Source organism: Oncorhynchus mykiss, chromosome 17 (genome assembly GCF_013265735.2).
Source record: "Oncorhynchus mykiss isolate Arlee chromosome 17, USDA_OmykA_1.1, whole genome shotgun sequence".
NCBI lineage: Eukaryota > Metazoa > Chordata > Actinopteri > Salmoniformes > Salmonidae > Oncorhynchus > Oncorhynchus mykiss.
This window is the reverse complement of record NC_048581.1, coordinates 73,296,315-73,368,403: the sequence shown is the minus strand read 5'-3', so window position 1 is coordinate 73,368,403 and position 72,089 is coordinate 73,296,315. Positions and strand designations below refer to the sequence as shown.

General features: G+C 44.5%; 2 protein-coding genes and 1 pseudogene across 2 annotated transcripts in view; 2 read left to right on the top strand and 1 right to left on the bottom strand.

The window, feature by feature from the left end:
• The window catches only part of LOC110494536 (bone morphogenetic protein 7), a 17,578-nt gene extending 15,976 nt beyond the window's left edge, over positions 1-1,602 (bottom strand). The window contains exon 1 of the mRNA XM_021569672.2: positions 1,044-1,602. Coding sequence (XP_021425347.1) covers positions 1,044-1,443 — 400 coding nt within the window. The 5' untranslated portion in view covers positions 1,444-1,602. The remainder of the gene's footprint in view (positions 1-1,043) is intronic.
• A 23,774-nt stretch (positions 1,603-25,376) lies between these two features.
• On the top strand, positions 25,377-31,366 carry LOC110493249 (annotated as a pseudogene).
• Positions 31,367-37,835: 6,469 nt separating this feature from the next.
• Positions 37,836-48,328, top strand: LOC110494534 (RNA-binding protein 38). Its single transcript, XM_021569670.2, has 4 exons — positions 37,836-38,338; positions 40,855-40,993; positions 42,942-42,996; positions 46,670-48,328. The coding sequence occupies exons 1-4, from the start codon at positions 38,126-38,128 to the stop codon at positions 46,980-46,982; spliced, it is 720 nt and encodes a 239-aa protein (XP_021425345.2). The 5' UTR covers positions 37,836-38,125; the 3' UTR covers positions 46,983-48,328.
• The last annotated feature ends 23,761 nt before the right edge of the window (positions 48,329-72,089 follow it).

Genomic DNA, 72,089 nt, shown 5'->3' with positions numbered 1-72,089 from the left:
TTACAACTCAGAATGCAGAAGAATCTTATCTAAAGAGAACGTTACCATAAGCCTCCACGTTTAGAAGCTGCACACAAATGGAACGTCACTCACACACAAACACTTAGCTCATGCACTCGGTTCAACAGTAGAGTTATGTCTGCAAAGTGCTCACAAACAACAAAACGGCAGTGAAGAAAGCTTTCACCCTTTAATACTTATGCCAACAGGTAAACTGTGAATAAGCCTGCTTTCTACAGTCAACTCCTGTGATTTAAGGCAAGGTTAAGCCAAAGAGACTGACTCCTAACTGGAGCATCTACTGGGTCCTCAGCAGTGCTCTGTCTGACCAGCACAACACAACCACCCTTCACCTTGCCTGACCTCTGCTCTCCTGGTCAGTATTCCTACAGACCAGAAAGGTCCAAAGAGAAACCATGGTAGAAAGTTTTGTTTAAAAAAAAATAGAAAATTGTGTTATTTACTGAGTAGAAGGCTACCTACCCTACACTCAAAAACAAAAAGAAAGGAGTACCACCTAGAACCTAAACAGTTATTTGGCTGTCCCATAATAGTTTGGTTACAGGTAGAACCTTTTGGGTTCCATGTAAAACCCTTTCACCGAGAGTTCTATGTGGAACCCAAAAGGGTTCTCCTATGGGGATGGCCAGAAAACCATTTTTTTCTACAAGTGTATGAGCAATTGAGACACTGAATGAGTCAAAGTCAGCATAATGAGTGTATTAGCATTACAGTGCAGTGTCAGATAAATCAGAGTAAACCTAAACAAGTAGCTGTTTAATTATTGTGTTTAGGTCATGTTCATGTGAGATGTGTTGAGTAAAAAACTATTTAGAAGGTATTGTAAGATAAGAGCTTCTGTGTCAAGACTGGGTCATCGATTGTGCAAAGGTGAAATAAACGTTTTTTTTTGCTTTTAAAAATAAAGTGAGCAAATCGCGAAATATATGTTTTATATCATGTAGGCTAAACGATAACATATCAATTAATATCCATCGAAATGAATGGATACGTCTCTGGATATGGTGATAAGGAGGACATACCAAGATTGACAAAGCTCATCACCATATCCGCATCATTGAGGAAAATACTGTTTTGCTGGGTCACCATCTGGGGCCCCTGGGTCGTTAAAACGGGCTTATAATATGAAACGCCTGCTGGCTGTTGTCCGTCCGTGGAAATAGCGTTGTACAAATCCAGCATGAACATCGGGGCAGCGTTTTGTTTGGTGTAGATATGCGGCCGGGGCCGGTGGGGCAGCCCCAGGATGGAGAGGATTTCCCGCTGCATCTCCCGGCGCTCCTGGCTCCTCAGACGGCGCTGGATGAAGCTGGAGTGAACCTCGTTATCAAGAGTGATGTTAGACAAAGTTGTCTCAGCCAAAATACAATAACCCCACGCAAGAAGCAGCGCCGAAGCTCGTCGACGCAATAAAGTCACCATTTTCAAATGAATGCGTGTAATTAATTGATTGATTCAAAGATAGAGATATGCTATCTAAAATTACTGTCCCAAGTCCTCATGCATTGGAGAGCGAGCTTCGACCCTGATAGCCTACTTTAGAAGCTGAATCAAACATCAGCCAATCATCATCAGCTTTGGTGCGCACTGCAATGTCAGGCAAGGCTCCCCTCCTGCCACCGGACTTTACTGAGTTGCAGTATCTGAGGGGAGGGGTCGGTGGGCTTTGACATGGGATTTCCCTATGGTGGCGGTGGGGGGGTCGACGACATTTGAGGACATTTTTGCACCTCTATCTTGATAATAGAATAATGGTTGGGGACAAATTTACCCGCGATAACCGTTTAAAACCTTTATTGTCCTATCAAACCTTTGTTTGGACATGATTACAACACCTGCAACAGTTGATAAACTTTTGGAATTATGACTTAACTAAAACAAGAAGTCAGTCGTTTAAAGTACTGAAGTAAAAATACTTTAAAGTACTACTTAATTCGTTTTTTGGGGTATCTGTACTTTACTATTTATTTTTTGGCAACTTTTACTTCAGTACATTCCTAAAGAAAATAATGTACTTTTTACTCCATACATTTTCCCTAACACCCAAAAGTAGTCCTTAAATTTTGACAGGAAAATTACTCTAGTAGTATTTTACTGGTGTCACGATCGTCGTATAGAGTAACCCAAAGCGCAGCGTGGTGTGAATGCATACTTTAATGATTGACGAAAAACATGAAGTACACTAAACAAACAAAACAAACTAACAAGACGAACGTGACCGCTATCGAAACTCTGTGCAAACATGCAACATAACATAGACAATAACCCACGAACCACAATACAAAACGGGCTACCTAAATATGGTTCCCAATCAATCAGAGACAACGACAAACACCTGCCACTGATTGAGAACCATATCAGGCCAAAACACATAGAAACAAACTAACTAGACATGCAACATAGAATGCCCACTCATATCACACCCTGACCAAACAAAACATAGAAACAAACAACGCAAATAATGGTCAGAATGTGACAGTACCCCCCTCCCCCCCTTAAGGTGCGGACTCCGGCCGCAAAACCTACCTATAGGGGAGGGTGTGGGTGGGCATCTGGCTGCGGTGGCGGCTCTGGCGCGGGACGTGGACCCCACTCCACCATAGTAATTTCCCTCTTCAAGGGCCAGAGTGGTGACCCTCGCCTCCTAATTAAAGGCCCCACTGGACTGAGGAGCGCCTCTGGACTGAGGGGCAGCTCCGAACTGAGGGGCAGCTCCGGACTGAGGGGCAGCTCCGGACTGAGGGGCAGCTCCGGACTGAGGAGCAGCTCCGGACTGGCTGACGGCTCCTGGCTGACTGGCGGCTCTGGCGGCTCCTGGCTGACTGGCGGCTCTGGCGGCTCAGGACAGACGGGAGACTCTGGCGGCTCAGGATAGACGGGAGACAGGCGGCTCAGGACAGACGGGAGACTCTGGCGGCTCAGGACAGACGGGAGACTCTGGCGGCTCAGGACAGACGGGAGACTCTGGCGGCTCAGGACAGACGGGAGACTCTGGCGGCTCAGGACAGACGGGAGATTCTGGCGGCTCAGGACAGACGGGAGATTCTGGCGGCTCAGGACAGACGGGAGGCTCTGGTGGCTCAGGACAGACGGGAGACTCTGGCAGTGCTGGGCAGGAGGAAGGCTCTGGCAGCTCTGGGCAAGAGGAAGGCTCTGGCAGCGCTGGACAGGCGGGAGCACCTGTAGGGATGAGACGGAGAGACAGCCTGGTGCGGGGGGCTGCCAGTGGAGGGCTGGTGCGTGGAGGTGGCACCGGATAAACCGGACCGTGAAGGCGCACTGGAGATCTTGAGCACCGAGCCTGCCCAACCTTACCTGGTTGAATGCTCCCCGTAGCCAGGCCAGTGCGGCGAGGTGGAATAGCCCGCACTGGGCAGTGCTGGCAAACCGGAGACACCATGCATAAGGCTGGTGCCATGTATGCCGGCCCGTAGAGACACAGATGCGTAGAGCCGGCTTCATGGCACCTGGCTTGATGCCCACTCTAGCCCGGCCGATACGAGGAGCTGGAATGTACATAACCGGGCTATGCACACGCACCGGGGACACAGTGTGCTCCACCGCATAACACGGTGCATGCCCGGTTCCTCTCTCTCTCCAGTAAGCACAGGAAGTTGGCGCAGGTCTCCTACCTGGCTTCGCCACACTCCCTGTGTGGCCCCCCCCAATACATTTTTGGGGCTGCCTTTCAGGCTTCCAGCCACGCTGCTGTGCTGCCTCCTCATACCGGCGCCTCTCTGCTTTCGCTGCCTCTAGCTCTGCTTTGGGGCGGCGATATTCCCCTGGCTGTGCCCAGGGTCCTTCGCCGTCCAGAATCTCCTCCCAAGTGCATGAGTCCTGCGTTCTTTGCCCCTGCTGCTGCTGGCCGTACCACGCTGCTTGATCCATTGTTGGTGGGTTATTGTCTATGTTATGTTGCATGTTTGCACAGAGTTTCGATAGCGGTCACGTTCGTCTTGTTAGTTTGTTTTGTTTGTTTAGTGTACTTCATGTTTTTCGTCAATCATTAAAGTATGCATTCACACCACGCTGCGCTTTGGTCTACTCTATACGACGATCGTGACAACTGGGTGACTGGGTGACTTTCTATTAAGGTATCTTTACTTTTACTCACGTATGACAATTGAGTACTTTTTCCACCACTGAAATTGTGCACCTGGTAAACTTGCAGGCTGGTGTGCAAGCAATGTATCATTATGACCACAGGTTTATCTACTTTAAGCCTTTCATATAGAGAATATTTACATTTTCTTATAGCTCCCTTTACAAAAAAAGATTGCAGAGTGCAGTTTAACTGCAGTACAATGCAGTATAACTGCAGTTCAACTGTAGTACATTGAAGTACACTGCAGTTATTCTGCAATTACTGCGTCCAAAATACCACAGTTCACTGCAGTTACTGCACTTTTACTGCAGTTTCAGAACTGCAATCTTTTTTCGTAAGGGTCTGCATGTACACATACCTATGCACTCACATCCACACGCAAAAGGACACAAATGTAAAAGTTACAAGAGCTGAAAGCACCTGTTTCCAGTAGGTCAATCCAGACTTAAAGTTTCTACTCCAGCATCATTTTGGGCAGCAAGTGAAGCATGTGACAGTTAGGGATATTTGATGACTTCTTGGCACAGCATTAACTCCTGCTGTGTCTGTGCCCACCTTTCCCATTATGGCAAGAGGCCTCAGGCCTGGCATCCAGCGGCATCCCCTCTGCTGGGGGCCATCCCAGGATTCCCTACTGTGCTCTACTGTTGAGATAAAATACATTCCAAACACTATAGTGAACTAAACACTGATCCCCTTTTTTAGGCTTTATTATCTATGCATAGTCACTTTACCCCTACCTACTGTACATATCCATATTACATCAATTATCTTGACTAACCCGTACCTCCGCACTTATTATCTTGACTAACCGGTACCCCCTGTATATAGCCTCATAATTGTTATTTTATTGTATTACTTCATCTTTTTACTTTAGTTTATTTACCAAATATTTTCTTACTCTGCATTGTTGGTTAAGGGCTTGTAAATAAGCATTTCACTGTAAGGTATACACATGTTATTTTCTTTTTGAATGGTTAATTGGGGATCTGATCAAAAACAATTATTTGTCCTTCTATACCCCTCTGAAAAGTTTACATCCCTCCAACAATATCAGTCTGAAGAGCATGCTTTTTAAATTTTCTATTTAACTAGGCAAGTCAATTAAGAACAAAATCTTATTTACAATGACGGCCTACTGGGGAACAGTGGGATAACTGCCTTGTTCAGCAGCAGAAAAACAGATTCTTACCTTGTCAGCTCAGGGATTCAATCCAGCAACCTTTCGGTTACTGCCCCAACGCTCTAACCACAAGGCTACCTGCCGCACCTGCCACCCCTGCCGCCTTTTCAGCCTATGATATTAATAAATCACAAATCCCAATAGTATTTTTCTAGGGCCCATTACTCCCCTGTGGTCAATGAAAAGGTAATGGGGGATAATCCCCTAATCCGTCGTTCACACCTGCGGACACCTTTGAACCTTAACAATGAGTAAGGGTCCTCCCTTGTTGTGTGCGAGTGATCAACAGCAGCACTGTGGAGACACATGACAAGGGAGGTGCTAATGTTGCCGCTGAATTACAGGACAAGGTGCGAAGTACCCCACAGCGAGGGGTTGTTTGTGTGGGAGGAGGATGTGGAGAGGCTGAGAACCTGTGGCAATATCCCAACCAGACAAAGCACCCACAAGCCTTACAGACACCCACACTCACACACTCATCTTTTCTATTGTTCACGTTTTTAATAAATGGGACTGCAGATTGATTTGAATGTAGTGGCACTGTACGTAACTTCTGAAAATCCACAGCGTAGAAAGAAAACCCCTCATTTGCAGTCCTTGAGCCACTGAACTGAAATGACCTCCTGGCTATGTTATTCTAATGAAGTTCCATTCAAGTAACATGCATACATACTTTCACACCCAAAATAGCAAAAATAACTATGCAAAGGTACGTGTGTGGTGTATGTGGAGAGACCTCATGCCAAGAACAAAGCCAGTTGTTACCCACATCCAGCTGCCTCAGTCCAAACCATGTCCCAGTCAGAAGTTATGTCTCATGGATTCGGGGTGGAAATAATCCCTTATTCACATGGCTGGATTAATCTAATGGAAAATATCAAAAGACATGGTTTTCACATGTGGCTAAACTCATATCTTGCCCTATGACAAACAAAACTTCTCATTGGGTGTCATTGCTTGCATTTAAATAGTTTCAGTTATGATTTCAAAACAACTTCCCACTGGGCACACACTGGTTCAATCAAATACTGTTTCCACGTCATTTCAATGAAATTACGTTGAACCAACGTTGAATTGACTTCTGTGCCCAGTGGGTTCTAACTATCACACATTTAGACATTTTAATTTGGGTTCTAATTCAACCACTTTACGTTGGGTTAGAGGATGCTGTGGAAGTTTTATATTTTATAGCTGCTGAGAACAACCATGGAAAACAACATTCCCTTAACTCTTACTGCAGCATCTGCAGCATTTAGTGTTACATACACAGTCACATGCTGCCCTCTTGTGAATCAATGTGGTAATCGGGAATGTGAACCAAGACTACAGTAGTACATTTCTTTCCTCCTCGCTGATCTAATAAAAAAGTTGTATATGCTCAATATTTGGGCTGGATAATAGTCCATGACTGAGAAGAAGGTCAGGTCAGCTCAACAATGTTGCTTATTATCATTTGCCACAACACTGTACATGGTCCTGAAAGTTGTATTTTTAAATTAGACAGGAATTGACGTAGTTCAGGCAACAGTGGCTAATGCAAATGTTTCATAACAGTATGTGTTACCGCCACTCAGTGTGTATCCATTAGTACTTTTATTATTATGTGTTTTACTTTTCTATTATTTCTCTTTTTTCTTTCCGTCTGCATTGTTGTAGTAAGCATTTTACGGTCCGCTTCATCGGACTACTTCTGTATCGAGCGCATCACTGGTACTTCCTGTTTGAGTTTTTGCTTGTAAGCAGGAGGTGTTATGGTCTTATTTGCCAAAGGAAGGGCAAGGTAGAGCCTTGTATGCGTTTCTGTTTATGGAGTAAAGGTGATGTAGAATTTTGTCGCCTCTAAGTGCACAGGTGACATGCTGGTAAAAATGTCCCTGCATTAAAATCACCAGCCACGAGAAACGATCCCTCTGAATGTGCATTTTTTTGTTTGCTTATGGCCCTATACAGCTCATTGAGTAAGGTCTTAGTGCCAGCTGTAACGGTGTTCGTCTATAGGAGGAGAAGAAGCGGACCAAAGCGCAGCGTGGTGGTTACTCATGTTCTTTAATTAATGGAAACTGAACGATACATGAAATAACTTAACTCTACAAAAACAACAAACAGAACGTGAAAACCTATACAGCCTATCCTGTGAAAACAAACACAGTGACAGGAACAATCACCCACAAACACACAGTGAAACCCAGGCTACCTAAATATGGTTCCCAATCAGAGACAATGACGAACACCTGCCTCTGATTGAGAACCATATCAGGCCGAACATAGAACTAGACCAAAACATAGAAAAACAAACATAGACTGCCCACCCAACTCACGCCCTGACCCTACTAAATAAATACAAAAACAAAGGAAATAGAGGTCAGAACGTGACAGTACCCCCCCCCAAAGGTGCGGACTCCGGCCGCAAAACCTTGACCTATAGGGGAGGGTCTGGGTGGGCGTCTGTCCGCGGTGGCGGCTCTGGCGCGGGACGCGGACCCCACTTCGCCATTGTCTTAGTCCGCCTTATTGTCCGCCTCCGTGGCTTACTCACCATGCCCACCCCTCTCAATGACCCCACTGGACAGAGGGGCTGCTTGGGACAGAGGGGCAGCTCGGGACAGAGGTGAAGCAGCTGCTCGGGACAGAGGGGCGGCAGCTGCTCGGGACAGAGGGGCGGCAGCTGCTCGGGACAGAGGGGCGGCAGCAGCTCGGGACAGAGGGGCGGCAGCTGCTCGGGACAGAAGGGCGGCAGCAGCTCGGGACAGAGGGGCGGCAGCAGCTCGGGACAGAGGGGCTGCTTGGGACAGAGGGGCAGCTCGGGACAGAGGGGCAGCTCGGGACAGAGGTGAAGCAGCTGCTCGGGACAGAGGGACAGCTGCTCGGGACAGAGGGACAGCTGCTCGGGACAGAGGGGCAGCTGCTCCGGGCGGAGGGGCTCTAGCAGCCCCTGGCTGACTGGCGGCACTGGCGGCCCCTGGTTGACTGGCGGCACTGGCGGCCCCTGGCTGACTGGCGGCCCCTGGCTGACGGGCGGCACTGGCGGCCCCTGGTTGACTGGCGGCACTGGCGGCCCCTGGCTGACTGGCGGCACTGGCGGCCCCTGGCTGACGGGCGGCACTGGCGGCCCCTGGCTGACGGGCGGCACTGGCGGCCCCTGGCTGACGGGCGGCACTGGCGGCCCCTGGCTGACGGGCGGCACTGGCGGCTCCTGGCTGACGGGCGGCATTGGCGGCTCCTGGCAGACGGGCGGCACTGGCGGCGCTGGGCAGACGGGCGGCACTGGCGGCGCTGGGCAGACGGGCGGCACTGGCGGCGCTGGGCAGACGGGCGGCACTGGCGGCGCTGGGCAGACGGGCGGCACTGGCGGCGCTGGGCAGACGGGCGGCACTGGCGGCGCTGGGCAGACGGGCGGCACTGACGGCGCTGGGTAGACGGGCGGCACTGGCGGCGCTGGGCAGACGGGCGGCGCTGGCGGCGCTGGGCAGACGGGCGGCGCTGGCGGCGCTGGGCAGACGGGCGGCGCTGGCGGCGCTGGGCAGACGCGAAGCTCAGACAGAGGCGCCGGGCAGACGCGAAGCTCAGACAGAGGCGCCGGGCAGACGGGAAGCTCCGGCAGAGGCGCCGGACAGGCGGGAGGCTCCGGCAGAGGCGCCGGACAGGCGGGAGGCTCCGGCAGAGGCGCCGGACAGGCGGGAGGCTCCGGCAGAGGCGCCGGACAGGCGGGAGGCTCCGGCAGAGGCGCCGGACAGGCGGGAGGCTCCGGCAGAGGCGCCGGACAGGCGGGAGGCTCCGGCAGCGGCGCCGGACAGGCGGGAGGCTCCGGCAGAGGCGCCGGACAGGCGGGAGGCTCCGGCAGAGGCGCCGGACAGGCGGGAGGCTCCGGCAGCGCTGGAGAGGAGGAAGGCTCTGGACGGATGGGCCGGAGAGACAGCCTGGTACGGGGAGCTGCCACCGGAGGGCTGGGGTGTGGAGGTGGTGACGGATAGACCGGGCCGTGCAGGCGCACTGGAGCTCTTGAGCACCGAGCCTGCCCAACCTTACCTGGTTGAATGCTCACGGTCGCCCTGCCAGTGCGGCGTGGTGGAATAGCCCGCACTGGGCTATGCAGGCGAACCGGAGACACCGAGTGCAAGGCTGGTGCCATGTAAGCCGGCCCAAGGAGACGCACTGGAGACCAGATGCGTAGAGCCGGCTTCATGGCACTTGGCTCGATGCCCACTCTAGCCCGGCCGATACGCGGAGCTGGAATGTACCGCACCGGGCTGTGCACCCGCACTGGGGACACCGTGCGCTCCACAGCATAACACGGTGCCTGCCCGGTCTCTCTAGCCCCCCGGTAACCACAGGAAGTTGGCTCAGGTCTCCTACCTGGCGTAGCCATACTCCCTGTTAGCCCCCCCCCAAGAAATTTTTGGGGCTGCCTCTCGGGCTTCCTTCCGCGCCGCCGTGCCTGCTTCGCCAACTCCATTCTCTGATAGCCTTCCGCGCACTGCTCCATCGAATCCCAGGCGGGCTCCGGCACTCTCCCTGGGTCGGCCGCCCACCTGTCGATCTCCTCCCAAGTAGTATAACCCATGCCATTGCTGTCCATAACGTCCTCCCATGTCCATACCTCCTTGCGCTGCTCCTGCTGCTGCTTTCTCCGTTGCCCATTACCACACCGCTTGGTCCTGTTGTGGTGGGTGATTCTGTAACGGTGTTCGTCTATAGGAGGAGAAGAAGCGGACCAAAGCGCAGCGTGGTGGTTACTCATGTTCTTTAATTAATGGAAACTGAACGATACATGAAATAACTTAACTCTACAAAAACAACAAACAGAACGTGAAAACCTATACAGCCTATCCTGTGAAAACAAACACAGTGACAGGAACAATCACCCACAAACACACAGTGAAACCCAGGCTACCTAAATATGGTTCCCAATCAGAGACAATGACGAACACCTGCCTCTGATTGAGAACCATATCAGGCCGAACATAGAACTAGACCAAAACATAGAAAAACAAACATAGACTGCCCACCCAACTCACGCCCTGACCCTACTAAATAAATACAAAAACAAAGGAAATAGAGGTCAGAACGTGACACCAGCATTGATTTATCATATTACGGGATTTTTCCATTGGTGCTATGATTGGTTAGCTGGGTCCCAGATCTGTTTGCACTATCATGTCAACTCCTTGTAATATTTGGCATGACAAGAAGTGACAAGGAGTGCCATGATGGCACAGTCACGAATCCAATGATTTAGTTGGGGTTGTTTACTTTATTGTGTCAGTATTTGTCTAAAATGTGATTGTGATACCCATTATGAGAATAAACAGAGGAGTTGATGTGCTCTTGTCAGTCATTTAAATATTTGTGCTTTTACTTGAATGAATATGAGATACAGTTGAAGTCGTAAAAATGTATATACACTTAGGTTGGAGTCATTAAAACTCATTTTTCAACTACTCCACAAATTTCTTGTTAACAAACTATAGTTTTGGTAAGTCGGTTAGGACATCTACTTTGTGCATGACACAAGTCATTTTTCCAATAATTGTTTACAGACAGATTATTTCACTTTTAATTCACTGTATCACAATTCCAGTGGGTCAGAAGGTTACATACACTAAGTTGACTGCGCCTTTAAACAGCATGGAAAATTCCAGGAAATTATGTCATGGCTTTAGAAGCTTCTGATAGGCTAACTGACACAATTTTAGTCAATTGGAGGTGTACCTGTGGATGTATTTCAAGGCCTACCTTCAAACTCAGTGTCTCTTTGGTTGATATCATGGGAAAATCAAAAGAAATCAGCCAAGACCTCCACAAGTCTGGTTCAACCTTGGGAGCAATTTCCAAATGCCTGAAGGTACCACGTTCATCTGTACAAACAATAGTACGCAAGTATAAACACCATGGGTGTCACGCCCTGACCATAGAGAGTCTTTTTATTTTTGTTAGGTCAGGGAGTGACTAGGGGGGGTGTTCCTATCTAGGTGTTTAATTTTCTATGTTGGCCTGGTATGGTTCCCAATCAGAGGCAGCTGTTTATCTTTGTCTCTGATTTGGGATCATATTTAGGCAGCCATTTCCCCACTGTGTTTTGTGGGATCTTGTTTCTGTGTAGTTGCCTGTGACCACTGCTTGAGCTTCACGTATTGTTTATTCTTTTTTCTTTTTTTTTGTGCGTTTGACTATCAATAAAATATGTTGAACCGATTCCATGCTGCGCTTTGGTCTGAATGATCCTACGACGATCGTGACAATGGGACCAAGCAGCCGTCATACCACTCAGGAAGTGAACATACTTTGGTGCGAAAAGTACAAAACAACAGCAAATGACCTTGTGAAGAGCAGGAGGAAACAGGTACAAAAGTATCTATATCCACAGTAAAGCGAGTCCTATATCAACCTAACCTGAAAGGTCACTCAGCAAGGAAGAAGCAACTTCTCCAAAACCGCCATAAAAAAGCCAGACTACGGTTTGCAACTGCACATGGGGACAAAGATCAAACTTTTTGGAGAAATGTCCTCTGGTCTGATGAGACAAAAATAGAATTGTTTGGCCATAATGACCATCATTATGTTTGGAGGAAAAAGGGGGAAGCTTGCAAACGGAAGAACACCATCCCAACTGTGAAGCACGGGGAGTGGCAGCATCATGTTGTGGGGGTGCTTTGCTGCAGGAGGAACTGGTGCACTTCACAAAATAGATGGCATCATGAGGTAGGAAAATTATGTGGATATATTGAAGCAACATCTCAAGACATCAGTCAGGAAGTTAAAGCTTGGTCGCAAATGGGTCTTCCAAATGGACAATGACCCCAAGCATACTTCCAAATTTGTGGAGAAATGGCTTAAGGACAACAAAGTCAATGTATTGGAGTGGCCATCACAAATCATTGACTTCAATCCCATAGAAAATCTGTGGGCAGAACTGAAAAAGAGTGTGCGAGCAAGGAGGCCTACAAACCTGACTCAGTTACCCCAGCTGTGTCAGGAGGAATGGGCCAAAATTCACCCAACATATTGTGGGAAGCTTTGGAAGGCTACCCGAAACGTTTGACCCTCCATGTAGGCAGTAAAAGGGTCCAGACCAATTGGCAAAATGGGTATTGTAGCCCAAGAAATTGGCTGATGGACCTCTTCAGCTAGCCGGGAGGGGGGCCTAGCTCGGGGCTAGCTCCAGGCTAACTGGTGCTTGCTTCGGGACAGAGACTTTAGCCAGGAGAAGCCACTAGGATAGCAGCTAGCTAGCTGCAAAGATCCGGTGTAAAGGTTCAGAACTTGCGGTAGGAATCCGGAGATGTGGAGATGTTGTAGAGGGGGAAAAAACAGTCCGATATGCTCTAGACCGCTAGTGGGCCACAGCTAGCAGGCTAGCAGATGGGCATTCAGGGGACGTCACGACAGAGGAGCCTGTTGAAACCCCCTCGGTAGTAGCTAGTTAGCTGGCTAGCTTCTGTTGGGGGTTCCGGTTCTAAAGTATAGAAAATAGCAGATCCATACCACACTGGGTGAGGCTGTTGAGTATGTTGAAATTGAGGTTAAAAATATAAACAATATATACGAAGATTTTATTTATTTATAAACGTGACATGACAAGACAACGACAAAGACGTCTGACTGCTACGCCATCTTGCATTACCAGGACATGTACTCAGAGCATGCACTGACCAACTGGCAAGTGTCTTCACTGAGTCTGTAATACCTACATGTTTCAAGCAGACGACCATAGTCCCTGTAGCACTCACGTCTGTAGCCATGAAATGCTTTGAAAGGCTGGTCATGGCTCACATCAACACCATTATCCCAGACCCTCTCCAATTTGCATACCGTGCCAACAGATCCACAGATGATGCAATCTCTATTGCACTCCACACTGCCCTTTCCCACTTGGACAAAAGAAACACCTACTTGAGAATGCTATTCATTGACTACAGCTCAGCGTTCAACACCATAGTGCCCTCAACGCTCATCCCTAAGCTAAGGACCCAAGTACAAAACTCCTCCCTCTGCAACTGGATCCTGGTTTTCCTGGCGGGCTGCCCCCAGGTGGTAAGGGAAGGCAACAGCACGACTCTGAGTTTGAGTTTAGTTTGAATTTATTTATATTATTATTTTTTACAGGGACAGTGCTCATTAATCAACGTTTCAGTAAAAGTGACGGTTTTAGCCAGCCGGCTAATTTTCAACCGCAGTCCCTGGCCAGGTTATTTAAAAAAATTACAATATAGACAATCATTGAGCAGTGAGCACACGCAGAACAACATAGGACAAGCAAGACATAGCATACAGACAGAGCAACATAGGATAAGATGGACGTAGCATACAGACAGAGTAACATAGAACAAAAAGCAACAAGACAAAATTCATAAAAGCAACAAAGCGACAGACAACAGACAACATGGAAAGCGGCTATGTTCACAAAAATGATTGACCTTCAGCCATGTCTTCATGCATTTTGTGAAAGTGTGATATGTGGTGCAGTTGTGTGTGTCTGATGGCAGTGTATTCCAGACATGGGAAGCTCTCACAGAGAAAGCGGATTTACTAAAAGTGCTTTGCCTTAAGGGAACTGCTGCCATTTGTTTGGATTTTCTGTTTAACAAAAATACTGAGTGGAGGGAGAGCCAGGCCATTTAGGATCTTGAATACAAGACATGCATCAGTGTATTGCACAAGATTTTCCAAACTCAGGAGCTCATGCTTTCTGAGGATGTAACAGTGATGATGGCTATTGGGCTTTCTATCAAGCACTCTGAGAGCCTGATTGTAGACACACTGAATAGGTTTTAATGTTGTACAGCAAGCAGCTCTAACACCATCGTTAAGTTCGGCGACGATACAGCGGTGGTAGGCCTGATCACCGATAACAATAGACAGCCAATAGGGAGGAGGCCAGAGACCTGGCAGTGTGGTGCCAGGACAACAACCTCTCCCTTAATGTGATCAAGACAAAAGGAGATGATCGTGGACTACAGGAAAATATTCACATCGACGGGGCTGTAGTGGAGCAGGTTGAGAGCTTCAAGTTCCCTGGTGACCACCTCATCCAAACACATCAAGACCGTTGTGAAGAGGGCACAACAACTTCTATTCCCACACAGGACACTGAAAATATTTGGCATGGGTCCTCAGATCCTCATAAAGTTGTACAGCTGCACCATCGAGACTGGTTGCATCACCCCTGACTTGCTGTCGGATGCAGTACACCACTCGGGCCAAGCTTCTTGCCATCCAAGACCTCTGTACCGGTACCCCCTGTTAAGCCCTGCTATTGTTATTTACTGCTGCTCTTTAATTACTTGTCATCATCTACAAAATAGCTTCCAACACTCTACTCACAGCAAACTGGATGCAGTCTATCACAGTGACATCCGTTTTGTTACCAAATCACCTTATACCACCCACCACTGCGACCTGTATGCTCTAGTCGGCTGGCCCTCGCTACATATTCGTCGCCACACCCACTGGCTCCAGGTCATCTATAAGTCTATGCTAGGTAAAGCTCCGCCTTATCTCAGTTCACTGGTCACAATAACAACACCCACCCGTAGCACACGTTCCAGCAGGTACATCTCACTGATCATCCCCAAAGCCAACACCTCATTTGGTCGCCTTTCCTTCCAGTTCTCTGCTGCCAGTGACCGGAATGAATTGCTAAAATTGCTGAAGTTGGAGAATTGTATTTCCCTCACCAACTTTAAACATCAACTATCTGAGCAGCTAACCGATCGCTGCAGCTGTACACAGTCCATCTGTAAATAGCCCACCCAATCTACCTACCTCATCCCCATACTGTTTATATTTTATTTACTTTTCTGCTCTTTTGCACACCAGTATCTCTACTTGCACATCATCATCTGCTCATTTATCACTTCAGTGTTAATCTGCTAAATTGTAATTATTCGCTCCTATGGCCTATTTATTGCCTACCTCCTCATGCCTTTTGCACACACTGTATATAGACTTTATAGACTTTATTTTTTCTACTATGTCATTGACTTCTTTATTGTGTTATTGGCTTGTTTATTGTTGACTCCATGTGTAACTCTGTGTTGTCTGTGTCACACTGCTATGCTTTATCTTGGCCAGGTCGCAGTTGCAAATGAGAACTTGTTCTCAACTAGCCTACCTGGTTAAATAAAGGTGAAATAAAATTTTAAAAAATAAAAACTTGTTTTTCTTATCTCTTGTCTCTTTTTTTAGGTATTTTCTTAAAACTACATTGTTGTTTTAGGGCTTGTAAGTAAGCATTTCACTGTAAAGTCTGCACCTGTTTTATTCAGAGCATGTGACAGCTGAACAGTTAATCAAATGACTACCCAGCCTATTTGCATTGGCCCCCATTTTTTTTACGCTGCTGCTATTGGCTGTTTATTACCTGTGCATAGTCCCTTTACCCCCTACCTACATTTACATATTACCTCAATTACCTAGACTAACCTGTACCCCTGCACATTGACTCACTACCGGTACCTCCTGTATATAGCCTCATTATTGTTATTACTATCTTTTTACTTTAGTTAATTTAGTAAATATTGTCTTAACTCTTATCTTTCTTAAAACTGCATGGTTGGTTAAGGGCCTGTAAGTGAGCATTTCACGGTAAGGTCTACCGTATTGTATTCGGCGCATGGGACAAATAAGATTTGATTTGATTAATACCAGACCAGCCCAGTACAACTCAGCCTAGCTTGTCTCAGTTTGACCTAATAGTATGAATCAGGCAATAGTGTGTTCCTCAATGCATGGTCACACCATAGACTTATGGGTCACACCATTGAGTATTAGCACACAAATCAGCAAAAATACACTACCAGTCAAAGTTTTTCTTTATTTTCTACATTGTAGAATAATAGTGAAGACATTACAACTATAAAATAACAAATATGGAATCATGTAGTAACCAAAAAAGTGTTAAACAAATCAAAATATATTTAATATTTGAGATTCTTCAAATACCCATTCTTTGCCTTGATGACAGCTTTGCACACGCTTGGCATTCTCTCAACCAGCTTCACTTGGAATGCTTTTCCAACAGTATTGAAGGAGTTCCCACCTATGCTGAGCACTTGTTGGCTGCGTTTCCTTCACTCTGCGGTCAGACTCATCCCAAACCATCTCAATTTGGTTGAGGCCGGGGGATTGTGGAGGCCAGATCATCTGATGCAGCACTCCATCACTCTCCTTCTTGGTAGAATAGCCCTTATACAGCCTGGAGGTGTGTTGGGTCATTGTCCTTTTGAAAAATAAATGTTAGTCCCACTAAAGGCAAATCAGATGGGATGGCGTATCGCTGCATAATGCTGTGATAGCCATGCTGGTTAAATGTGCCTTGAATTGAATAAAGCACAGACAGTGTCACCAGCAAAGCACCCCCACACCATCTCCATGCTTTACAGTTGGAAATATGCATGAAGAGAACATCCGTTCACCCACACCGCATCTCACAAAGACACTGTAGTTGGAACCAAAAATCTCAAATTTAGACTCCAGACCAAAGGACAAATTTACACCAGTCTAATGTCCATTGCTCGTGCTTCTTGGCCCAAGCAAGTCTATTCTTATTATTGTTGTCCTTTAGTAGTGTCTTCACTATTATTTTACAATGTAGAAAATAGTATAAATAAAGAACACCTATTCCTTCAAGGGTTTTAAAACTTTTGACCGATAGTGTATATCCAATCTAGGCTTCCCTGTGCATGTTGGGATGGCACCGGGTCATAAACTACATCCTGAGTCAACTACATAAAAGCAGTTCTCTGTAAAATTTTTAGAGCCCAATATCGAATGTCTACCCAGAGACCAAGAGGCATCTTTTCCCATGTTGGAGATCCACTGCGCCAAAGTCTGCAGATCGGTTTCAATGGAACAATTTGGAATGTCAACCTAACCTCAACAACAGAGGAATTACTCACGGAAGTGTCAACAGGATAAAATAAGACAAATAAATTAAATTAAACTTGGTACTTACAATTGGAATGTTATGCTAATGCCATTGTACCTTGCTGCAATATGATACTTAAAAGTTGACATCCTCCGGGTCTGTGTCTGTCTGTCTCTGCAATGAATGTGAAGATTACAAGGCTTGAATGCTGGTTTATATGGTGTTCTGGATCTAGAAAGGTGGGGGTCTTTCTATTGGTTGCTTCTGTCCATCTATCAGAATATGAAGCCATCTAACAAAGCAGGTAATTTGTTGTGACACCATTGCTTGATCAATGCCATGTATGCTGAGGAGGGTGATGCCTCAAGACAAAGGGTGGCTTCATGTGCTCGTGGGAAATGGGAAACTCGGAAGTGGGAAGTCGTAAGTCCTAAGTCCGACAAGAATGTGTTCATTTGCCTTTGAAGTCGGGTCAATTCTTCAACCAGTAAGATTGTAGTTAGCTTGATAATCTAGCTAAAATGGCTAATAATAAAGTTAGTTAGCTTGCTTAACATTGACATGTCAAAATAGCTACATTCTCCATATTGATAACGTTGTAATTGTCAAAAAACTGAGTTGTCATCTTTTTGTTGAAAAGGTAAAAGATCAGTGGTGAAACGTCACAACTTGGCACCTCAGGTAACAACATTTTCTCAGAGTTTCCCACTACTAATTCCGACTTGGAGGGTCGTTCAAGTGAAATTTCCCACTGGGAACTAGGAGCTTGTGATAACTCTGATAGCATGTAAACGTGGCAAAAAAGCTGCGGGGAAACATGTTGCATTATAATATTAATTGAAGCACATTACTTCCCCTTTGATCTTGATTCACATGTGAAATGGGCAAGCTAGAGCAAGTTTATCGCCTAGGTTTCTCTTTAGATGTGCACCTTGAGAGTTTTTTATTCTGTGATCACATGCTGAGAAAAGTTGTTATTCTATGTTACTTCTGTAAAAGTATATTGTGGGTGTGCAGGCTTCCCAAAACCCACCCAATTCAGTAATATTACTGAAATTATAGTCATGTTAAATTGAAATTAATAGAATGTAATCCTCAACCCAACACCATGTTAGTAGTGTCAGGTAATTTGGAAAAATTCTGAAAACATTTAAAAACCAAGTAGCCTACATTGTCAGTCTGATTTCCAATCAGAAGTTTGTATCATTGCATGCAGTTTCCATTTTAAATTACAATAAATAGTGCCTTGCGAAAGTATTCGGCCCCTTTGAACTTTGCGACCTTTTGCCACATTTCAGGCTTCAAACATAATGTCACGGTTTTCAGTATGTGAAGGAGAGTCGGACCAAAATGCAGCGTGTCTATTGCGATCCATGTTTAATGAAGAAACACACTAAACACAAACACTACCAAAACAATAAACGTAACGAAAACCGAAACAGCCTATACTTGTGTAACCTAACACAGAACAAGGACATCAGGACACTAAGGACAATCACCCACGACAAACTCAAAGAATATGGCTGCCTAAATATGGTTCCCAATCAGAGACAACAATAAACACCTGCCTCTGATTGAGAACCACTCCAGACAGCCATAGACTTTGCTAGATCACCCCACTAGCTACAATCCCAATACATACACACCAAAACCCCAAGACAAAACACACCACAATACAAAAACCCCATGCCACACCCTGGCCTGACCCAATACATGAACACAAAATACTTTGACCAGGGCGTGACAGAACCCCCCCCTAACTCCCGAACGCACCTCAAAACAATAGGGAGGGTCCGGGTGGGCGTCTGTCCATGGTGGCGGCTCCGGCGCGGGACGTGGACCCCACTCAGTCAATGTCTTAGTCCCCTCTCCTCGCGTCCCTGGATAGTCCACCCTCGCCGCCGACCATGGCCTAGTAGTCCTCACCCAGAACCCCACTGGACTGAGGAGCAGCTCGGGACTGAGGGGAAGCTCGGGAGTGAGAGGAAGCTCGGGAGTGAGAGGAAGCTCGGGAGTGAGAGGAAGCTCAGGCAGGTAGATAGATCTACCAGATCCTGGCTGGCTGGTGGTTTCAGCAGATCCTGGCTGACTGGCAGATCCTGGATGAATGGCAGATCCTGGCCGACTGGCAGTTCTGGCAGATCCCGGCTGACTGGCGGATCTGGAAGAGTCTGGTTGACTGGCAGATCTGGAAGAGTCTGGTTGACTGGCAGATCTGGAAGAGTCTGGTTGACTGGCAGATCTGGAAGAGTCTGGTTGACTGGCAGATCTGGAAGAGTCTGGTTGACTGGCAGATCTGGAAGAGTCTGGTTGACTGGCAGATCTGGAAGAGTCTGGCTGACTGGCAGATCTGGAAGAGTCTGGTTGACTGGCAGATCTGGAAGAGTCTGGTTGACTGGCAGATCTGGAAGAGTCTGGTTGACTGGCAGATCTGGAAGAGTCTGGTTGACTGGCGGATCTGGAAGAGTCTGGCTGACTGGCGGATCTGGAAGAGTCTGGCTGACTGGCGGATCTGGAAGAGTCTGGCTGACTGGCGGATCTGGAAGAGTCTGGCTGACTGGCAGATCTGGAAGAGTCTGGCTGACTGGCGGATCCTGGCAGACTGAAAGATCTGGCTGCTCCATGCTGACTGGCGGCTCTGGCTGCTCCACGCTGACTAGCGGCTCTGGCTGCTCCATGTAGGCTGACAGCTCTGGCGGCTTCTTACAGACTGGCAGCTCTGGCGGCTCCGTGCAGACTGGCAGCTCTGGCGGCTCCTTGCAGACTGGCAGCTCCTTGCAGACTGGCAGCTCCTTGCAGACTGGCAGCTCCTTGCAGACTGGCAGCTCCTTGCAGACTGGCAGCTCCTTGCAGACTGGCAGCTCGGGCTGCTTCATGCAGACTGACAGCTCTGGCTGCTCCATGCAGGCTGACAGCTCTGGCTGCTCCATGCAGGCTGACAGCTCTGGCTGCTCCATGCAGGCTGACAGCTCTGGCTGCTCCATGCAGGCTGACAGCTCTGGCTGCTCCATGCAGGCTGACAGCTCTGGCTGCTCCATGCAGGCTGACAGCTCTGGCTGCTCCATGCAGGCTGACAGCTCTGGCTGCTCCATGCAGGCTGACAGCTCTGGCTGCTCCATGCAGACTGACAGCTCTGGCTGCTCCATGCAGACTGACAGCTCTGGCTGCACTGAACAGGCGGGAGACTCCGGCAGCGCAGGAGAGGAGAAAGGCTCTGGCTGCGCTGAACAGGCGGGAGACTCCGACAGCGCAGGAGAGGAGAGAGGCTCCGGCAGCGCTGGAGAGGCGAGGCGCACTGTAGGCCTGATGCGTGGTGCTGGTACTGGTGGTACTGAACCGAGGACACGCACAGGAAGCCTGGTGCGGGGAGCTGCTACCGGAGGGCTGGGGTGTGGAGGTGGCACAGGATGGGCTAGACCGTGAAGGCGTACTGGAGATCTTGAGAGCAGTGCTGGCACAGGACGTGCAAGGCTAGGGATGTGCACAGGAGGCCTGGTGCGTGAGGCTGGAACCAACTTCACCAGCCGACTAACACGCACCTCAGGACGAGTATGGAGCGCTAACCCAGGTGCCATCAAATCCCCGACACGTTCTGTCGGGCGAATTCCATGCAAAAAGCACCAACACAGCAACTCCCTCATTTCTCTCTCCCCCAATTTCCCCATTAACTCCTTCACAGTCTCTGCCTCGCTCACCTCCAACACCGGCTCTGGTTCTGGTCTCCTCCTTGGCTCCTCACGATAAACAGGGGGAGTTGGCTCAGGTCTGAACCCTGACTCTGCCACACTCTCCCTGAGCCCCCCCCCCCCCAATACATTTTTGGGGCTGACTCTCGGGCCTCCTTCCGCGCCGCCTTGCTTCGCAAACTCCATCTCCTCCCAAGAAGTATAGTCCATACTGTACTCCTCTTTGGGCTGCTCCTGTTGCCTCTTCTCCTGCTGCACCTTTGGGCGGCTACACTCCCCTGGTTTAGCCCAGGGTCCTCTCCCGTCGAGGATTTCCTCCCATGTCCAGAAATCCTTATTGCGCATCTCCTCTTTGGGCTGCTCCTGCCTGTTGACACGCTGCTTGGTCCTTTTGTGGTGGGTGATTCTGTCACGGTTTTCAAGTTGTGAAGGAGAGTCGGACCAAAATGCAGCATGTCTATTGCGATCCATGTTTAATGAAGAAACACACTAAACACAAACACTACCAAAACAATAAACGTAACGAAAACCGAAACAGCCTATACTTGTGTAACCTAACACAGAACAAGGACATCAGGACACTAAGGACAATCACCCACGACAAACTCAAAGAATATGGCTGCCTAAATATGGTTCCCAATCAGAGACAACAATAAACACCTGCCTCTGATTGAGAACCACTCCAGACAGCCATAGACTTTGCTAGATCACCCCACTAGCTACAATCCCAATACATACACACCAAAACCCCAAGACAAAACACACCACAATACAAAAACCCCATGCCACACCCTGGCCTGACCCAATACATGAAGATAAACACAAAATACTTTGACCAGGGCGTGACACATAAAGATATAAAACTGTCTTTTTTTGTGAAGAATCAACAACAAGTGGGACACAATCATGAAGTGGAACGACATTTATTGGATATTTCAAACTTTTTTAACAAATCAAAAACTGAAAAATTGGGCGTGCAAAATTATTCAGCCCCTTTACTTTCAGTGCAGCAAACTCTCTCCAGAAGTTTAGTGAGGATCTCTGAATGATCCAATGTTGACCTAAATGACTAATGATGATAAATACAATCCACCTGTGTGTAATCAAGTCTCCGTATAAATGCACCTGCACTGTGATAGTCTCAGAGGTCCGTTAAAAGCGCAGAGAGCATCATGAAGAACAAGGAACACACCAGGCAGGTCCGAGATACTGTTGTGAAGAAGTTTAAAGCCGGATTTGGATACAAAAAGATTTCCCAAGCTTTAAACATCCCAAGGAGCACTGTGCAAGCGATAATATTGAAATGGAAGGAGTATCAGACCACTGCAAATCTACCAAGACCTGGCCGTTCCTCTAAACTTTCAGCTCATACAAGGAGAAGACTGATCAGAGATGCAGCCAAGAGGCCCATGATCACTCTGGATGAACTGCAGAGATCTACAGCTGAGGTGGGAGACTCTGTCCATAGGACAACAATCAGTCGTATATTGCACAAATCTGGCCTTTATGGAAGAGTGGCAAGAAGAAAGCCATTTCTTAAAGATATCCATAAAAAGTGTTGTTTAATGTTTGCCACAAGCCACCTGGGAGACACACCAAACATGTGGAAGAAGGTGCTCTGGTCAGATGAAACCAAAATTGAACTTTTTGGCAACAATGCAAAACGTTATGTTTGGGGTAAAAGCAACACACCATCCCCACTGTCAAACATGGTGGTGGCAGCATCATGGTTTGGGCCTGCTTTTCTTCAGCAGGGACAGGGAAGATGGTTAAAATTGATGGGAAGATGGATGGAGCCAAATACAGGACCATTCTGGAAGAAAACCTGATGGAGTCTGCAAAAGACCTGAGACTGGGACGGAGATTTGTCTTCCAACAAGACAATGATCCAAAACATAAAGCAAAATCTACAATGGAATGGTTCAAAAATAAACATATCCAGGTGTTAGAATGGAATCTGTGGAAAGAACTGAAAACTGCTGTTCACAAATGCTCTCCATCCAACCTCACTGAGCTCGAGCTGTTTTGCAAGGAGGAATGGAAAAAAATTCAGTCTCTCGATGTGCAAAACTGATAGAGACATACCCCAAGCGACTTACAGCTGTAATCGCAGCAAAAGGTGGCACTACAAAGTATTAACTTAAGGGGGCTGAATAATTTTGCACGCCCAATTTTTCAGTTTTTAATTTGTTAAAAAAGTTTGAAAAATCCAATAAATGTCGTTCCACTTCATGATTGTGTCCCACTTGTTGTTGATTCTTCACAAAAAAATACAGTTTTATATCTTTATGTTTGAAGCCTGAAATGTGGCAAAAGGTCACACATTTCAAGGGGGCCGAATACTTTCGCAAGGCACTGTAATATTGATAATTTGATAGTATGGGGGCATTGCAAAACAAAATTATTTTAATTTCTATGAACAATACAACATGCAAAACCTTACATCATCTGTCTGCGACAGTTGAAGTTGAGTACTGGCACAGGTGGGTTTTGACTACATGGGATGCAGCTAATGTCAGAAGTGTCTTTTCGTAGCAGGTTAGCATCGTTAGGTTAATTAAGGTTCAGAAAAGCTAAAATACAAAAATTCTCCCGGACATGCCTCGGACAGGCAACTTTTGATGTCACTTTGACTTAGCTGCATCCCTTCTAACCATGACCACACAGGTGACACATTTCCATAGCATGGCTATTAGCCATACATCTATTGTTGCGAAATATATCTATATGGGGTCATGTAAATTAGTTAATTATAGGGTGTCAGATAAAATCTTCCTATTGTAGCTACGTAAGAAAGGTGTTCACCGTAGCTGGTGCTAGCGCTTTTTATTCAGTAACGTTACTTGTTAGCATTATCAAATAGACCATGGAAGATTACCAAATGGACAGAAGTCTGTCATCTCAACTCCTCCGTCCTCCTCCGTGACTCAGAAACCGCTAAGTGGTTGAGGGATTGAGGAGAATGTCAATTCGTTAGTAGGCGAAGAAAGAAGTATACTCCCCTCCTCGATTACCTACTTTGACAGAGGATGCACAAGGGTAACCTCACACGGAAGTGTTTTAAAATCCACCACACCCCCTTTGAATCAGCTGTTTTCTCTAAAGAGAAAAGCATGCACACAGTTAAATACAATATGCTACTTACCCTTTTATCTATAAAATGTCTTGCACAACTAGCACAACATTTGTTTTTATCAATTTACACATTTATTCTGAGATTCCACCCCTCAGGGATTCTTAAAAGACAAGACAATCTCAACTATTGTTTCACAAATATTTTGAAGTACATACATTTTTTCTTCAGAAAATGCAACTAACTCGTTAGCATTTTGGCATGTTTTTCTAGATTCAGAACATAAAACAACATTTATAAAATAAACATCCTGCACAGCAATTACTTCAATAATTTAACCATATGTTGCAGAAGATTGATTAAAATATATTTTCTGAATATTAACACAAAAAAAATATTTTATGGGGGTTAGCATCAGTGACAGAGATGACAACAGATAGGCCTACTCAAAAACAGACATATTTTAGCCTCTAAAAATACTGGTTCAATACAAACATTTGTAAAATATAGAGAATTATTCATTTGAAAATCCCCAAGAAAAACATAACCATTCAATCTAATCGGACGGAGTTGACGTTAGACAAAAATCTGACGAAGTTTGTTTTATGGTGTTGCCACATTTTTCATCCTCATTCAAGTGGTATACACAGTAGCAATTTTGTTTTTCCTCAGTTGCATTCAGACTTTAAAACCTAATTAAAATAAACATATTTGACAATTCATATTATGTCTTAATCTATCAGGGAGATGGAGTTTACAGTTTATGGTTGTGACCATGGTGATATATTGTTTGTATAAATCTATCAAAAGTAAAGGACTTTACAGACCATGAAGAAGAGGTCCTTATGGTATAGCTGGCCAAATCTCCGGACAATTTTTTTAGGAATCACAGTTTTAATATAAATATCCTTTAAAGTCAGAGGGTTATTGCAACAAACTACATAAGATCCTTTTTCAGTTACTATAAATATTGCCCGTTTTTAGAATTTAAAACACTTTTTTGGAGAGTTTGAAATTAGGATCCTTTGCTCTAGTCTGTAATTACTCTAGAGAGTAATATACTCGGAGGCGGCGGGTGGGGTTCGTGCCTCCTAAGTCGGACTAAAAGACCGCTCTGAGAGCCTCTCCTTCGCCGGCGTTGTTTTGCGTCGGCCACTGGAATCAGTTTAATTGCCCTGGGTGGTACGGACAAAGGATCTGCTTTGGGGAAGTCGTATTCCTGGTCGTAATGCTGGTAGTGCTGGTGAGTTACCGCCTCTCTGATATCCAATAGTTCTTCCCGGCTGTATGTAATAACACATAACATTTTCTGAGCTAACAATGTAAGAAATAATACATTAAAAAAAACAAAATACTGCAAAGTTTCATAAGAACTAGAAGCGAGGCAGCTCTCTCTGTTGACGTCATCTTTTCAATTATTTAAAATTCTAGCTGCATTATCTATGCTACAGAACGTTGAGGTCTCCTTGCCACCTGATGACAGCATCAGCTGTATGGCTTTCATTCCGCCCACCATGCCAGGAAACTTCCACATTCAAGGATCCTGGGCCAATGACGTGAGTGATTGTCACTATAAGTTGAATCAGGTTGGAAGTAGTCCTGGTTTGGAACAACAGTATGCACAGCTCTCCAGGACCATGGTTGGTGACCGCTGTCTTAATTGCTCTCTGTGTGCACTAACCAAAGGTCCAGTGCTGGGAGGTGCAGGACAATGTGCCGACCATCCCTAACACCCTGACTACACCGCTCGTGTCGCGTGCGCGAGCGTTGCAAAATAAATTTAGGAATATATTTTATTCAATCATTGCACCCACATTGCCCGCGCACGCCAACGAGCGTCTGCGTTGCCGAAGGCTAGGAAGTGCAAGCTAACTAGCTAAATTGCCATACATGTTTAATGCTTTTCGACCTGTCCCCAAATTAATGTAATTGGTTCAGAGTTTGTTTTGATATTTTAACCTGCATGTCGTGATCGCATTTGGTGTAGCGGGACAAAATAAATGTATGCACGATTGTGCACGATGGCGCCCGCAAGCAGCCGGTTTGGGTTCCGTGGCCCAGCAGATGCACACTGGTCATGTACTGGACATTTGCTGGAGTGATGTAAGCCTGGCATAACACACTAGAACTGCAAGCACAGAGAATTATGAACATACTATTGTTCACACAGCCACTGCCTTATAACTACAATACATTTAAGATGCTGAATGAGCAATGAGAAACAATGCTATGTCGGTGTCTTGGAAATGGGAAAAATAAATACCTGGATTACAGGGTCTGATTATACACTTTTCTGTTTAAACAGGATAGAAACAAAGTATTGTTGGCTTCCTGTGACAAGACAGCTAAGATGTGGGACCTGAACAGAAACCAGGTTGAACAGGTAACAACCTCCTCTCTCTTTTCAACCATGTTGCCCTAACAGACTAATAACATAAGGATGATGATAAAATGATCTTGATGAAAACCCACGTTTACCCCCTAGCACGATGGCACTGGATAAAAACTACTGACTACAGCTGTATTATGACGGGCAGCTGGGACAAAACACTGAAGATTGTCATTCTAAACATTTGAGATTCGTCATCTCTCAGAATGTTATAAAGTGCACTTTCGAAGTCATTGGTTCTAATTACAAAAGGAGGATGTTAGATGTGATGATCTTCTTCACTCATCTCTTGTCCCCCCCTCAGTTCTAGGACACATGCTCCCCCAATCCCATAATGTCTCTGCAGATGCCAGAGAGAAGCTAGTGTGCATGTGTGGTGTACCCCATAGCAGTGCTGGCCATAGCAGAGAGAGGCCTTCCCTTTCCTTTTCTCTTAATCACGTATTGTTTCTCTCTCTCTCTGTATACTGTTCATCTTAACATCATCCTGAGCATTTGCAGCATCGGTTCTTCATGAATGACCTCTGAATGCCCTTGTTGAACATTCTCTACAACATTGCTGTGTGGAAATATTTAAGGCCAAGCGGGCTTTACACAGGCTTTGCACTGGGGGTCGCATGGCTATCCACTACATTAACCCCCCAAACCTGTGTCCCAGTAAGATTATTGAATTGTGATGTACCTGTCTATGGGTTTTTTGTTGCAAATCCAAGGACAACTTTATCTTTAAGTGTCACAAGTCCAATGGCACCAACACTGCTAACCTACGACCCTGTTACTGGAGAGCTACCCTCCTGTAGGTTTTCACTCCAACCCCATTTGTAACTGACCTGATTCAGTTTATCAACCAGGTAATTATTAGAATCAGGTGTGCTAGATTACGGTTGGACCGAAAACCTACAGGACGGTAGCTCTCCAGGAACAGGGTTGGTGAGACCTGCTGCATACACTGTATGTTGCCTTGTCTTTATTCAGTAATGCAATGGTGCCTTTCTTTACATGAGTAGTTGTCAATTAGTCTCAAACTAAACAACGTAGCATTGATCTCTCTCCCTACCATATTTTCTATATCTTTCTCTCTCTTAACTCCCCCCCTCTCTCTTGCTCTCCCTCCATTTATCCCCCTCTACCTCACTCTCTCAGGTGAATGCTATCTCCTTCCACCCTGTCCACGGTACAATGTCCACTGTGGGACCTGACAGACGCTTAATCTTCTGGTACAAAGATGCCCGCACCAAGTTAAAGACCTCAGAGCAGCTGGACATTCCAATCACCACATGCTGCTTCCACAACAACGGCAACATATTCGCCTACGCCTCCAGCTTCGATTGGTCAAAGGTGAGATTAATGATTTCACTAAATTAATAAATCTACTTCATGTCTATTGTATTGTCTTATACCCGTTTGTGTTAGCACTCTAATGCAGTCAGTTGCTAACTCATGTCATCTCTGAACACCCAGGAGCATGAATACTACAATCCCCAGAAAAATACAAAATACATTTTCCTGCCGAATGCTGCTGAGGAACAAGATATGGTGAGAAAGGGACAGTTGTTGTCTGTAACCTCAGAGACAATGTCGCCTGATGGGGCTGCCCCCCTTCCTCAGTGCTGTTGTGACACTCGCTGGGACCTTCATCACTATCCCATGGTTGTTCGAATGCAGGGAGGCAGGCTGTCACTAGTTTTGCTCTGTTAAAAGTAGTGATAGATTTTTTCAGTGCTGCTGCGTAGTGCTAAGTTTGAGGTTGCAGGTGTACTGACTTGAAGTCAGGCTGTCAGTTTTGGTTTAACCTATGCTGTGCATATAGGCTCCCGTAGCCCATGAAGGGTCAGTGATTTCCTGGAATGGAGAAGACTCGATTTGATAACTGAATTTTTAGGAAAAATAAGGATTTTCAGTGCCTTTCTAAACACCTGGACCTATGCCTTGGCGTGGTGTTGCATACTGAGCATGGACCAATCAGAGGAGACTACTCGCCCAGTATTGATGACAGCTGTGTGACTATTTTTTTTATTTCACCTTAATTTCACCTTTATTTAACCAGGTAGGCCAGTTGAGAACAAGTTCTCATTTACAACTGCGATCTGACTAAGATAAAGCAATGCAGTGTGACACAAACAACAACACAGAGTTACACATGGAATAAACAAACATACAGTCAATAACACAATAGAACAAAAAGTCTATATACAGTGTGTGCAAATGGCATGAGGAGGTAAGGCAATAAATAGGCCATAGTAGCGAAGTAATTACAATTTAGCAAATTAACACTGGAGTGATAGATGTGCAGATGATGATGTGCAAGTAGAAATACTGGTGTGCAAAAGAGAAAAAAAATTACATTTAAAAAAAAAACTATATGGGGATGAGGTAGGTAGATTGGATGGGCTATTTACACATGGGCTGTGTACAGCTACAGCGATCATTAAGTTGCTCAGATAGCTGATGCTTAAAGTTAGTGAGGGAGATATAAGTCTCCAACTTCAGCGATTTTTGCAATTCTTTCCAGTCATTGGCAGCAGAGAACTGGAAGGAAAGGCAGCCAAAAGTGGTGTTGGCTTTGGGGATGACCAGTGAGATATACCTGCTGGAACGCGTGCTACGGGTGGATGTTGTTATGGTGACCAGTGAGCTGAGATAAGGCAGAGCTTTACCAAGCAATAACTTATAGATGACCTGGAACCAGTGGGTCTGGTGACGAATATGTAGCGAGGGCCAGCCGATGAGACCATACAGGTCGCAGTGGTGGGTGGGATATGGGGCTTTGGTGACAAAATGGATGGCACTGTGATAGACTGAATCCAGATTGCTGAGTAGATTGTTGGAGGCTATTTTGTAAATGATATCGTCGAGGATCGGTAGGATGGTCAGTTTTACGAGGGTATCTTTGATCTAGTGATGGAGATTTTGTTGTGAAATAGGAAGCAGATTCTAGATTTAATTTTGGATTGGAGACGTTTAAAAACCTCTTTGAGCTAGGTGGGGCGCTAGTGCCCCACCTCGACAACATCCGGTGAAATAGCAGAGCACGAAATTGAGTCTGGAATGAGAGTTTACAGTCTAACCAGACATCTAGTTATTTGTAGTTGTCCACATATTCTAAGTCAGAACCGTCCAGAGTAGTGATGCTAGTCAGCGGGTGGGTGCGGGCAGCGATCGGTTGAAAAGCATGCATTTAGTTTTACTAGCGTTTAAGAGCAGTTGGAGGCCACGGAAGGAGTGTTGTATGGCACTGAAAATCGTTTGGAGGTTTGTTAACACAGTGTCCAAAGAAGGGCCAGATGTATACAGAATGGTGTCGTCTGCATAGAGGTTGATCAGGAAATCACCAGCAGCAAGAGCGACATCGTTGATACATAGAGAAAAAATAGTCGGCCCAAGAATTTAACCCTCTGGCACCCCCATAGAGACTGCCAGAAGTCCAGACAACACGCCCTCCAATTTGAAACACTGAAATCTATCTGAGAATTAGTTGGTGAACCAAGCGAGGCAGTCATTTGAGAAACCAAGGCTGTTGAGTCTGCCAGTAAGAATACGGTGATTGACAATGTCGAAAACCTTGGCCAGGTCGATGAAGACGGTTGCACAGTACTGTCTTTTATCAATAGCGGTTATGATATCGTTTAGTACCTTGAGCGTGGCTGAGGTACACCCGTGACCAGCTCTCTGTATACTCTGTATACTCGTCGCAAGACCCACTGGTTGATGCTTATTTATAAATCCCTCTTAGGCCTCACTCCCCCCTATCTGAGATATTTACTGCAGCCCTCATTCTCCACATACAACACCCGTTCTGCCAGTCACATTCTGTTAAAGGTCCGCAAAGCACACACATCCCTAGGTCGCTCCTCTTTTCAGTTTGCTGCAGCTAGCGACTGGAACGAGCTGCAACAAACACTCAAACTGACAGTTTTATCTCAGTTTTATCAGTTTGACCTTTGTGCTGATGACTTTGCCCAATAATGTACCATGTTTTTGTGTTGCTACCATGTTGTTGTCATGTTGTGTTGCTACCATGCTGTGCTGTCCTGTTTTGCTGTTATTTTGTTGTCTTAGGTTTCTCTTTATGTAGTGTTGTGTCTCTCTTGTTGTGATGTGTGTTTTGTCCGATATTTATATTGTATTTTTAATTTAATATTTTAAAATCCCAGGCCCTTGTCCACGCAGGAGGCCTTTTGCCTTTTTGTAGACCGTCATTGTAAATAAGAATTTGTTCTTAACTGACTTGCCTAGTTAAATAAAAGTTCAATAAAAATACATAAATAATCAAATAAAAAGTGGAACCAACATGACCATGATGCTCTTTTATGTCTGTGCTTTAATCCAAGTGGCCACTAGGTGGAGTGTCCTGCCTTTTTGCCTGTGGTGATCCAGACAGAGACAAAGAAAGGTTTGGAGGTCAGTTGAGGATCAAATTAGTGGTTTGATTCATCAGGTGAGTGCTTTGAGTGGTAAAGGAGCCTGGGATTGAGGATTTATCAGTTGGATATGAATGAGGGGTGGTGGGGAGCTACAAAGGCCATGTGTGAAAAATGGATTGGTCATGGTGAAGGTGTGAATGAAATGCATTTTATTGTGGTCATTAGAGTGTCACCTCACTGCCAGCCAGGGCCTAGGTACTTAGCAGATGTGCGCCAATGCACAGAGGTTGCGAAGTTACAGTGTTACTGTCCACTGGCTCCTCACAAACTGTTGTGTGCTTGCATCAAAAAGGCTTTGGTTTTAAAACAAACCAATGTTTTCATCCACACAGGCCACAATCCATAATTTGGAACTCGTAGGCATAAGAATATGTACTGATGTATGTAATGGTGTTACTGATTGATACTACTGAATGTAAATGTAACATAAAAATGGAGATGTAACATGTTTGGATGTAGGCCTAGAGTAATGGGTCTCTTTCTCTCCGTGTGGTGTCAAGTTGGATCTTATTTGGTTCTGTTGTTCTTATTTTTAGTTCAGACCTTGAGCTGTCTATTGATGTTCTGTATTATGTCATGTTCTATGTTTTGTGTGGACTGTTGAACCCAGGAAGAGTAGCTGCTGTGTCAGCAACAGCTAATTGGGATCCTAATAAAACACAACAACAAAAATACTAGAACCCAACGTTTCATTACCCTCTCCACGCCATCTTTTCATAAATCCATGTGATTTTCATTGTGTCAATTATTCATAGGAGTCAATAGGCTGTACCATGCTCCTGTAGTAATTAGAGGTGCTATAAATATACTGGCAAAGTCATGTTTTATTCAGGGGTAAAGGTGGTGACCCACACTCAGTCCAATTGTACTTGCCCTGGCATGTTCTCCGGACCCTAGTCAGCCCTAACTGATGTTTGTTCCTCTGTACAATCAAACAATCAATTATATCATAATGGAGTCAGGATTCTCTCATTGGTACAGCTGTAGAACCTTTTGAGGATCTGAGGACCCATGACAAATCTTTTTAGTCTCCTGAGGGGGAACAGGTTTTGTTGTGCCCTCTTCACAACTGTCTTGGTGTTGCTTGAACCATGTTAGTTTGTTGGACACCAAGGAACTTGAAGCTCTCAACCTTCTCCACTAACGTCCCGTCGATAAGAATGGTGGTGTGCTCGGTCCTCCTTTTCCTGTTGTCCAGAATCATCTCCTTTGTCTTCGTCTTGTTGTCCTGGCACCACACGGCCAGGTCTCTGACCTCCCTATAGGCTGTCTTGTCATTGTCGTGATCAGGCCTACCACTGTTGTTTCATTGGAAAACTTAATGATGGTGTTGGAGTGGTGCCTGGCCATGCAGTTCTGAGTGAACAGGGAGTACAGGAGGGGACTCTGCACGCACCCCTGAGGGGCCCCCATGTTGAGGATCAGCAACAGTTCTCAATTACGTAGCCCCCTTTCACCCTACATTGGTATCAGAAGTCTGATGGCACTATTGTTTAATAAGAGCGACTGCTAAGTGAACGGAATGTATATTTAAAAATGAACAGTTCCAAAGCATGCTGAGTATTATTCTAATTAGTTCAGTCCCGAAATAAAGACAATAATAATATCCAATGTGCTTTGCATTTAAATTTGGTGTGTTCATTTTCACATACAGTACCAGTCAAAATTTTGGACGCACCTACTCATTCAAAGGTTTTTCTTTATTTTTACTATTTTCTACATTTCAGAATAAAAGTGAAGACATCAAATCTATGAAATAACGCATATGGAATCATGTAGTAACCAAAAAAGTGTTAGACAAATCAAAATATATTTTACATTTGAGATTCTTCAAAGTTGCCTTGATGACAGCTTTGGACACTATTTGCATTCTCTCAACCAGCTTCATGAGGTAGTCACCTGGAATGCATTTCAATTAACAGGTGTGCCTTGTTAAAAGTTAATTTGTGGAATTTCTTTCCTTCTTAATGCGTTTGAGCCAATCAGTTGTGTTGTGACAATGTAGAGTTGGTATACAGAAGATATCCCTATTTGGTAAAAGACCAAGTCCATATTATGGCAAGAACTGCACAAATATGCAAAGAGAAACAACAGTCCATCAATACTTTAAGACATGAAGGTCAGTCAATCTGGAACATTTCTTCAAGTGCAGTCGCAAACGCCATCAAGCGCTATGATGAAACTTCCTTTCCTGTGAGGACCGACACAGCAAAGGAAGACCCAGAGTTACCTATGCTGCAGAGGATAAGTTCATTGGAGTTACCAGCCTCAGAAATTGCACCCCAAATAAATTAGTTAAAGTAACAGACACATCTCAACATCAACTGTTTAGAGGAGACTGCGTGAATCAGGTCTTCATGGTCGAATTGCTACAAAGAAACCACTACTAAAGGATACCAATAAGAAGAAGAGCTTGGTTGGGCCAAGAAACACAAGCAATGGACATTAAACTGGTGGAAATCTGTCCTTTGTTCTGATTAGTCCAAATGTGAGATGTTTGGTTCCAACCGCTGTGTCTTTGTGAGATGCAGAATAGGTGAACAGAGGATCTCCACATGTGTGGTTCCCACCGTGAAGCATGGAGGAGGGGGTGTGGGGGTGCTTTGCTGGTGAAACTGTCAGTGATTTATTTAGAATTCAAGGCACACTTAACCAGCATTGCTACCACAGCATTCTGCAGCGATACGCCATCCCATCTGGTTTGCGCTAAGTGGGACTATCATTTGTTTTTCAAAAGGACAATGACCCAACACACCTTCAGGCTGTGTAAGGGCTATTTGACCAAGAAGGAGAGTGATTGAGTGCTGCATCAAATTACCTATCCTCCACAATCACCCAACCTCAACCCAATTGAGATTATTTGGGATGAGTTGGACCGCAGAGTGAAGCAAAAGCACCTTCAAGACTAATGGAAAAGCATTCCAGGTGATCTGGTTGAGTGAATACCAAGAGTGTGCAAAGCCATTATCAAGGCAAAGGATGGCTACTTTGAAGAATCTAAAATAGAATATACATTTGTTTAAAACTTTTTTGGTTACTACATCATTCCATATGTGTTATTTCATAGTTTTGATGTCTTCACTATTATTCTACAATGTAGAAAATAACAACATAACAATAACATTCATAGCAAGTAAAACGTTTAGGTAACCTTTACTGAGAATATTGTTGCTGTCTGGCCCGGCTACTTGCAAATATATTTTTGTATTTAATTTTAACTATATACATTACAAAATATAAGTATTTTGTCATTTATTCTGATACATTGATCTTTGTAGTACCTGCAGTCGCACATGATGCAGGTACAGTGCATGTGTGGGAATCTGACAGAGTCTGTCGTTGGTGGCTGACCTCCAGTAAGTAGTAGTTCAAACAAAGGATATATTAGACATTTCTTTACTTCTACCACTCAATACAATAAAACACATGTATAACCGTCACCAGTCTTCATTTTCGCTGCATTTAATTACAGATCACTCTTTATGTTTGACGTTTGCTAGCTAGCTACAGTAACATCAACCAGTGTTTGCAGCTGTTTGAATTCGAGTCAATGAGAGAAGCTAGCAATGCAATGTAGTGTTCCTTAGCTCGCAAGGTAACAGAGTGTTCGTGTCTACCATCTGAAAGGCACTCAGTGCATGTAGCTAACATGAGTTTAATCCAGTCAATCGTACCATAGCAATTTTGTTTTATGTTGGCAGGGTTCACATACACAATAGCTGAATTTGCAGAGCTAGCGAACAAACCGATGGACAGATAGGCAGGGACAGACTGGCAGAGACAGGGAGTCTCAGATAAGTTTGTTGAGTCTTTGTTTGGCAACATTATGAAAGGTTCTCTTTTTTAGACTTGTAAAATATGGACATAATTGGACAATGCCATGGATACCCCAACTCTCAACTAAACCTGGTGACTGAACCAAGATTTGTTTAAGGAAATGGTATTGCTGTTGTGATTAATTGTGTAGTTTTGGGTACCGGTAGACAGGAGTATGGCAAACATCTAGTTTATTTTCTAGGAGACAGATTGTAAGTCAGTGAGGGTGGTGAAAGGAAGAGTCACAGCAGAAGAAACTCAGACTGTCTCTGGTATGCAGGCTGCAGTCAAGTGTGTGCTGTCATCTCTTAGGGGCAAGAGAAATGAGGAAAGCTACCTTGCACTGTATGAGAAATCAACACACTCAAGACGATTTGCTGGCAAAGCAGTGGATCACTATAGGGCAGAATGTTTTTAAGTGTTGGATGCTGTGGAGGTTTTTTGACCAGGACAGTCTAAACTTCCTGCAAAAATTGGAAAGAGCGCTTCTCACGGGGGAGTTGGATGAGTCTCTAGATCAGTACCCTGAGCTGAACATAGATTCTCTTTCAGTGCAGTTGCCTCTCTTTCGCAACAAATACCCCTGTAGCAGCAGTGGAGAGGCAGCAGAGGTCAGGAGGCTTCCAGTGGAGGTGCGGGGGTTGTTTGACCAAGTTGAGGTGCTGATCAGAATTTTGTTTCTGGTGCCAGTGTCTTCATGTGAGGCTGAGATGAGTTTCAGTGCACTCCGCAGGTTGAATACTTGGCTACGGGCTAGCATGGGCCAAGAGAGACTGAACGGCGTAGTTGTCTGTAATGTACATAAAGTCAGTCTGGGCAGTCTAAAGAGGTAAAATATCTGCCAGCCATTTGTTGGATCCATTGAAACCCGCAAACATATGTTTGGATCTTTTGTTAATTTGTTCAGTAGTGTGTATAGCAGTGGTTCTCAACTTTTTGGGGGTACTGGAACCCCTACATATTTTGAGGCAAGGCAGGCAAGGTTTTGAGCGGTCCTCAGGGACCCCCACCCCCTCTATATTATATGTAAAGTTACTGGAAACCTTGTGGTACTAAATACGTTCATTACACTTTTTTATTTCACGGACCCCTTGCAATTACACCAGGGACCCCTGTTTGAGAACCCCTGCTGTATAGTATGATATTTGTTCTTTTGTTTAGTCATTTTCAGTTTTTAGTACATGACAGTACACTTACTAATGATTTATTTTATGTTATTTTATTTAAAATTGCTTACTTTGTGTGACATACTTGTCCATAGCTGTTGTTTGAAGTGTTGAGACCCTGACTGAACAATAATTTGGTTGATTTATTTGTGTTATTCACTGAAGTAGTTATTTCGCTTTTAGAACTGTACTTATTTTGATATTTTTGTTATTGTAAAGCTATTGTAACAGACTCAGGAAAGTTGCACATATTTAATGACTAGATACATGTATCAGAAAAAGTAAAATAATAAGGTCAATGGAGATTATTTTAGATGAGATCGCACCATGCTCATTGTATTTACGAAAACTGCACCCATACACTATTTCGCAACAAAGCATCCTTCACTCATGCTGCCAAACATACCCTTGTAAAACTGACCATCCTACCAATCCTCGACTTCGGCGATGTCATTTACAAAATAGCCTCCAATACCATACTCAACAAATTGGATGCAGTCTATCACAGTGCCATCCGTTTTGTCACCAAAGCCCTATATACTACCCACCATTGCGACCTGTACGTTCTCGTTGGCTGGCCCTCGCTTCATACTCGTCGCCAAACCCACTGGCTCCATGTCATCTACAAGACCCTGCTAGGTAAAGTCCCCCCTTATCTCAGCTCGCTGGTCACCATAGCATCACCCACCTGTAGCAGGTATATCTCTCTGGTCACCCCCAAAACCAATTATTTATTTGGCCGCCTCTCCTTCCAGTTCTCTGCTGCCAATGACTGGAACGAACTACAAAAATCTCTGAAACTGGAAACACTTATCTTCCTCACTAGCTTTAAGCACCAACTGTTAGAGCAGCTCACAGATTACTGCACCTGTACATAGCCCACCTATAATTTAGCCCAAACAACTACCTCTTTCCCTACTGTATTTATTTTATTTTATTTATTTAGCTCCTTTGCACTCCATTATTTTAATTTCTACTTTGCACATTCTTCCACTGCAAATCTACCATTCCAGTGTTTTACTTGCTATATTGTATTTACTTTGCCACCATGGCCTTTTTTTTGCCTTTACCTCCCTTATCTCACCTTATTTGCTCACATCGTATATAAACTTGTTTCTACTGTATTATTGACTGTATGTTTGTTTTACTCCATGTGTAACTCTGTGTCGCTGTATGTGTCAAACTGCTTTGCTTTATCTTGGCCAGGTCGCAATTGTAAATGAGAACTTGTTCTCAATTTGCCTACCTGGTTAAATAAAGGTGAAATAAAAAATAAAATAAAACACAGTGTACAGTACCATTGTCACCTACTGGCTACAAATACAAATACCTGCGTACATACTGGACTGATAAGGAACACTGATATAAATAGTAGTAGTATTATAATGATTTAAACATTTGAACACATTGGGACAACCCTTCAGTTAACTACTATCAATTATCCAGTAGTAGTAATTATGATTCCTCAATATACATTTAACATATTATAACGTAGGCTATGTGTTACAGCACTACTTTTGGTGTCCCCCTCAGGAATTGCACTTGAGAGAAATTCATGCAATTGTCCCCTTCAAAGTTGATATCAGATTTTTGCCCATGCCTATAATGGAATGACGAGTTTGCAAACCGTTATCTTGCGACCTAACTGGGGATTGCCCAAGCAATGAATATGTGGCATTTATGACTATATGAAAAGTATCTAGATTCTAGACACGAGTAACTGTTATACTGTGTGTACATAATACATGCGTTTCAGCAAGCCTATTGTTGAGCATTTAAAATCATCACATGCGCCACGTAATTATAGAAAATGTCACCATTATTTCAAATTGAATGTATGTTACAGCCGAGTTAAAGGCCTAGTTGTTTCTTTATTATTACGATAGTGATACAATGTCACATGTGCGCGATGCGCGCTTTCTGACTACTGTACAGTAGTGACTTGTCTTTGTGTAGTAAAGGACAAAAGCAGGTGCAGGAAGAACGCGTGGGGTCGGGCGAATGGGAGGGCTTGACTACATGATAAAACATTTTTTATCCTGAATCATTGCCTATAGGCCAGAAATATAAAATGGGCGTGATCAGGCTTGGCGAGTATAAAATCTCTCCCGGAAATTTTTCAGTAGCGGCAAGTGAAGCAAACAAGTTAAAGGTGTAGAAGAACAGGGTGTATAATTGCAAGCAATGTACTGAAATATAGATGTAACAAGAAGTTAAAAGACTGAATCACGGAAGGAGCAACAAGCGAGAACAGACGCCTGTTGCCTATTTGAAGACATCGTTTGAACCGAACAGCTGCGTAGGCATTTAATGCTGGACAAATATCAATAGTTGGTTAACCAACTACCTTTTAACTGTTCACTAGTCTTTAGCCAATTTTTCTTACCGGCTCGCCAATGCTTTTGCATCAGTTCATGAACGGAGGCCTGGAAGTGATGCATTCTACAGCAATTCAAAAAGACACCACTTTTACAAAGATTTTCGTTGGTGGTTTGCCCTACCACACTAACGATGCATCCTTGAGAAAGTATTTCGAGGCCTTCGGCGATATCGACGAGGCGGTGGTGATAACGGACAGACAGACGGGGAAATCCAGAGGATATGGCTTTGTAAGTAACATTCTGACACTTGTCGGTAATGCAATTAGCCTACATTTTGCAGTGGCAGCACGTGCGTCTTACCAATGCATTCATTTGAGAATAATTCTCAATCGGCAGCCCTAGAAATTGAGTTGCCTATAATATTAATGGTTGGTATAGCCTACTATTTGTTTTCTGTGCTGTTGTCTCTGGGCACATGCACGCCACGTTTCCTCCCACCACCAAGTTGTTCCATGTAACTGACTTATTTGCCTAGAGGAAAACAAGAATACTTGATGCTGCGCCAAGTGTCTTTTTAATTAGAAATATTCCAAGCAGAATAAAATGCTGTCGCCAAAGTTGCAAGTTGCGTATTGCGGTCATTCACACGCATGTCAAATTATTCCTTTCCTATAATGTGCTGCTTAAACACAAATGCAGTATTATTTTTTGCCTTGCTGACTGTATCACAGCTTTAATCAGGATGAGGGATCAAATTAGTTGACGGATAAGATATCCCCACATGTCTAATGTCCCTCTGCCTACCCCCGAACGAACACATCACATGCTGTCTCCCCACCAACCCCTCAGCGCTGGCCCATGAACGACCTAGCCTTTATCGCTTATGAGCGCGGCAAGGGCACTCACGGAAGTGCGAGCTGCTGTCTTCGCTTGCTTTATATGGTAATTTTGGCGCGGTAGGGACTCTCCAAGACCCTCCTCCCATTGTAGAACCGAAGCACTCAGGCTTTACAAGTGGTGTTTATAGAATCATAACTGCTGTGGGAGTCGTTCTTTTGTATTCCAAGATGGATTGCTGTTCACTGCCTGAGTGCAGATCCCGAACCATGACACACACACCCCACCTTGTTGTGGTAGTAACTGTCAGATGGAAGTTTGGTGCACTTCCCCCTCCAGTGTGTCAACGTTCCTTATTTTATTTGACCTTTATTTAACCAGGTAGGCTAGTTGAGAATACGTTTACAACTGCAACCTGGCCAAGATAAAGCAAAGCAGTTCGACACACAACAGAGTTACACATGGAATAAACAAACATACAGTAGAAGTCTATATACAGTGTGTGCGAATTAGGTAAGATAAGGGAGGTAAGGCAATAAATAGGCCATGGTGGCAAAGTAATTACAATATACCAATTAAACACTGGAGTGATAGATGTGCAAGTAGAGATGATGGGGCAAAGGCACAAGATAAATAAATACAGTATGGGGATGAGGTAGTTTACAGATGGGCTATGTACAAGTGGTGCAGTGATCTGTGAGCTGCTCTGACAGCTGGTGCTTAAAGCTAGTGAGGGAGATATGAGTCTCCAGCTTCAATCACCACATAGAGGTTTTATTGCCATAAATGGTTCTAGTAACTTTGTTTTATAAATCTTCAGCTCCTCATGAAATTCAGAATGTCTGCCAGGTTTTTTAACGACCCTCTGGTAATCAGCCATTGCAAGCAGGAAAGATTAACAAAGTATGTATGATGCAGATACAAAGAAACCCACCTTCTCATAGTTACAATGAACAGGAACAGCAGAAATGCAAATATTTACCACAAATTTGGAGAGGTGAATCAGCATTTAACAGGCCAAAGATGGAATGGAAAACTGGTGTCTCTAATAGAGGCTGTGTTTACTCCTCATCCAGTTTAAAACTGTAAGACAATGGTACTCTGTTTATACATCAGCGGTGGCCAAAAAAACAGTGTCTCGGTCATAAACGGTTACTGCTGCTGAGTCTGGTGTTTCAGGTCTGACTGGCTCAGGCATATGAGGGTGTTCCAGGTTGGGAAAGAGGTGTTTGCCACCTTGCATGCAGCAGAGGGCAGTTGCAGTTTCCCAACAGGGCTAACTCGACAATCCTGTTTCTCACTGCTTCAGTAGCAGGAGGAGAAAAATGGCTCTAAAGCCAGGCTTACCTTTAAACACACTCCAAAGGTGGATTAGTAGACCCCCTTCAATAGAGTTCCAGTGTCAACACAGCCTCAATTCTCATATGTGTTCACAACGCATGGCCTGGAGTGGGCTTAGAACGTCTTCTCTAGTCTAAAGAGGTATGCTTCCCTCAACAGGCTAGAATAGATCTATAACTCGGATAAAACCCAAATATGTAGTCATCTGAGATCTTGAATTGGCAGAAGACCAAAACAATCAAAGCAGACTGATGCTGTCTAATGCCTTCAAAGGAGAGGAAGGGAGGGGTAGATTCTAACAATCTCCTTATTCTCTACTGCCTAATTGGATAAGCCCTTAATCATTACTGATTCATATTTCAGCAGACTTCTCTGACTGAGCTGCTGACCAAGTGTTCTGCGTCTTTTCTAAGTGATAATCACTGTGCTTTGTGTGCAGTTTCCTCTGTTCAGAAAGGGGGATTTAAGTGGTGGAAGGTGGACAGGGAGATTTCTGTGATGGCAGACAGTAGGGGTTGTTCTGCTTGTAGGGTTAGTGTGGCCCTAACCTTGAAATACTTTTTCATAGCTTGGATGCCATATATATTATATATTGCTAATATTGTCAGTGTCTGTGATTGTGTCAGGTGACAATGCTAGATCAGGGAGCAGCAGAGAGGGCCTGTAAAGACCCCAACCCCATCATTGACGGACGCAAGGCCAACGTAAACCTGGCTTACATAGGTGCCAAGCCCCGCGGTATGCAGATAGGTGAGCCGACCAGGGGTGAGTACAACCACCGGATGCACCAACACTACACTTGTCACACACCACATTGGCATGTTTTAGACAAATGTTTGCTGGTAAATGGTCATTCAGAAATCTCATATGCTACTCATGCCATATCGTACAGAAATGTACAAACATTTAAATTCATCTGGATTAACTTTCTTGCTCTATATACAGTTGAAGTCGGAAGTTTACATACACCTTAGCCAAATACATTTAAACTCAGTTTTTCACAATTCCTGACATTTAATCCTAGTAAAAATTCTTAGGTCAGTTAGGATCACCACTTTATTTTAGGAATGTTTAATATCTGAATAATAGTAGTGATTTTATTTCAGCTTTTTTCTTTCATCACATTCCCTGTGGGTCAGAAGTTTACATACACTCAATTAGTATTTGGTGGCATTGCCTTTAAATTGTTTAACCTGGGTCAAACATTTCGGGTAGCCTTGCACAAGCTTCCCACGATAAGTTGGGTGAATTTTGGCCCATTCCTCCTGACAGAGCTGGTGTAACTGAGTCAGGTTTGTAGGCCTCCTCGCTTGCACACGCTCACAAATGTTATATGGGATTGAGGTCAGGGCTTTGTAATGGCCACTCCAATACCTTGACTTTGTTGTACTTAAGCCATTTTGCCACAACTTTGGAAGTATGCTTGGGGTCATTTTCTATTTGGAAGACCCATTTGTGACCAAGTTATTTTCCTGACTGATGTCTTGAGATGTTGCTTCAATATATCCACATAATTTTCCTCTGTTGTGATGCCATCTGTTTTGTGAAGTGCACCAGTCCCTCCTGCAGCAAAGCACCCCCACAACATGAGGCTGCTACCCCCGTGCTTCATGGTTGGGAAGGTGTTCTTCGGCTTACAAGCTTCCCCCTTTTCCTCCAAACATAACTATGGTCATTATGGCCAAGCAGTTCTATTTTTGTTTCATCAGACCAGAGGACATTTCTCCAAAAAGTATGATCTTTGTCCCCATGTGCAGTTGCAAACCGTAGTCTCTTTTTTTAAATGGCGGTTTTGGAGCAGTGGCTTCTTCCTTGCTGAACGGCCTTTCAGGTTATGTCGATATAGGACTCGTTTCACTGTGGATATATATATATATATACTTTTGTACCTTTTTCTTCCAGCATCTTCACAAGGTCCTCTGCTGTTCTGGGATTGATTTGCACATTTCACACCAATGTACGTTCATCTCTAGGAGACAGAACGCGCCTCCTTCCTGAGCGGTATGATGGCTACGTGGTCCCATGGTGTTTATACTTGCATACTATTGTTTGTACAGATGAACTTGGTCCCTTCAGGCATTTGGAAATTGCTCCCAAGGATGAATTGGCCTTGTGGAGGTCTACAAATGTTTGTTATTTTTCTGAGGTGTTGGCTGATTTCTTTTGATTTTCCCATATTGTCAAGCAAAGAGGCACAGAGTTTGAAGGTAGGCTTTGAAATACATCCACAGAGACACCTCCAATTGACTCAAATGATGTCAATTAGCCTATCAGAAGCTTTTAATGACAATTTTCTAGAGTTTTCCAAGCTGTTTAAAGGCACAGTCAACTTAGTGTATGTAAACTTCTGACCCACTGGAATTGTGATATAGTGAATTATAAGTGCAATAATCTGTCTGTAAACAATTCTTGGAAAAATTATGTGTGTCATTCACAAAGTAGATGTCCTAACTGAGTTGCCAGAACTATTGTTAACAGGAAATTTGAGTGGTTGAAAAACAAGTTTTAATGACTCCAACCTAAGTGTATGTAAACTTCAACTGTATATATTAGGGGACTGGGTAATTGTGAGGGGGGGAAAGACACCTGTGTAATTTGCCATCTCTGCATGTGTTCTATATCATTAGTATGTTGCTTGAGTTACACACTGTTCTAGTCTCGCTGCCTCCTATGCATTGCAAATGTCTGACGGGTCGTTTTCTCGTTCTTCCAGGCATTTCCATTGGAGTGCAGCCTATTCACCCAGGGCTCATCCAGAGGCAGTATGGGTGAGTGAGTGGGCACTCTTTGTTTGTGCCCTCTATACCACAGTAATGCATCTTCTGAATTACACATACTTCTGCCAAATGAAGGTCTCTTGCATGCATGTGCATGTCAGCTAACCTCTGACATGCACATCTATGTGAGCGTTCTACAGATGTTGGACAACTTCACTTTTTTGTTTTCTAATGGTTGTAGCATGGTACATTCCATGGACATGTGACTCAACCCCCTCTTTAGACCCTTCAGTTTCTTCCTGGTTGAGTAGGCTCTCTCACTGAGAGGCTCCAGGGCAGTGTCTGTCTTGTAGAAACAGCCTTGAGGGAGGCCAGTCAATGACGGGTGTCCAGGACATTCACTCCGCTGAGCATTTAATGGCCATGTCACTGGAATGGGTTAGACGCCACTGCCCCCCACCCCTCAAGTCCTAGCTTTGATTTAATTACTCTAAGCCAGAAGTCCAAGCCCTTACATGCATGTAATAATATAAGATCGTGTCCATGGACTTTGGGTCCTTAGAATCCCCCCTCTGTTCATGTGCTTGTTGCTTAGTAACGGGCAGGGCAGAGCCCTGCTCTGTGGGCATGTCTAACAGGTGTTGGCTCTTATTACAGCCTTTTACACCCCCTAATCCCCTGTGATTGACTGCAGCTCCAGCGAGTGGGAGAGATCCGAGATCTATATGGGCTGGTGACAGACACAAGCTGCTCCAAGATGGAGAGCACACGCTTGTTCTTTCAGCCTTCCGCTCAGACCCTTAAACTGCATGTGGTGGAATGGTTGGGTGTGGCTATTTGATCATAATGTAGCCCTATCAGAGTGGCCTACCATTAAAAATATTTTTTTAAACTATGGAGAAAATGCATCCCCTTAATCTCTTGCATAGTTTGTTTTGTTTCAGTATGTTGCTAATATTGTGTTTATTCTATCACAATTCTCACCGTAAAAGGAAATGGTGATAGTGCTAAGGGGGAAAACTCTGAACTTCATTCAACTTTCTAATCTCGTGATTCTCTGTGCACACTGATATTTCTTCTGCTCAGCAGTCCCAGGGAACATTAAGGGAGGCGGGGCGATGGCTTTCTCTGAAGAGGCATTGTGCTTAATGACGCTGTGCTCTCACCAGGCGCCAAACCTCCTGCAGCTTTCACATGTTTTTTTTTCTTAATATTCATGATTACTTTTCTATATTATATTGTACTTCCAGGTCAAAATTTGGGATTCCATAAAGACCTTTTGTAGAATTTGTTTTAACCTGTAGCCTTTTGTTCTGGTATGTGGCGGGAAAAAAAAGTGGAAAATAGCCTCTGGATATGTAGGTAGGAACTAATAATTGGCAGTGGATTTATTTTCCATCAAAGGCTCCTTTTGCTGTTTTATCCAGTCGTTTAACCACAAACGTATAGCTACATTCAGCTTGACTTGATGAAGCCCTTCGATTTGTTCACCATGACTTAAATGTGATGCTAGAGGAAGTCAGTGTCTGCTCTACCAGCCCCACCTCCCTACCATCCGCCGAGTGGTACTTGTCACACCCGCTGGCCGTCATCCAAAAAAACAGCTGACCTCTGATCCCTCTGTCCCCCAGACCCCCACAGGCCCTGTGACGTCCGAGTTAGGTTAGAGCTCACTGCTCTGTTCTGCTTCCCTGTTTCATCTCCTCTTCTCTCCCTTTTCTATCTGCTGCACTTCTCATCCTCTTTTAGTCATTTTCTTAACTTTTCTATCAAGATTGCAGTGTTGACCTATATTTTGTTGTACCTCCTAATGTGCCTCAAAGTTCAACCAGAGGTCAGAGCTAGAGTCCTGTGGCCACACTATTACAAGGCCACAGAAAGAGGCTCATCTGTATGTGCATCTGCGTATGCCTCAGTCTTGCATGGTCATCTGTCTGGGTGGGGGGGTGTGTCTGAATGGTTCTTTGTGAGTAACTGACCGTTAGAGGGGTAGACAGTGCGTATCAACCTGCTCTGCGCCCTCTGCCACGGGCTCCTGATTCTGATTACCTTCATCTATAGCGATCATATACTTCTTGTTAGTGTATACCACTCAGCGGGCTACAGTGACCTAACTATTCCATGCCTACCTACACAAATAAATACTTGCTATGTGAGTGGACCCAGGCAACAGACTGTATCATATCAGCATAATGTCTTTAGACGTTGCGAAAAAGCTTAGCCACTAGCTTCACTCTCACATGATGGAGCCATCTCGTGCTGCGTCTCCAATATAGTATTAATGAGGAATCTGATAATGAATGAATGTTATTGTTAACCCCCACTATCCTCCCAAACCCCCTCATGGTTGCTCTGTACTCCCAGCTGAACAGTATGCCGAAGGGGGGAGTGAAGATACCCGAGGTGCAGGCTTCGTGCTGCCTTGTTTGGAGGCTCCCAGGAGGAGGGTAGCAGGCAGCTGTGACTGATCCCGCCCCTCTCTAAGGTGCCAGCAATGGCTTGAGAGTGCAGCAATGGATTGGAGTGCCAGGTTATGCTGATTAGTGCCTCTCTTTCCTATTATGGCATGGTTTGGGGTTTGCAGTGGTGACTTCTGTTGCTGTTTTAATGTTCCAGTGTGGGGCTGAAGGGTGTGGTATGTGTTAGGCAGGTTGCAATTAGATTGTGCGTCGGTCCTGTTACCCCTGCACTCTCCCTTTTTGCTGTGTTTGAGTTGACACCACTCAATAGTCTTCCATTGCTTCATTCCCTTGTCTTTTGTCATGGCCATTGATCTGAATGGAAACTGGTAAACACAACATGGTGGTAACCCATATGGTCCTTTCACCCATCAGTGGCCGTGAAGTTGGAGACAAGGAAAGGAAGCCATCAGAGTATTGAAACCCAGCTGAGAAGTGTTGATTTTGTCTGCTGTGACTTCAATGTCTTGATATTCTTTCACCGAACATACTGCCTTTTCCTACCAGACTCTCCGTGTGAGAGGGGTGACAAAGTTCCCCTCGCTCTCCTGAGCTCTGTTTTTGGTTTGCAGTGAGTGGAGTTTCCCCTCCAGCTGCAGTATTAAGGGGGGGGGGGGGGGTCTCTAAGCGGCACCAGTTTTGCAGGGGGGAGGTCCCTAGCTCTTCCTCTGCCATCAGACTGGGGAGAATGAGCTGTCCCCATACTCCATAACACTAATCACTAGTACGAGAGGGCTTTGCGCACAGCACACCCAACTGGCTAGCAACCTGCCTTGATAGGCCCTCTACAACTGATATCCAATGTAACTTCCGTGCAAAACAGGAACCACAACTCTGTTACTGTCATCACACTTCCTGTGTGTGTACTCAGCGAGTGAAGCGCAGCAGCTGTTAAAACACGATGTCTGGGCTTGAAAACCTGCTAGTAAGGCTTTCTCGCCGCCCTAAATCCCCCCCCACCCTCTCTCTCTATCTCTGGGGGCCCTACCTAACAGGTTCAGTCGGTTTTCAACTGATGAGAAGTGTTGATCTCTTCTCCCTACCTCGTGCTTTGTCACGTTTAGTGGGTGGTGTTGAATCTGGCCAGTGTCTTGCCCACCACCACTACTGTGGATACACAACACATACACAGCACAACTCTAATTTATATTCAAGACCTGCTAACCCTACTGGAGAATGTAAATGACAGAATCCAGTCCTTGGCTTTCTTTGCTCCTGTTCATTGTGTTTTCCAGTATGTAACTTGTGTCCTGTTTGTTTTCTAGGTTGGCCCAGCAGTATGTGTACCCCCAGGCCTACCTTCAGCCTAGCCTGGTGCTCCCTTCTCAGGTGTCCTCCTCCGTCAGCTCCCCCTACCTGGACTACAGTGCTGCTTACACCCAGTACGCCCAGGCCGCATTCGAGCATTACCCCTACGCTGCCTCCCCAGGGTTCCTGGGCTACGGCTACGCCCCCAGCCCTGCCACCGCCCCCTCCCAAGCCACTATTCACCAGACCCTCCCCACAGGGGCAGGCCCAGCACCCGCCTTCCTGCAGTACGCCCCCCAGCAGCACGTTCAGCCAGACCGCATGCAGTGAGGAGAGGCAGGATGCAAGGAGTCCTATAGGCCTGGGGTGTCACCCTGGACTGCCCATGCCTCAGCCAGGGCTTTCAGGGAATGGGCTGAAGGACTATTGCATGGTACCATCAGGATGAGCCCCCTCATGGGTCTTGGGAGGGTTTTGATGACCGGATGGGAGGCTAGAATTAAACGTGTGGTCACTGAGGGCTTCCAGATGCAGACACTTGATTTTTTTTTATTATTACTGTCTCTTTATTGTATCAGTGTTAGTATCTTATTATCAATGTAATTATTATATTTTGTTTCAACAAAAAACGCTACATACTTGTATTTGAAGAGAGCGAAGGGGGGGGGGGGGCTTACCTGGACATTGACCCCTCATCCCCCTCGTCTTTGCCAGGGCATGGGTTAAGTGAAGGCACTGCTGCTTGGATACATAGTGGTTGGGCATTGGGTGAGAGGCACAGTGCCAACTGTTTCCATCCACACCAGAGGCGAGGACTCAGCTGTCTGATACACCCCCGGTGTTACTGGTCCTACACCATGAGTGGTCGTGGTTCTCTCTGAGCCTTTCAGAGGTCATCAAGGACTAAATGGAGAGCGGAGATTCTGGGATCCCCCCCTTCTCCGAGACTGTGAAATTGTTAAAGTCAGGACTACATTTCTTTTTTATTAAAGAGGCCTTAACTCCTGTTTTTACAACACTTCCTTTTAACCCCTTAACTCAGAGCTAACAGGGAGAGTCCTTACTCATTTTCACATGGCCTGGGCTCTTCATATTTATACCAGACACTCTTCTAGTCTATTGGCACACTTTGTCTTGATTATTGGAGACCGAAGTAGATCGTCATATGCAGGAAGTGGGAGGAGGGGTCAAAGAGCATTGGGCGTTGACGTGCAAGGTAGCTGACAACGATACCCACTACCTGTTTATTTAGTCTAACTGTTCATCTAAGATTGTCAAATGTTGATCTCTCAAAGGACATTCATGTACAGTATTTTTAAATGTTTCCATTATCAAGTACATTTATTATACTATATTTATGTTTAGGTATTTATAGGAAATTCTAAGTTAATCATTTTTTGTAACTTGGTCCAAATAGTTGCAGCACTGAAGTCCTATAACTTGGTAAGTGTATGTGCAAATCCACAAATGTGTCTTTATTCATTTGATGGACATTCTCTTTTCCATTTTTCCTGGGAACCCATTGGGTTTTCCTGTATGCACAACTCTAGATGCTTTAGTTTCTCCGGCTGCTGGCTGGGATCAGACTCTGTTACTTTCAGAAAGATGTCATTTCCAGTCCCTTCAAAGAAGCCATACCAAAAAAAAATTTAAAATAAAGAATTTGTATTTATAAAAAAAAAGTGTACTCCTTTCCTGATTTACTTGCAACATTTTCAAACTTGATACCTTCATGAAGAGCAGAACATTTACAAATACTTTGCCATATTCTCGCCATAGATGTATAAAGAAATGGGGTTCTTAATCTCTAGGGGGGCTCCTTTAGTCACTTCTAATGTGTACAAAGAGCTTCAAACTAGCTCCTTTTGGGGTGAGGGGGTTCGGTAGCTAATGTGTGTGATGTGGTTGTTATCCCAGTTCTGTGCTGTCTGCTTTGGTGGGGGGTCAGGAGCAGGAGGCACATGCTTTATCAGCCCACACTACAACATGCCAGGGGCACAGGGTGTTCCCAGACCCAACACACACACTGTTGCTGGGGAGATGAGACACTTGGAACTGTAGAACCAGAAGGGGAGGGGTTTGGTATGTGGTTAAAAGCACTTTGTTATCTGTCAAAAGGTTTACTTGTTTGGTTTCTGCATATCGTGAGTCCTCAACATGGTGTTTTATTGTACCCGCAGACTAAAGTACAAGGTTGTGACGCAGTACTGGCATGGCTTATGAAGGTATATCTGAGGAAGGACCATGTGTATATTTAAAGCGTGCGGAGGGATACCAGATGGCTTTCTTGCAGTATGCTGGACATTTTAACAGTACTGGTTCATGCATATTTAAATAAGCAATCTTCAGTAATGGAATAGATGTCTCAGGGGTTACAGTTACATTGTTGAATCATGTCCTAGGTGTTTATGGCCAGTGTGTGTGGTCTGAGGTGACATTACTGAGTTGGAGAGCACTGAGTTAGTGCTGTGAATGTATGGATGTCTCATTGTTTTCCCTGCTCTCCCTATCTCCTCCCAATCGTCTGGCTCCCTCACTCTCTCCACAGTTTCTTATTGTCTCTCACCATTTTCATTCTCAGCCTTCAAACTCTCCATCTCTCTCCCTCCCCTCTCTCTCCTTCCTATTGCCTCTGTTTTTCCTCATCACACTGTGGTTCTTATCTTACACTCTCCCTCTCATTCTTACCCTTCCTCTTTCACCTTCCCACTGTCTCTCACTGAATCATAAGGGGAGAACAGAGCCAAGTGTCAGGTTGATGAACAAGGTCTTACAGGCCCAGAGGAGCATGTTTTGCTGAGTCACCATCAGGCCTCACACACACATTCTACAGTGCAGGCTGCTCTGCACACTCAAATCTAACTCCACACGCTCTACTCTGAGTTGTGCTCTGACATCAAGGGATTCCTCAGAACTGTCATAACTCAGTCATGTCTTATCAGCCCCCAGCTACACTTTCATCATACCTCCTAATTAAAATACTTTCTTCACTTGGCTCAGTTACCCTCTCACTTCACCCCTCTTGGTTTCACTATGTGTTGATCTTTCATGTTGAGGTGAATTTCCACTACATCCCTCGACACCTTTTATAACTCTCTGTGATGCCCCTTGCAAGTTTTTTTGAGGGGAAAACTGAAAACTAGCTGTTATTGCCAGAGGTTTGGTCTATTAACTAAATCACGGCGAAAACTCCATCCCACCAAAACAGGCTGAAATTTCAGGCGGCCTTTTCAAACAGCTCTTATACTCGAAGGGCATTATCATAATGTTCACAATTTCACAGTATTATTCCAACCTCAGTGTGAAAATATAAAACACAGGAAAATCAAGTTTTTGACTGGGCTTTTAAGAGTAAGAGACGTACACTGAGTGTACAAAACATTAAGAACACCTTCCTAATATTGAGTTGCACACCACCACCCCTTGATTTTGCCCTCAGAACAGTCTTCATTAGTCTGGGAATTAACTCAGGATGTCAAAAGCGTTCCACAGGGTTGCTGGCTTTTGTTGACTCCAGTGCTTCCCACAGTTGTGTCAAGTTGGCTGGATGTTCTTTGGGTGGTGGACCATTGTTGATACACATAATAAACTTGTCTCCTCCTCTTCATCTACACTGGTTGAAGTGGATTTAAAAGGTGACATCAATAAGGGATCATAGCTTTCACCTGGATTCACCTGGTCAGTCTATGTCATGGAAAGAGTAGGTGTTCATAATGTTTTGGACACTCAGTGTACAGTATTCTGTTAAATACATTTTTATTAACTGTCTTCATGATGGAACAGTATGGATTGAAGGAAACTCCTTAACAAATCACCCACAGGAAAATGTGGACATTCTGGTATATCCTATTGCGTACTACTACTGGAATGTTGTGCAATGTTGCAATATTAAAAGGACCCATCTACTACAACTCTGTATTCTGTTTCTTCTGTAAACACACCTCCCCCAAACAAAAATTCAGTTTCTCTGGCCCTCTGTCCATCTCGCCACCCAGCTGTATCTGTGGTCCTGTGTGACAATCTGAAGTGGTCCTGCTGGGGCCTGGGTAATATCAGCAACCATTTCAGATAGGGTCAGCTCTATATTTACCCACCCTCTTAGAGGGAGCTGAGTATTCAGCCCTGACCTGTGTCTTATTCCCGTGCCGGCCCAGAGAGATTACATGGACATGTCTGGAGTTGGGTAGAGTGTTGGGGATAGGTATGTGGAACATAGATGAATGGGGCAGAGGGCTGATATGTGGTACGGTATTGGGAACAGGGGATAGGGATGGGGGCATAGAGGGAGAGGGCAGCCAGGCAGGGGGTTGTTGGGAAGGCAGAGAGGTTTTATGTCCCTCTGAGCAGCCTGCTTTCATGGACATAATCTAGAAAGGAGAGGATAGGTTGCTGTGGAGAGGGGGCTGCAGAGCGTTAAGTGGGAAGGTGGCGGGTTATTGTGTGTTCCCAAAAATCAGGCTTGCTCCCTATCAGTTGGTCTAATGGACCTCTGTGTGATTCTCACACTCAGAGCCATTAAAAGGCATGGGTGGGTGGTGATAATGAAGACAGTTACTATTCAGAGTATCTAAGGCAGGCTGATACTGGCAGTCATGTGCATTAAAGGCTGTTAAACTAAATGGCAGTGGAGGTTGGTTAATTGGTGTTTGTGTGTTTGCAGGGTGTTTGCTAGGTCACGCGTGTTTTATTCTAGATCTATGATGCACTGGAACATATACATTATCTTGGTGCTAATTACAGACTGTTGCTTGCGCAGATTGTGCCCTGGGAGTGTGAATATGTGCGAATTTACAGGAAGTGTGAGCGAGAGCAATGAAATATATTTCTGTGTGTGTGTGACAGAGTGAAAGAGAGAGAGAGGTAGTGTGTGTGTGCGCTCTCCATCACCCTTATGGTGGAGTCTGTGTTTTACTCTCTCTCTCCCTTCAGGTCCTCCATGTCTTCAGGCCTGTAATTTGATCTGAGTTTGTCTCACTCAGTTAGAGCTTGGGGATGGCAGGCAGGATCAGTGTGTAATCATTGTCTCAGTCTCCAGAAGACAGACAGACAGGCCAGGCCTGGCGAAGATTGCAAAACCCTCTTATCTCCATATCTTTCCCCTGTCCACTACTCTGTTTACACCACGCCAGTCTATATGCACTGTTCACCTGCCCTAAATGGTTCACACTCACTCACTCACTCACTTCTCAGCTATACATGCTCTGGAGAGAAGAGGAGAGGGTGCTTCAGCAATGCACACAAACATTCTCTCAGTAGAATGAACTGAGCACACATACTTTCCCCAGCGATGTGTGGTTGGGGCCAGCCTGCTAACATACAGGACATGGACCGTACACTCCTCTTGGTGATATCACATAGCGACAAGGTGAGGGGAGATGAGAGGTGAAAGGTTAGCATGAGGAGGGATGAGAAGAGAGGGTGAGGTGAGGTGGGGTGTGTGGTTGTGTGAACGTTTATGATAGGAGGGGGGTGAGGAATTGTTAGGGTGAGTAGGGGTGAGAGTAAAGAGTGAGGGGGAGGCTTGAAGGTTAGGGTGAGAGTAGAGAGTGGAGGGGGGGTTAGGGTGAGTAGAGAGTGAGGGGGGAGCGAAGAAGGATTAGAGTGAGGGGGATGCACTGACACTGTTAGTTTCGCTTTTAACAAACTGGAAAAGGGGATACCTAGTCAGTTATTCAACTGAATGCATTCAACTGAAATGTGTCTTCCGCATTTAACACAACCCCTCTGAATCAGAGAACACGTGTCTCTCTGCTTCTTCCTAACCCCGTTTCCCCACCCCCACCCCAAACATGACACTCTACTGCTAAGGATCAAACCATACCGTGCCACACACTCACAATGTGAGAGGGCGCTCGTGTGTTCTCTCCACACGGGGGTTTCCTTGATTTCAAGCTAGATTTCCTTATCTCTAGTCAGCATGCAGACACCCAGGGCTGGGCCCCTAAATACCCGCAACAGCGCCCCAGAGAGAGCTACTATTTGGGGGGAGAGGAGAAGAAGGAAGAGAGGAGAGGCTCTGTGGCTGGACTTACAGAGACAGAGAGGCCTGAAAGCCTGATGCCTTCTGACAGCTGAGCTTCCTCATTCAGTGTGTCATTCACAGCCGCAAACAGGGATGTGTGCCCACACGCACACACACTCGACACACACACTCACGAGCATAAATGTACTCGTACAAGCAGACACGCTAACACATCCACAAACACACATAAAAAGAAAATGCACATACACACTTGCTCTGTCTCACACACACACTTTGACATTGACTCTGACTGGCTGTGCTGTGGAGTTGTTAGTGTGGAAGGGAATGGCTGTTTATGTAACGGTGAGTCTCTGTTATCTGCTCTGCTCTGCATGGATGTTATTCAGCCTCCCAGGGCCGGCCTTTGAAGCATTCTAACTGATCTTGTTTCAGACGGCCAGTACAATATCAGCATGAGGTGTGTGTGTGTGTGTGTGTGTGTGTGTGTGTACGTGTTCCACTGGGCACAGACATCAGTTCAACGTCTAGTTTTGATTTACATTTGTTTGAGTTGTCAACTAACACAAATTCAACGTGAAATCAACAAAAATTGTCACAATTTCATTGGATTTAGGTTAAAAGTTGGGTAATAAAAATATGAAATTCCTTTACGTTGATTACTTTTTTCAAATCCGTTCGGTTTTCCAAGTTGATTCACATTGTGTTTCTTTGTTAAAATGACTTGGAAACAGAGATGATTCAACCTGTTTTTGCCCAGTGGGCGTGTGGGAGGCTCCACACTCAGTTCCCCTCCATGTTTGAAGGCTCTACAGTATTTGTGTTCTCATAAGGGCCATTGTGTGTGGCCACTCCACAGGAGAGAGCAGACAACAGCTGTAAGGGGGATGTTAAAGACACAATGACGCATTTTCTCTCCCTCTGTCCATCCATGACTTCTGAATCTTGGCCCCCTGCTGTCATTGTTGTCATATGGAGACAGCTGTAGAGATGGCCAATTGTTAACTAATACACTTGGAAACAACATGAAGAGTTGTATTTTGTGAGTCAGGTAAGGTTGGTACCTACCAGCCATATTGCAGCTTTGTTAGTTTGTAAAGGCATGTATATGAGCTGTTTCACTATGTAAGTGTCAATATGTCTGTGTGTGTGTGTGTATTTCATCCTGCTGATAAGCGAGGAGGCACTTGTGTTGTTAATGATGATTGAGATAAAACTGTTTGGTGCGACAGAGCAGCTGCATGCTGACAGTGGCACCATGCTACAGCTGGCGGAGGAAAACGGGGCAGTCAATTACTGATCAAAGTGACTGAGAGACAGGAACAGTGAAGATGCTATAGGGTTATAGACTAAATCTAGTCACTCTCACCTGTTTTGTGCAACTATCTCAAGAACTCTGTGTTATAAGTGAGATTTGTCCATTTAGAGGCAGGGAGAAAGAAACCAATAAGGAGAAAGGGGACAAAGGTGTTTTGGTCATAGAAATTAGATAAGAAAGGATCAAACATGACTATAGCATCAAAGATACTTGGTCAGTATTCACAGACAGAAGTTCATCTGAAGGCCACCTCCTAATCTGCCACAGTATCTTCCTCTGTGAGGCATAACTCCTCACACTCCCCCTCCCTTATTTTTCTTAATTGTTTTTCAGTCTCCCTTCAACCTCTCCTATTTTAGTGCAGTATGTTCCGCCTAATATTATTTGCCCTCTCTCAGGTAAAGATAAAAACTCTGTTAAGATATTTGACAGAAAATCATGTGCATCGGCAGTGTGGCAGTGTTTCCAGTCCGAGGTGGAGCACTCTGCTCTGCTCTCTCAGGAAGGAGGAGTATATTCCACACAGATTCACCACAGTTCTTTATAAGAAGAGAGAGAAAAAAGGCCTTAAGCCTCTATATTTAGACAGACGTTATTGAGCCTCTTGTCTCTTTTTTCCCCTCTGCTGCTGTCAGGAATCCCACCAAAGCCATGTGGGCGGGCAGGCAGGCCTTTCTCTCCCGGAAAACAGAGGGGAGAGGGAGAATAATAATGTTGTTGATAATAACAGAGCAGGCAGACAGTGTGAGAGAGAAAGAGGAGGAGAGAGATAGTCACAGTGGGTGTCACTGTGCCTCACATCCCAGCCTACAATTCTAGGAAGAGAGAACATTTTTGTAATGTTACCCGTAATGTTCCCCTAATGTTTGAGTGTCCAGTTTTCCGTTAGTTAGGGGAACATTCTATGTTAGCAAACACCTTCTGAGAACTGTTTTAGCATGTTGACGTTAGAGTTAGGAGAACATTCCTTTGATGTAAAACAGAACATACACAGAACGTGGTTACCATGTTCTCAGAATATACAAGTCATGTTCTATTCATGTTTCCTGAACGTTCAAGTGTCCAGTTTTCTGAGGGTTGGGAGAATATTCTATCAACGTCCCACCGAATATACACAGAACATAGTTGCCATGTTGTCAGAATATACAGTGCCTTGCGAAAGTATTCGGCCCCCTTGAACTTTGCGACCTTTTGCCACATTTCAGGCTTCAAACATAAAGATATAAAACTGTATTTTTTTTGTGAAGAATCAACAACAAGTGGGACACAATCATGAAGTGGAATGACATTTATTGGATATTTCAAAAAAAAATTACAAATCAAAAACTGAAAAATTGGGAGTGCAAAATTATTCAGCCCCTTTACTTTCAGTGCAGCAAACTCTCTCCAGAACTTCAGTGAGGATCTCTGAATGATCCAATGTTGACCTAAATGACTAATGATGATATATACAATCCACCTGTGTGTAATCAAGTCTCCGTATAAATGCACCTGCACTGTGATAGTCTCAGAGGTCCGTTAAAAGCGCAGATAGCATCATGAAGAACAAGGAACACACCAGGCAGGTCCGAGATACTGTTGTGAAGAAGTTTAAAGCCGGATTTGGATACAAAAAGATTACCCAAGCTTTAAACATCCCAAGGAGCACTGTGCAAGCGATAATATTGAAATGGAAGGAGTATCAGACCACTGCAAATCTACCAAGACCTGGCGTCCCTCTAAACTTTCAGCTCATACAAGGAGAAGACTGATCAGAGATGCAGCCAAGAGGCCCATGATCACTCTGGATGAACTGCAGAGATCTACAGCTGAGGTGGGAGACTCTGTCCATAGGATAACAATCAGTCGTTATTGCACAAATCTGGCCTTTATGGAAGAGTGGCAAGAAGAAAGCCATTTCTTAAAGATATCCATAAAAAGTGTTGTTTAAAGTTTGCCACAAGCCACCTGGGAGACACACCAAACATGTGGAAGAAGGTGCTCTGGTCAGATGAAACCAAAATGGAACTTTTTGGCAACAATGCAAAACGTTATGTTTGGCGTAAAAGCAACACAACTGAACACACCATCCCCACTGTCAAACATGGTGGTGGCAGCATCATGGTTTGGGCCTGCTTTTCTTCAGCAGGGACAGGGAAGATGGTTAAAATTGATGGGAAGATGGATGGAGCCAAATACACGACCATTCTGGAAGAAAACCTGATGGAGTCTGCAAAAGACCTGAGACTGGGACGGAGATTTGTCTTCCAACAAGACAATGATCCAAAACATAAAGCAAAATCTACAATGGAATGGTTCAAAAATAAACATATCCAGGTGTTAGAATGGCCAAGTCAAAGTCCAGACCTGAATCCAATCGAGAATCTGTGGAAAGAACTGAAAACTGCTGTTCACAAATGCTCTCCATCCAACCTCACTGAGCTTGAGCTGTTTTGCAAGGAGGAATGGGAAAAAATGTCAGTCTCTCGATGTGCAAAACTGATAGAGACATACCCCAATCGCAGCAAAAGGTGGCGCTACAAAGTATTAACTTAAGGGGGCTGAATAATTTTGCACGCCCAATTATTCAGTTTTTGATTTGTTAAAAAAGTTTGAAATATCCAATAAATGTCGTTCCACTTCATGATTGTGTCCCACTTGTTGTTGATTCTTCACAAAAAAATACAGTTTTATATCTTTATTTTTGAAGCCTGAAATGTGGCAAAAGGTCACAAAGTTCAAGGGGGCCGAATACTTTCGCAAGGCACTGTAAGATATTAATGTTCTAGACATGTTTCATGACAAAATTGCAAGAACATTTCTGTGTATCAGATGTCAGGACATCGCCTGATGGAATCAAAGAAATGTTATCCCCACCCCAAAATGGTTTCATCACATATTATTACTGTTGCCAAACCAATCAAGGCCCTGATTGGTGAACCATTTGTCCATTCATAGCTCTTTTTCTGCAAGATTAGGGATAGTCACACAGCACTTTTAACATAGTGTTTTCAACTTACATATTTCACACTTGTGCTCATTGTGCATGTTCATTTATACACAAATTATTACGGTAGTCAACAGTTCTCACCTAGGATTTGAACTAACAACCTCTCGGTCCAAGGTATGCCAATCTTCCTGCTACACCATGTCCAAGACATGTGTTAGTTATTCTGACAATTCTCGTCAGTGATTTGATTTATTTATTTTAGCAATTTAAGGGCTTTCAGAATAGTTATCTAATGTTGGTGGGGCTTGTTAACCTGTTTTAATAATACTCCTGAATCACTATGATAAAGTGTTTTTTGAGTGTACTGTGCTTTTAACAGAGATGAGATTTACTTCAAAGTGCATATCAAGTTGTTTCAGATCTACACAAGTGTGTATGGAAGAAGGGGTAGTGTTTCTGCTGGACAGCATATTATTAACAATACTGGCCCAATAAGTACATGTCCTAGAGACAACCCTTATTGAAACAGTGGTTAGGGTGTTCGCCATTGGTATGGATGGCCTGGGTTCGAGTCCCGCTAGGGGAATCACACCACTTTCACATTCATAGCAGAACATCAGGTCAATATTTGGCAACAGTGACAACACACCCATCTGATCTAATTAGTTGTAACTGTTGCCAAATAATAACATTGACATATATTGCTAAGAACATTGGAGTAGGGTGATTCCCCTAGCGGGTCTCGAACCCAAGCCACCAGAACCAATGTCTAACGACCAACCACTGTCCCAATAAGACATATTTCTAGGGCTGCACTTATTGGGCCAGGATAGTTTGGCCCTGTATACACTGAGTGTATAAAACATTACATGGACTCTACAAGCATTTCACAGGGATGCTGGCCCATGTTGACTCAAATGCTTCCCACAGTTTTTTCAAGTTGGCTGGATGTCCTTTTGGTGGTGATGGGCCATTCTTCATACACACTGTTCTGTTATAATCTCCACCCGGCACAGCCAGAAGAGGACTGGCCATCCCACATATGCTCTCTCTAATTCTCTCTTTCTTTCTCTCTCTCGGAGGACCTGAGCCCTAGGACCATGCCCCAGGAATACCTGACATGATGACTCCTTGCTGTCCCCAGTCCACCTGACTGTGCTGCTGCTCCAGTTTCAACTATTCTGCCTTATTATTATTCGACCATGCTGGTCATTTATGAACATTTGAACATCTTGACCATGTTTTGTTATAATCTCCACCCGGCACAGCCAGAAGAGGACTGGCCACCCCACATAGCCTGGTTCCTCTCTAGGTTTCTTCCTAGGTTTTGGCCTTTCTAGGGAGTTTTTCCTAGCCACCGTGCTTCTTCACCTGCATTGCTTGCTGTTTGGGGTTTTAGGCTGGGTTTCTGTACAGCACTTTGAGATATCAGCTGATGTACGAAGGGCTATATAAAATAAATTTGATTGATTGATTGACATGGGAAACTGTCGCGTGTGAAAAACCCAGCAGTGTTGCAGTTCTTTACACAAACCGATGCACCAGGTACCCACTGCCATACTCTGTTCAAATGCACTTAAATATTTTGTCTTATCCATTCATCCTCTGAATGGCACATACACAATCCATGTCTCAATTGTCTCAAAGCTTAAAACTCCTTCTTTACCTGTCTCCTTCACTTTTTAACATTTTTTTAAACATTTAACAAGTGACATCAATAAGGGATCATAGCTTCCACCTGGATTTACCGGGTTAGTCTATGTCATGGAAAGAGCAGGTGTTCTTATTGTTTTGTACACTCAGTGCATGTAAACAAATTGATAGGTGTAAGCAATAGGGTGAATGCAAATCAAATTTTATTTGTCACATACTTCGTAAGCAACAGGTATAGACTAACAGTGAAATACTTACTTACGGGCCCTTCGCAAAAATTCAGATAGAAAAATTAAAAACAAATAATGCCACAAGGAATAAATACACAATGAGTAACAAGAACTGCAAGTCCATGTGCAGGGATACAAGGTAATTGAGGTAAATATGTACAGTGCCTTCAGGTAGTATTTAAACCCCTTGACTTATTCATGTTCTGTGTATGTTTGGTGGAAGGTTGATGGAATATTCTCCTAACCCAAACAGAAAACTGAACACATGAATGTTCTTGCAATGTTCCCATGAAATGTGTCTAGAACATTAATATCTGATGTTCTGAGAACATGGTAACAATGTTCTGAGTAAGTTATATTTGCCATTTAGGGAATGGTCTCTTGGAAACGTTCCTTGTACATCACAAGAACATTCCTATGAAAATGTTAGTTAATGATCTAATGAGACTGTAAAGGGAACGTTTTGGGAATGTTTTGTTGTTAGCTGGGATATTGGGAGCTCTTCAACGGCTGTCATCAAAATCCCCATCAGTGTGCTGTCTCTCCCAGTGGCCTGGTGGGATGGAGAATGTCAGTACAGGGCACGTATTATCAGCCTCTCATGGGTCCTTCTACTGCCCCCTTGACAGGCATCTCCACTCTGTTCCACCTCCTGGATTGTTTAGGCACCCTATGGTGACTATGATTGTTTCAGTTATATGCAAAAATTAGCTTGTGTGTCTGTTTGCACATCTGTGTGTGTGTGCGTGTGGGAATTTTATAGCCTGCTTATCTGAGTTCACTGAACTTAAAGTTGCTCTCCATATACGTCTCATATCAGGCCTTATCTCCATTGTCACTCAAGACTTCTCTCAAGAGCTTTGACCTCTGCTGTCCAAATACAGTGAAAGACAAACAGCTCTCTAATGTGGCACCCTCAGGATATCTATCGCTCTTACCTCCCATAGTGATTCTAACAAACAGCTGCTCTTGTGTAGTGGAGACAGTATCCAACCAACGAGGGACACCCTGTCAGTTCAAGGGGCTCTCTCATAGGTCCAGAGCAGAAGGGGGAAGCGATTTAATGATTATCATGTGCTGAAAAGGAAATATAGTGGACTACGAGAATTTTAACAGTGGGTGAGACTTAGGAAGAACAACAATGAAAAGATACAGACAGTAAATATGTGCTGATGATTCAGCGTTTGGTCGTTATCTCTGGATCATCTAAACTAGATGCCCTCAATCTCATACAAATGATCAAGGAATTTACCAGGTACAATCCTAAATCCGTAAACACGGGCACCCTCACAGATATCATCCTGACCAACCTGCTCTCTATATACACCTCTGCTGTCTTCAACCAGGATATCAGCGATCACTGCCGTTCGTAATGGGTCCGCGGTCAAACGACCACCCCTCATCACTGTCAAACACTTCAGCGAGCAGGCCTTTCTAATCGACCTGGCCCAGGTATCCTGGAAGGATATTGACCTCATTTCGTCAGTACAGGATGCCTGGTGATTCTTTAAAGCGCTTTCCTCACCAAATTAAGTAAGCATGCCCTATTCAAAAAAAGTAGAACGAAGAACAGATATAGCCCCTGGTTCACTCCAGACTTGACTGCCCTTCACCAGCACAAAAACATCCTGTCGCATATTGCATTAGCATCGAATAGACCCCGTGATATGCATCTTTACAGGGAACCAATATACACAGGCAGTTAGGAAAGCAAAGGCTAACTTTTTTAAACAGAAATTTACATCCTGTAGCACAAACTCCCAAAAGTTCTGTGACACTGTAAAGTCCATGAAGAACAAGACCACCTCCTCCCAGCTGCCCACTGCACTCCCACTGCACTGAGGCTAGGAAACACTGTCACCACCGATAAATCTATGATAATTGAGAATTTCAATGAGCATTTTTTTACGGCTTTTTACGGCTGCTTTCCAACTGGCAACCCCTACCCCGGTCAACAGCTCTGCACCCCCCCCCCCCCCCCCCCCCCCTCCCCCCCAGCAACTTGCCCAAGCCTCCCCATTTCTCCTTCACCCAAATCCAGATAGATGTTCTGAAAGAGCTGCAAAATCTGGACCCCTACAAATCAGCTGGGATAGACAATCTGGACCCTCTCTTTCTAAAATTATCTGCCGCAATTGTTGCAACCCCTTTTACTAGCCTGTTCAACCCCTCTTTTGTATCGTCTGAGATCCCTAAAGATTGGTAAGCTTTTGCGGTCATCCCCCTCTTCAAAGGGGGAGACACTCTAGACCCAAACTGTTACAGACCTATATCTATCCTACCCTGCCTCTAGACCCAAACTGTTACAGACCTATATCTATCCTACCCTGCCTCTAGACCCAAACTGTTACAGACCTATATCTATCCTACCCTGCCTCTAGACCCAAACTGTTACAGACCTATATCTATCCTACCCTGCCTCTAGACCCAAACTGTTACAGCCCTATATCTATCCTACCCTGCCTCTAGACCCAAACTGTTACAGCCCTATATCTATCCTACCCTGCCTCTAGACCCAAACTGTTACAGCCCTATATCTATCCTACCCTGCCTCTAGACCCAAACTGTTACAGCCCTATATCTATCCTACCCTGCCTCTAGACCCAAACTGTTACAGCCCTATATCTATCCTACCCTGCCTCTAGACCCAAACTGTTACAGCCCTATATCTATCCTACCCTGCCTCTAGACCCAAACTGTTACAGCCCTATATCTATCCTACCCTGCCTCTAGACCCAAACTGTTACAGCCCTATATCTATCCTACCCTGCCTCTAGACCCAAACTGTTACAGCCCTATATCTATCCTACCCTGCCTCTAGACCCAAACTGTTACAGACCTATATCTATCCTACCCTGCCGTTCTAAAGTCTTCGAAAGCCAAGTTAATGAACAGATTACCGACCATTTTGAATCCCACCATACCTTCTCAGCTATGCAATCTGGTTTCCGAGCTGGTCATGGGTGCACCTCAGCTATGCTCAAGGTCCTAAATGATATCATAACCGCCATCGATAAAAGACAATAGTGTGCAGCCGTCTTCAATCAATCAATCAATCATCAGCTGATGTCACAAAGTGCTGCACAGAAACCCAGCCTAAAACCCCAAACAGCAAGCAATGCAGGTGTAGAAGCACGGTGGCTAGGAAAAACTCCCTAAAAATGCCAAAACCTAGGAAGAAACCAGGCTATAAGGGGTGGCCAGTCCTCTTCTGGCTGTGCCGGGTGGAGATTATAACAGAACATGGCCAAGATTATCAAATGTTCATAGATGACCAGCAGGGTCAAATAATAATAATAATCACAGTGTTTGTAGAGGGTGCAACAGGTCCGCACCTCAGGAGTAAATGTCAGTTGGCTTTTCATAGCCGATCATTCAGAGCATCTCTACCGCTCCTGCTGCCTCTAGAGAGTTGAAAACAGCAAGTCTGGGACAGGTAGCACATCCGGTGAACAGATCAGGGTTACATAGCCGCAGGCAGAATAGTTGAAACTGGAGCAGCAGCATGACCAGGTGGACTGGGGATAGCAAGGAGTCATCAAGCCAGGCAGTCCTGAGGCATGGTCATAGGGCTCAGGTCATACGGGAGAGAGAGAGAAGAGAGAGAGGAAAGAGAGAAGAGAGAGCGAAAGAGAGAAAAAGAGAGAAGAATAGAAACATAATTAGAGAGAGAGCATACTTAAATTCACACAGAACACCGGATAAGACAGGAGAAATACTCCAGATATACCAGACTGACCCTAACCCCCCCAACACAAACTATTGCACCATAAATACTGGAGGCTGAGACAGGAGCGATCAGGAGACACTGTGGCCCTGTCCGACGATACCCCCGGACAGGGCCAAACAGACAGGATATAACCCCACCCACTTTGCCAAAGTACAGCACCCATACCACTAGAGGGATATCTTCAACCACCAACTTACCATCTTGAGACAAGGCCGAGTATAGCCCACGAAGATCTCCCTCACGGCACAACCCAAAAGGGGGGGGGGGGGGGGGGCTAACCCAGACAGAAAGATCACGTCAGTGACTCAACCCACTCAAGTGACGCACCCCTCCTAGGGATGGCATGGAAGAGCATCAGTAAGCCAGTGACTCAGCCCCTGTAATAGGGTTTGTGTCAGATAATCCCAGTGGAGAGCGGGGAACCGGCCAGGCAGAGACATCAAGGGTGGTTCGTTGCTCCAGTGCCTTTCCATTAATCTTCACACTCCTGGGAGACTACACTCAATCATAGGACCTACTGAAGAGACGAGTCTTCATTAAAGACTTAAAGGTTGAGACCGAGTCTGCGTCTCTTACATGGATAGGCAGGACATTCCATAAAAATGGAGCTCCATAAGAGAAAGCCCTGCCTCCAGCTGTTTGCTTAGAAATTCTAGGGACAATAAGGAGGCCTGCATCTTGTGACCGTAGTGTACGTGTAGGTATGTACGGCAGGTCCAAATCGGAAAGATAGGTAGGAGCAAGCCCATGTAATGTTCTGTAGGTTAGCAGTAAAACCTTGAGATCTGCCCTTGCCTTAACAGGCCAGTGTAGAGAGGCTAGCTCTGGAGTAATATAATCACGTTTTTTGGTTCTAGTCAAGATTCTAGCAGCCGTGTTTAGCCCTAACTGAAGTTTATTTATTGCTTTATCCAGAAAGTAAAGCATTGCAGTAGTCTAACCTAGAAGTGACAAAAGCATGGATTCATTTTTCTGCGTCATTTTTGGACAGAAAGTTTCGGATTTTTTGCAATGTTACGTAGATGGAAAAAAAGCTGTCCTTGAAACAGTCTTGATATGTTCATCAAAAGAGAGATCAGGGTCCAGAGTAACGCCGAGGTCCTTCACAGTTTTATTTGAGACAACTGCACAACCATCAAGATTAATGGTCAGATCCAACAGAAGATCTCTTTGTTTCTTGGGACCTAGAACTAGCATCTCTGTTTTGTCCGGGTTTAAAAGTAGAACATTTTCTGCCATCCACTTCCTTATGTCTGAAACACAGGCTTCCGGGTATGGCAATTTAGAGGCTTCACCATGTTTCATCGAAATGTACAGCTGTGTGTCGTCCGCATAGCAGTGAAAGTTAACATTATGTTTCCGAATGACATCACCAAGCGGTAAAATATTTTGTGAAAACAATAGTTGTCCTAAAACGGAGCCTTGCGGAACACGGAAATTTACAGTTGATTTGTCAGAGGACAAATCATCCACAGAGACACTGATATCTTTCCAGCAGATAAGATCTAAACCAGGCCAGAACTTGTCCGTGTAGACCAATTTGGGTTTCCAATCTCTCCAAAAGAATGTGGTGATCAATGGTATCAAAAGCAAAGGTCTAGGAGCACGAGGACAAATGCAGAGCCTCGGTCTGACGCCACCACCTTCACAAGTGCAGTCTCAGTGCTATGATGGGGGTCTAAAACCAGGCTGAGGCGTTTCGTATACATTGTTTGTCTTCAGGAAGGCAGTGAGTTGCTGCGCAACAGCGTTTTCAAAAATAATTGAGAGGAATGGGATATTTGATATAGGCCGATTTAGTTGAAAAAAATATTTTCTGGGTCAATGTTTGGCTTTTTCAAGAGAGGCTTTATTTCTGCCACTTTTAGTGAGTTTGGTACACAGCCGGTGGATAGAGAGATGTTTATTATGTTCAACATAGGAGGGCCAAGCACAGAAAGCAGTTCTTTCAGTAGTTTAGTTGGAATAGGGTCCAATATGTAGCTTGAAGGTTTAGAGGCCATGACTATTTTCATCAATGTGTCAATAGATATAGTATTAAAAAAACTTGAGTGTCCCCCTTGATCCTAGGTCCTGGCAGAGTTGTGCAGACTCAGGACAACTGAGCGTTGGAGGAATTCACAGATTTAAAGAGGAGTCCATCGTTTGCTTTCTAATGATCATGACCTCTTCCTCAAAGAAGTTCATGATTTTATCACTGCTGAAGTGAAAGCCATCCTCTCTTGTGGAATGCTGCTTTTTAGTTAGCTTTGCGACAGTATCAAAAATACATTTTGGATTGTTCTTATTTTCCTCAATTAAGTTGCAAAAAAAGGATGATCGAGCAGCAGTGAGGGCTCTTCGATACTGCACGGTACTGTCATTCCAAGCTAGTTGGAAGACTTTCAGTTTGGTGTACCGCCATTTCCGTTCTAATTTTCTGGAAGCTTGCTTCAGAGCTCAGGTATTTTCTGTATACCTGGGAGCTAGTTCTTATGACAAATGTTTTTTGTTTTTAGGGTTGCGACTGCATCTAGGGTATTGCGCAAGGTTAAATTGAGTTCCTGAGTTAACTGATTTTTGTACTCCTTGGGTAGGTGGAGGGAGTCTGGAAGGGCTTCTAGGAATCTTTGGGTTGTCCGAGAATTTATAGAAAAGCCTTTGATGATCCTTGGTTGGGGTCTGAGCAGATTATTTGTTGCAATTGCAAACGTGATAAAATGGTGGTCCGATATTCCAGGATTTTGAGGAAAAACATTAAGAGCTACAACATTTATTCCATGGGACAAAACTAGGTCCAGAGTATGACTGTAGGTCCGGAGACATGTTGGACAAAACCCACTGAGTTGATGATAGCTCCGAAAGCTTTTTTGGAGTGCATCTGTGGCCTTTCCATGTGAATATTAAAGTCACCAAAAATTACAATATTACAGTTGAGGTCGGAAGTTTACATACACCTTAGCCAAATACATTTAAACTCAGTTTTTCACAATTCCTGACATTTAATCCTTGTAAAAATTCCCTGTCTTAGGTCTGTTAGGATCACCACTTTATTTTTAAAATGTGAAATGACAGAATAGAATAATAGAGAATAATTTATTTCAGATTTAATTTCTTTCATCACATTCCCAGTGGGTCAGAAGTTTACATACACTCAATTACTATTTGGTAGCATTGCCTTAACTTGGGTCAAACTTTTCTAGTAGCCTTCCAGAAGCTTCCCACAATAACTTGGGTAAATTTTGGCCCATCCCTCCTGACAGAGCTGGTTTAACTTAGTCAGGTTTGTAGGCCTCCTTGCTCACACAAGCTTTTTCAGTTCTGCCCACAAATGTTCTATTGGATTGAGGTCAAGGCTTTGTGATGGTCACTCTATTACCTTGACTTTGTTGTCCTTAAGCCATTTTTCCACAACTTTGGAAGTATGCTTGGAGTCATTGTCCATTTTGGAGACCCATTTGCGATCAAGCTTTAACTTCCTGACTGATGTCTTGAGATATTGCTTCAATATATCCACATATTTTTCCTGCCATCTATTTTGTGAAGTGCACTAGTCCCTCCTGCAGCAAAGTACCCCCACAACATGATGCTGCCACTCCCGTGCTTCACGGTTGGGATGGTGTTCTTCGGCTTGCAAGCTTCCCCCTTTTTCCTCCAAACATAACGATGGTCATTATGGCCAAGCAGTTCCATTTTGTGTTTCATCAGACCAGAGGACATTTCTCCAAAAGTTTGATCTTTGTCCCCATGTGCAGTTGCACACGTAGTCTGGCTTTTTTATGGCGGTTTTGGAGCAGTGGCTTCTTCCTTGCTAAGCGGCCTTTCAGGTTGTGTTGATATAGGACTCATTTAACTGTGGATATAGATAGTTTTGTACCCGTTTCCTCCAGCATCTTCACAGGTCCTTTGCTGTTGTTCTGAGATTGATTTTCACATTTCACACCAAAGGATGTTCATCTCTAGGAGACAGAACGCGCCTCCTTCCTGAGCGGTATGATGGCTACGTGGTCCCATTGTGTTTATACGTGCGTACTATTGTTTGTACAGATGAACGTGGTACCTTCAGGCATTTGGAAATTGCTCCCAAGGATGAACCAGACTTGTGGAGGTCAACAATTGTTTTTCTGGGGTCTTGGCTGATTTCTTTTGATTTTCCCATTATGTCAAGCAAAGAGGCACTGAGTTTGAAGGTAGGCCTTGAAATACATCCACAGAGACACCTCCAATTGACTCAAATTATGTAAATTAGCCTATCAGAAGCTTCTAACGCCATGACATAATTTTCTGGAATTTTCCAAGCTGTTTAAAGGCACAGTTAACTTAGTGTATGTAATCCTCTGACCCACTGGAATTGTGATACAGTGAATTATATGTGAAATAATCTGTCTGTAAACAATTGTTGGAAAAAATAATTGTGTCATGCACAAAGTAAATGTCCTAACTGACTTACCAAAACTATAGTTTGTTAACAAGAAGTGGAGTGGTTAAAAAACGAGTTTTAATGACTCCAACCTAATGTAAATGTAAACTTCTGACTTCAACTGTATCTACCATGACTACAAGGTCCGATAGGAATTCAGGGAACTCAGTGAGGAACGCTGTATATGGCCCAGGAGGCCTGTAAACAGTAGCTATAAAAAGTGATTGAGTAGGCTGCATAGATTTCATGACTAGAAGTTTGCTATCGTAAATGTTAGCAACACCTCCACCTTTGCAGGATGCGAGGGGGATATAGTCAGTAGTGTAACATGGAAGTGAGTCCTCATTTAACACAGTAAATTCATCAGGCTTAAGCCATGTTTCAGTCAGGGAAATCACATCAAGATTATGATCAGTGATTAGTTCATTGACTGTAACAGCCTTGGAAGTGAGGGATCTAACATTAAGTAACCCTATTTTGAGATGTGAGATATCACAATCTCATTCAATAATGGAAGGAATGGAGGAGGTGCTAAGGCGAACACCACCATGTTTATTTTTGTCCAACCTAGATCGAGGCACAAACACGGTCTCAATGGGGATAGCGGAGCTGACTATACTGACTGTGCTAGTGGCTTCATCGACCTGGCCAAGTCTTTCAACTCAGTCAATCACCACATTATTTCGGGCAGACTCAACAGCCTTGGTTTCTCAAATGACTAACTCGCCTGGTTCACCAACTACTTCTCAGATCGATTTGACACAGTGAACTCTGAGGGCCTGTTGTCAAGACCTCTGGCAGTCTCTATGGTGGTGGCACATGGTTCAGTTCTCGGGCGGACTCGTTTCTCTGTATACATCAATGACGTCGCTCTTGCTGCTGGTGATTCTCCGATCCACCTCTACGCAGGCGACACCATTCTGTATACATCTGGCCCTTCTTTGGACATTGTGTTAACAAACCTCCAGACGAGCTTCAATGCCATACAACACTCCTTCCGTGGCCTCCAACTGCTCATAAATGCAAGTAAAACTAAATGCATGCTCTTCAACCGATCGCTGCCCACACCCGCCCAGCATCACTACTCTGGACGGTTCTGACTTAGAATATGTGGACAACTACAAATACCTAAGTGTCTGGTTAGACAGTAAACTCTGGTAAAGCCCCACCTTATCTCAGCTCACTTTTCACCATAGCAGCACCCACCCGTAGCACACGCTCCAGCAAGTATATTTCACTGGTCATGGCCAAAGCCAACTCCCCCTTTGGCTGCCTTTCCTTCCAGTTCGCTGCTGCCAATGACTGGAACGAATTTCAAAAATCACTGAAGCTGGAGACTCAAATCCCCCTCACTAACTTTAAGCACCAGCTGTCAGAGCAGCTTACCAATCATTGCACCTGTACACAGCCCATATGTAAATAGCCCACCCAACTACCTCATATTGTTATTTATGTTTTGCTCCTTTGCACCCCAGTATCTCTACTTGCACATTCATCTTCTTCACATCCATCACTCCAGTGTTTAATTGCTAAATTGTAATTATTTCGCCTCTATGGCCTATTTATTGCCTTACATCCCTAATCTTACTACATTTGCACACACTGTATATACGTAGATTTTTCTATTGTGTTGTTGACTGTACGTTTCTTTATCCCATGTGTAACTGTGTTGTTTGTGTCGCACTGCTTTTGTTTATCTTGGCCAGGTTGCAGTTGTAAATGAGAACTTGTTCTCAACTAGCCTACCTGGTTAAATCAATGTGAAATAAAAATAATACATAAAAAAATAAAAAAAATGATTCTCTCTTGTATCCGTTGCCAGAGCAACATCCATGTATTCTCAAGGTGTCCAACATCAAATGTGTCACCATGAAGTGTGGAATGATGTAACGCATATTGCAGCAAACGTTCCAGACACTGTTTATTCTATCCATATCTACAGCAGACAGTTCAATAAACAGTCTTAGTTGCTGTTGATAAAAGCACCAACAACAGCCTACAAAGTAAACAGGAGTGCTTTGTCTTGTTCGCATGTCAACTCTTGTTTCCTCGCCTGATCCTGTAAGAGTGAATAGCCTCTGGTGTTACCTGGTCCTGAGGAGGACGTCATGTCATTAGGCCGGGGTGTTTTTGATCCAGCCCGAACCTTTTAATGGTCAGTCTGATATAGGTTTCAATAACCACACATCACTTGCACTATGCAGTATTTTTTTTAAATAAGTTTACTGACACATTTTATGACCAAAAAAATTAAAAGACAATATGATGTGCTAGGCAGTAGTAGGCACTGCAAAAAGCCCCTGGAGTAAAGTGGTGCCTGCTGTGATTGGTCGATATTTCACCACCCAGTGAACCGCTTTTATTCCCTTGACACCACCCCAACAGCACCTGTTAGATAGATGTCAATGTAATCATTCAGCCAAATGCCTGTCACTCCATCAGAGTTTGCAGCATAGCACAGAGCAAATATGAACGTTTGAAACTTCTGAAAGAGTATGAAAAAAAGCGAGAATGTTGAGCAGTTTGAGGCATCAGTGAATGAGGTGGAGAGGGCAGAACAGCCAGAAAGCCAAAGTGCAACAGCATCAAAGTTGACCAGAGGACAACTAGACCAGTTCTGTATAGACCTGGTCAGATCCAGAACCGGTCCGATCCAAGTGGGGGAAATAAAAAAAAAAAATGGCTAAGTTACCTCATTAAAACTTCTTATGGATCAAATCCCGTTAGCTGGATCGATTTGACAACATCCGGTGAAAAGGCAGACCGTGAAAAAAAAAAAGAAAAAAAAATATTTAACTTTCCTACATTCACAAGTGCAATACACCAAATGAAAGCTTAACTTCTTGTTAATCTAGCCACCGTGTCCGATTTAAAAAGGCTTTACGGTGAAAGTAAACCATGTGATTATCTGAGGACAGCACCCCATCAAACAAACACAGACAATCATATTTCAACCCGCCAGGCTCGACACAAAACTCAGAAATAACAATATAATTCATGCCTTACCTTTGAAGAGCTTCTTCTGTTGGCACTCCAATATGCCCATAAACATCACAAATGGTCCTTTTGTTCGTTTAATTCCGTCATTATATCCCAAAATGTCAATTTATTTGGCGCGTTTGATTCAGAAAAACACTGGTTCCTACTCGCTCAGCATGGCTACAAAAATATCTAATAAGTTACCTGTAAACTTTGTCCAAACATTAAAAAAAAACTTTCCTAATCCAACTTTCAGTATTTCAAATTTAAGACGGGATAAAACTGTGCTCAATAAAGGATGAAAATGGAGCGAGCTTCAGGTCATGCTCCCCAAACAAAAGAGTACACTTGGCTATACACCCAGAAAGGAAAGGGCTACTTCTTCACTACTCAAAGGAAAAACATCAACCAATTTCTAAAGACTGTTGACATCTGGTGGAAGCCATAGGAAATGCAAGCATATTTCTATTAAAACGGGCTTGCCATAGGAAACCAATGGAAAACAGATTGACCAAAAAAACAACTTTCCCTGAAGGGATTGTGCTCTGGGTTTTTGCCTACCAAATCAGTTCTGTTATACTCACAGTCATTATTCAAACAGTTTTAGAAACGTCAGAGTGTTTTCTATCCAAATCGACTAATAATATGCATATCCTAGCTCCTGGCCCTGAGTAGCAGGCAGTTTACTTTTCATCCGGACGTGAAAACACCGCCCCCTATCCCAGAGAGGTTTTAACCGGAGCTGATAAAGTGTGAGGGAAGGGAGAGAGAGGTGTCACCCTAGCAGGCTGGGGGAAGGGCCGTATTGTGGAGAGTGACACGAAAGCAAGGAGGAGGGAGGGAGAGACGAGAGACAGCAACCAACCAAGCTGACTCACGCTATAGTAGACTAGTAGCTGCCATAGCTACACTATATTTACAAAAGTTTGTGGACACCCCTTCAAATGAGTGAATTCGGTTATTTCAGCCACACCCATTGCTGACAGGTGTATAAAATCAAGCACACACAGCCATGCAATCGCCATAGACAAACATTATCAGTAGAATGGCCCATACTGAAGTGCTCAGTGACTTTCAATGTGGTACCGTCATAGGATGCCACCTTTCCAACATGTCAGTTTATCCAAATTCTGCGCTGCTAGAGCTGCCCCAGTCAACTGTAAGTGCTGTTATTGTGAAGTGGAAACGTCTAGGAGAAACAACGGCTCAGCCGCGAAGTGGTAGGCCACACAAGCTCATAGAACAGGACTGTCGTGTGCTGAAGTGTGTAATGTGTAAAAATCATCTGCAACACTCACTGTCGAGTTCCAAACTGCCTCTGGAAGTAACGTCAGCACAAGAACTGTTCGTCTGGAGCTTTATGAAATGGGTTTACATGGTCAAGCAGCTGCACACAAGCATAAGATCACCATGTGCAATGCCATGTGTTGGCTCATGTAAAGTTTGCCGCCATTGGACTATGAAGCAATATAAACACGTACTCTGGAGTGATGAATCACGCTTTACCATCTGGTGGTCCGACGGACTAATCTGGATTGGCGGATACCAGGAGAACGCTACCTGACCCAATGCATAGTGCCAACTGTGAAGTTTGGTGGAGGAGAAATAATGGTCTGGGGCTATTTTTCATGGTTTCAGCTAGGCCCCTTAGTTCCAGTGAAGGGAAATCTTAATGCTACAGCATACAATGACATTCTAGATGATTCTGTGCTTCCAACTTTGTGGCAACAGTTTCGGGAAGGCCCTTTCGGGAAGGTCCTGTTTCAGCATGACGATGACCCCGTGCACAAAGCGAGGTCCAAACAGAAATGGTTTGTCGAGATCGGTGTGGAAGAACTTGACTGGCCTGCGCAGAATCCTGACCCCAACCCCATCGAACAACCCCATGAGCCAGGCCTAATCGCCCAACATTAGTGTCTGACCTCACTAATGCCTTGTGGCTGAATGGAAGCAAGTCCCTGCAGCAATGTTCCAACATCTAGTAGAAAGCCTTCCCAGAAGAGTGGAGGCTGTTATAGCAGCAAAGGGAGGACCAAATCTGTATTAATGCTCATGATTTTGGAATGAGATGTTCAATGAGTAAGTGTCCACATACTTTTGGACATGTAGTGTAGGTTAATTTTCATCAAATATGATTATGTGGTACCTGAGGCGGCAGGTAGCCTGGCAGGTAGGACCATTGGACCTGTAACCAAAAGGTTTCTGGATCGAATCCCTGA

Excerpts from the sequence above, each read along its gene's own strand:
- LOC110494534 (XM_021569670.2), top strand. The coding sequence starts at position 38,126 with ATGCTTTTGCATCAGTTCATGAACGGAGGCCTGGAAGTGATGCATTCT. Across the intron at positions 38,339-40,854 it reads AATCCAGAGGATATGGCTTT|GTGACAATGCTAGATCAGGG; the intron begins GTAAGTAACATT and ends TGATTGTGTCAG. Across the intron at positions 40,994-42,941 it reads GATAGGTGAGCCGACCAGGG|GCATTTCCATTGGAGTGCAG; the intron begins GTGAGTACAACC and ends TCGTTCTTCCAG.